Below are 62,139 nucleotides of genomic sequence, written 5' to 3' on the forward strand. Positions count from 1 at the left end.
GATGTTTAGTCAAAGGTTGCTAGAGTTATTGTCAACAATGTAGCATGTATGACAGTTCTCTCATTGCCTTATAATATATTGTTTTGTTTACAATGCATTGCATTAGGGAACAAAAAATCTAAACAAGTCACATTTTTTTTTCTAATTTTGGTTTTCTCCATCAATAGTGACGGGGCAATTCCCATTTATTCTTCAGCTCATGATAATGCCCCCCAAATGGTGACTGTAAATATCACTTACCCAAAAAAAGAGTCATGCAAGAATAATTAAGGTTTCAGCATTGGGTGAGTTCTATCTGGTTGGTGATGTTTTTAAATCATTCTACACTAGACAGAAAAAAATGTAAATTTTTTGATGCAGATATAAAAATAAAAATAAAAATATTCAAAAAAAATAAAAAAAAATAGTTTTTTTAGTTAGTTGCCAATCCCACCAAATTTTATTGATTGAAATAGAAAAACCATCATTTTTATGTTGCATAGTCATCACCATGGACGGATCCCCAACATGCGAAAGTATATTTACATTTTCAAATTTTGGGCATCCATCTTTGATCATCTTAAAAAGAAAATGTGGTTGTCCGGTGACGTAACTCAGCAACCTTGGGCTAGCCAGAACATACACGTTCACTGGCCCAACCTAAGTTTAAGTGTCGAATCCATCTTTCAACTTTACCATCTTCCAACCACTTTGATGCCCTCGCTTGAGTCACAAGCTAAAGCTACTTAGCTCGACAATTATTAGATGTCTCAATCACACCTTATATTCAAATATTATGCGTTATTTTTAAATGATGTGGGATGAGTTTATGATTCTACTACTGCCAACGTTTAAATTTTATACTATCTCTATTCTAATGAGATTATGAACGATGTGGGATGGATTTACGATTCTCCTACAACCAGTGTTTAAACTTTACACTATCTATTTTCTAATGAGATTATGTTTCCTTCTCTCCCGTAACCACCATCCACCACCACCATCACCAAATCTTGTCTTGTCAAAGCTTTTAAATGTTTATTGTGCTTGGAATATAATTTGAATTATTTTAAAGGTATGTAGTAATACAAGTGTAGGAAAAAAAAATCAGATCAGAGTGGTAAATTAAAAAATTTGTAATTGTTTTTTGAAAATACTATTGAGTTGTAATTTTTTGTAAAGAAAATTTAGTGCAACTGGGGTAAGTATTTGGAATTTTTTCTTTTTTTTTTTGTTTCATTTTTACTAAAGTTTTTTCAATTTTTTTTAAAAAACTTTGCATTTTAGCATCTACTCAATTGCATAGACCAAATAAGTTATAAAATTAAAATGGAAAATAATTGACTTTAAAAAAAAGTGAAAATAAATTGGTGATGTTTTTATATCATTCTACACTAGATACACAAAAAAATGTAAAATTTTAGAGGCAAATTAAAAAAAAAATAACATTCAAAAAAAAAAAAAGAAAAAAAAAAGATAGAGTTTTTAGTTAGTTGCCAAAACCCACCAAATTTTATTGATTGAAATAGAAAAACCCATTATTTTTATGTTGAACATCATCACCAAGGATAGATCCAAAGGATGGGAAAGTATATTTAGATTTTCAAATTTCGGGGATCCATCCTTTATCATAATAATATTAATTTATTTATTTTCTACATGAAAAAAATCCATCTTTGGTCATCAAAATATTAATTTTTTATTGTATACATGTAAAAAAAAACCCTTGGGCTAGCCACACCGAACACGTTCACTGGTCTACCCAGAGTCCAAGCATCGAACCCACCTTTCAACTTTACCATCATCCAACCACCTTAGTGCACTCGCTTAAGTCACCAGCTAACGCTACTCAGCTCGACAATTATTAGATGTCTCAATCACACCTTATATTCAAACATTATGGGTTATTTTTAAACAATGTGCGAGGGGTTCACGATTTTGCTACTACCAATGTTGAAATTTTACACTATCTATTTTCTAATGAGATTATGAATGATGTGGGATTGAGTTATGATTCTACTATAACCAGTGTTTAAACTCCACACTATTTCGTTTCTAATGAGAAAATTTAGTGGAACTGGCATTCATTTTTAATGAACTTTTTTCAAAAAATTTCAAAAAACTTTGCGTTTTAGAGTCTACTCGACTACATGGACCAAATAAGTTATAAAAAAATGAAAAACAATTCATTAAAAATAAAAGTGAAAATAAGTTGGTGATGTTTTTAGATCATTCTGCACTAGATACATAAAAAATGTAAAATCTTTGACACAAATTTTAAAAATATAATATTCAAAAGAAAAAAAAAAGAGTTTTTTTGGTTAGTTGCCAAACCCACCAAATGTTATTGATTGAAATAGAAAAAATCATCATTTTTATGTTTTGTAATCATCACCAAGGACTGATCCACAGGGTGCGAAAGTATATTTAGATTTTCAAATTTTCAAGATCCATCCATGATCATAACAATACTAATTTATTTATTTTCTACATGAAAAATAAAAGTCCATCCTTGATAATCACAATATTATTTTTTTTATATTCTATTACAAAAAAAGAAAAAAAAAAAAAAAAGAAGTGGTTGTCCAATGACTTAAACTAAAGCTATAGCCAGAGAACCTATAGGTTCACTGTCTAGCCTAAGTTCAACTAAGCTGGGCACAACTCACAGGTTCACTGGTCTAGCCTGAGTTCAACTAAGCTGGCCACAACCTACAGGGTTCAACTAAGCTAGCTAGAACCTAGAGGTTTACTCGATCTAGCCTGAGTTCAACCAGGCTAGCTGGAACCTAGTGGTTTAATCGTTTTAGCCTGAGTTCAACTAAGCTAGCTAGAACCTACAGGTTCGTTGGTCTAGCTTGAGTTCAAGCGTTGAAGCCATCTATCAACTTTATCATCATCCAACCACTTTGGTGCCCTCGCTTGAGTCATAAGCTAACGCTACTTAGCTCGGCAATTATTAGATGCCTCAATCACCCCTTATATTCAAACATTATGCGTTGTTTTTAAACGATGTGGGATAAGTTTACGATTATACTACTACCAATATTTAAACTTTACACTATCTCTTTTCTAATTAGATTATGAACGATGTGGGATAGATTTACGATTCTACTACTACCAATATTTAAACTTTACACTATCTTTTTTCTAATGAGATTATGTTTCCTTCTCTTCCGAAGTAGCCGCCATCGTCCGCTACCATCACCAAGCCGTCTTTTGTCTTCCCCACCTACAAGGACCAACCGCCATCCCCTCTCTCCCTTTCCTTTCTCTGTCCCAGCCAGCCACATAGAAAAATTTAAAAATGCTCTCATCTTAGTAAATCATTTTGGAAATCAACAAAAATAGAGGATGGATTTTGATTGAGAAGTTTATGTTGATTGTGATTAACCCAAAATGACATATCTGGGCTGCGCATAAATCCAAACGAAACTCTTTCTTGATTGAATTCAACCACATCAAAACCCGTGGGTTTCCTAGGGTGGATGGGTGATGGCAGGAGACCGGAATTTTTCTTTAAAATATGTATGTCTAAATTTATTTTTGTTTTCTAAAATTAAAGGAAATGAGAGAAAAGAAGATGAATGAGTTTACTGAAGTCTAGTTTTGAATACATTCTAAACAATGGAAGACATGTGTATGTTCATAAGTTTTTTTCAGTTCTGAAAGCAAAATATTATTGGAATGCGGACAGATGATATAATGCATTAACATGACTCCAATTTTCTTGGAGGTGAATTTTAGTTGTTTTGGCATTATTGAGGATTAAATATTCAGACTTCAGAGACAGTACAGAGGTTCACTGTGACATCAGTCATAGCTGAGGCAGTTCGCATGACTAAAGCTTTAAACTAAAGCTTCTTTTTTTTTTTTTTCCTCTCTCAAATTGGTTAACAGCCATAGAAAGAAAATGGTCTTTCTTGATTTTACTTTCTGTACTCCTTTGAATTTCTCAGTTCTAATTTCATAGATTTGCATTATTTTCTGTTCAGGTATGACCATGGGTGCAGCAATCTCCTCTGTCTACTATAATCTTAAGCTGAGGCATCCTACACTTGATATGCCAGTCATTGACTATGACTTGGCACTGCTTGTCCAACCAATGCTCATGCTGGGCATTAGCATTGGTGTTGCTTTCAATGTGATTTTCGCTGACTGGATGGTCACCATTCTACTAATTATTCTCTTCGTAGGTAATGTTCAGTTGCATTTTGAATAGTTCTTGCTATGTGTTCTGCCCTACTCATACTGTTGAGACTACATGGCGGTTTGCAGGCACATCAACTAAGGCCTTTTTCAAGGGTGTTGATACTTGGGAGAAAGAAACAACAATGAAAAAGGTATCACGAGGTTCATGCATTTAAGAAGTAAAATGGAAGTTACAAGTCAGTCAGAAAATGTGTTGGCTTTTTGGCTTTTCGAAGGGTATTTTTGTGAATGTGAGCGTGCCAGTAAGGATCAATCAGTCCTTACAGAAATTGTGATTGCCAACCAATTATCAGACGATTGTGTTTTAGTTCTTTTCAGCCTCAATGAAGAGGACTTTTACTGGTGGCTTGACTTAGGAGAAGTTAATAGAAATAATAGTAATATGAAAAACAATTGAAGTATTTCATAAAAATGAACACTTACAATGGTTCGAACTCAGCCTCAGAGAGGTTTACAACAGCAATCTACTTGAATCTACTTGAAGCTGCTCCTATGAATCGAAGTGCAGTGCGGGTATTTAAAGTGCAGGTATTTAAAGAACAGGTATTTAAAGACTGGAAATGTAAAAGACTGGAAAAGAAAATATATGAAGTAAATGACTGGTTTGTATGATCTGAGTCCGTTCTTTTTTCTGGGGGCTGCCCTGCTATTTATACTCGTCAGTGATGACCTTCGAACTGCACTTCGAACCGTCGAACTGCTCCTCCATGATCGCTGATCATGCTTCCTTACAAGTAGCTCCATTACGCCATTACTGGCAGTTGAGTTTCCCTCTTGTACTTGAATTTGAATATGAGTAACCGTTGAAGATATGTCATCTTGCATCCCGTTATTGATCTAGTGTTACTCAGATCATGTGAGGACCAATATTTGTTGCCACGTGTACGATCAGGATTAAAGGCTTGAATAACCTCCCTTTATTACCCTTCCTCTGCCACGTGTCGAACTGTAACTGGCTTTTACAAAATATGTAGCCAACATTACCCCCTGCACTAATATACCCAATACTTGGTGATATTAGTGGATTATAGTTTTCCCGCGCCTCTAGATCGTGTATGGAGTCCAAATTCTGGAAATACAACCGTCATCGATTTGGTGATTATTTGCATTAACTCGTTGAACATCCCAATACCTTAGTATTCGAACAGGCTATGGCTGCATCAACTTTCCTTACTACTGATCAAGCATATGAAGAGCCTTTGAGTGATGTTATTCCTCCTCGAAAGAATCTCCACGCATTCATTAGCCACCTTTACCCGCCCTTCTCTATTCAGGTAATGGAGGCTTTTGCAGATTATAAACCTTTGGACTACGAACACATTGCCTTTAATCCCTTGGTTTACAAACTTACAGACACAAAGAGTTCTTCCCCTAAGCTCCCTTTGTATTTTGACCGAACTACTCTCAAGCCTTTGCTTCGACAAGTTGAAAATATGGACTTAGGAAACTCTTCTTCACAGACCTCTGCATGGGATGAAACTGTAACCTCTTCACTCTCTGGGGCTTCTGGCTGGACAAGCTGGTCAACTCCTGAGACTTATGATTTAAGGGAGCGAATCAATCACCATTTTGTTGAGTTCACTGACCCCTTGGAGTTTCCCTCCTACGCTCGAAGCTCAGTGGTCTACCCTTACGTGCCCATTGACCTTCGACGTAGCTTGGAAGAGACTCTGCTTGTGGCTTGGTATACTTCTTCCATGCCTACAAAGATAATGCACCCTGCCCGGCGACCAGAAGAAGCACAAGGGTATACCCCTTCATTCCTAGCCAAGAAGGCGAAGATTTGTTCTTCTGATTGGCTTGATTACATTAATGTCTTTGTTCCTTCTGCTCCCGTGCCATCTCCCATAATAGAGGCATCCACACCCTCTTCTGCACCTTCTGAGATAGAAACATCTACTCCCTCCCCTTTGTCTTCTGAAGCAGAGCCATCTACTCTCTTCCCATCTTCCGAAGCAGGATCATCTTCTCCTTCTCCTTCTCCCATTCTTTCCTGGACAGAGAAACTAAGACTTGCCCTTCCAATGGACAAAGTTTTTCCACCTTACCAACCTCCGTCACCCCCTTCTCCAGCCGAGCGAAAGCAAGCTCAACTTTTGCTCACGGCTTTCTCCCACCTGCCCTTCAATGTTCTTGAGGATGACATTCCTCTTAAGAACTTTCAATGGGCTTGTGATATCCTAACTAGGGGCCATGTCCTCAACCCTCTTGCCCAGGCAGAGCTTTATTTGTTTTTGGACCAACTCCCAGTGCTCCTCTACTGGCATCAGAATTCTAAGATCACCATCCAAAATCTGGATCAACTTTCATCTCTCCGAATTCATGCCCAGTATGAAGCAGAGAATTTTATCGAAGAGTTCTGACTTCAGGAATAAAGATTCTGCGTACTGGGATGATTTGGTTATAGATGAATTGGAACAAAAATCGAGGGAAGAGGCTTTCGAAGCAAAGGCTGAAGAACTCTATTATGAAGTGAGAGCTCATCAGCTTATGCAGCCAACTTTGGAAGAGATAGAAGAAATAATAAAGAAAGAACAGAAATTTATTGACCATTGCTGGACAAAATTTCATGACCTCGTTATTTATTCTATTCCTTATTTTTATGAACTTGAATTTGTACCCAGATAGGGTCACTTAATGTAATCGTCTTGGCTTTAATATAAACAAAGTCTTTCTGTACTTAACACTGTTTGACTCTGTTTCCTTTTAACAGCTAACTCGTAACTTCGAATTTGAACAATCTCATCCTTCGAATCAATTGTTTAATGAAGTACTAAAAGAACCAATCATGTCTTTTTCCAATTCATGGTGTAAAATTGACAATTCTGGCAGATATTATTTTAGTACTTCGAATGACTTTACTCTTCAACACTAATTGTAACCAATATATGGTCATGGTTGATAAAGCCAATTAATTTTAAACTGATCTCTTTTGGCTTCGAAGGGCAACCTATGGCAATTCTTTCTTGCTCATATAGAAACCAATGATTGGTCTTGGATGTTTCGAACAGTGCCCCTCTTCCTTAAAGAGTCCTAGGGTTTGCTTCGAATGTTGTCATTTTGACTGATAACCTTCAAACAGGTCTTTAGATTTTTTGAAGTAGACCAATACTTTGAGCATTCAAGCATTTTTAAGCATGTAGTATGCTCCGAACAGCGTTTCTCATACTCAGAGAATACTAGGTTTTGCTCCGAAGGTCGTTACTTTGATTTATAACCCCTAAACAGACCCATAACCAAGCAATTTAGCACCTTTAAGCATATACTAGGCTTCGAAGCTGACTTATCTATTTCGAACCCGTTGTTATTTGATTTTTTGACGCCAAGATCTTGTTTTCGAAGCCAAATATTTCATTTCGAAGCTGGCCCCAATCCCAGGAATAAGCTTTTCCCTCCAAAACTATCAATATTGGAAGAAATTCCTCGCATTCGTACTTTTAGTACTTAACGACTTACGGGGTATAATTTCGGACACAAAGGTTTTAAAGCCCTCTCGTTTCGTGTTCCGAAATCTCTTGCCTTTTACAAACCCTTCTCTCTACTGGTTCTTCTGATCTTCTTTGCTCTTCTTTTGCTTACTACCAATGGATCCTTCCTCTCTAAAAGTACTTGCTGGCGACCATATCAGTCCTACCATGGCTTTGAAACATTGTATCGATGAAGAAATCAGCAAGCTGACATCTGGTGAGTCAAGTAACATCGATGGTCGTCTTTTCGTTCCTCGCCACAGCAACAAACAGAAGTACGTCCTAGGTCCTATCTTCCGGGAGGTTCCTGCTCAACTCCCAGCTCTGTACCCTCGTTTGGAGGACCATTTCCTTCTTTACGAAGGAAGGCTTGATTGAGGAACTTGGAGGGTAAATCGTCCTCATCGCTGCTGGCCGACATTGAGGACTGAATGGGAGGAATGGTATGACAGAGTGGTGCCTGCGAGAGAAGATGACCTGCAAGAGCTTTATATCCTCGATGCCCTTCGACTTTCCAGGTTCATTATTCCTGAAGACCCCTTTTTGATTCCTGCTGCCTTATGTTTTTGGAATATGGCTTTCAATTTCTTCCAGTTTCGGTGCGGTATGATGGCCCCCACCGTTCTTGATATTTGCCATCTCCTAGGGCTTTCACCCCATGGTTCTCCTTTTACTCCCAACTATCCAGACCTTCCTGTCAAATTTTCTCTCCCAGCCCTAAACTCTTCTTATAGTGACTTCGTATAGGCTGAAAATAAGAGAGAAGGTCCTGTGCGGGACAGAGAATTCTTCTCCTTCATATTATACTGGTTATGCAAATTCCTCTTTTGCACCTCATCTCAGAGGATTATGCCTGAGTTTGCTCCACTTGCGAAGGCACTCGTCTTGAAGAAACATATCGCTCTTGCTCCTTATCTTCTAGGTCATGTCTACAGAACCTGCTCCCAATTTTGCGAAAAACCCCTCGATGCTAACCAAGGAGGTCCCCTCTGGGTGCTCCAACTCTGGCTCTTTGCTTATTTCACTGACCTACATCCCAAGTGTTTAGGATTCCTTGTTCAGGATCCTAGTACTTACGGGGAAAAATATGCTAGTATTGCCCTTTACCCTGCTTCCTTTGCTTATTACTTCACCTTCTTTTATCAACTTCCTATCTCTCCATCTGCTTCCTTCTTTTGTCCTTTCGAAGCCAATAGAGGGCCAACCTGGCTACAATCTTTTCTGGCTGATAAGGAATGTTCCACTTCTCCCCACAAAGATATGTGGGCCTCTATATTATTACCAAGGGAGCTGTTCATTGGCACTCTGAACCCTCGAGCCTATAAATGCATATCTGAGGTATACTGCCCTTCTCAATTTGCAAGGCAATTTGGGCTCTCTCAAGGGATACCTGTTCCTCTTTGCAGTCTTTCAAATGTCCATCTCACTGCCAGAGATTTGAGAATACCCAAATCCAAGCCAGAGGCAGCAGTACTCAGACTGCTGAAGGAATTGAGTGAATTCCAATTTATCCCCTTTCGCCCCTTTGGCTCAGTCTTAAAAAGGTTTAAGAACTGGTGGACAGCCAATATGGAAGTGCGCCTCTCTGCACACCCTCATGACTTGTTGGTGGGGTTGGGATTGCCTTCGAAGGATAAGTCAACAACAGCCCAGAACACTTCTCCCCCTCCTGAAGTTGTCACCACTACTCCTGCCACTTTACCCCTTCCAGCTAGGGTTACTAGAGCTGCTTCGAAGAAGGGTGAGTATCTTCAAGTTCTTCTCCTCCCTTTTTATTTCTGAATCTTTTGTTGGTTCCCTTATACTCATGCTTTTGGTGTAGGGTCTCCACAAGAAGAGTCTCCCAAGAGAGCCGAGACTTTAGCTATTCTCAAGAAGAAACAACAACAAAAAACAAAAAGGAGACTAGTCCTTCCTCCTGAAGTACCTGAATCTCTTGAAGAAGAAAGAGAGGTTGAGTCAGAGAAGGAAGTGCCCTTACAAAGAACAAAGAGACAAAAGGTAGCTGTATCTTCATCTGATGTCATTGAAAATCCTGTTAGCGAGGCAACCACCATAATAGCGGAGAAAGAACTTATCTTTGGAGAGTCTGAACCCCGATCTGAAGAAGGGGAGGTTGGAAAAGAATTGGTTGTATCTCTGCCAAGGGAGAAGAGAAAGAAAATGACTGTTCCTATCACTGACTATGTTGAGGACTCTACTCATAAAGCAGCCGCCAAGGCAGTCGAACAAGAACATTCCAAGGCAATCGTTGTATTTGAGAGGGCCAAGAAAAGATGGCAAGAGCAAAGAGAGGAAGCTGCTGCTGTCGATGCAACACAAGGGGAAATGGTAAGAAGGCAGCAGACTGCTGGACATTACTCTCTCCGCAGTTCTCCCATCAGTACTAGCGCCTCTGGAACAAGTAATTTCTTTCATACCTATGCTGTTTTTTACTTTGTCAGCTTGTGGTATTGAAGTTTAACATTGTTCTGCATTTCTTCCTTTTGCAGTGACAACTACTGCACTCACCTTTCCAATGAGACCTTCCTCAATTTCGGTTGAGGTTGACCAAATACAGAATGTCAGGGTTGTTCGAGTCGTACTTCCACTTCCAAAGCCTATATTTGTCATACCTTCTTTAGACTCCAGTATTCCTGCATCTCCTTTTCTTGGATTAAAGCCATACCTCCCTTTTTTGGCTCGTAACCTACCTCAGTCTACTTTTCCTTCGAGCCTTGCTCTTTCTCCATCCTTTATAGAAACTCCAACTGCTACTCCATTCCCAATGGCAGTTGATTCTTCCACAGAAGACACTGGTAGCCCTTCAATTCATGGTTCATCACCAATGCCCACTTCCAGTCCCTCTTCTCTTGATTTGCTGGTGGCCAAGACCATAGAGGCTGCCAAAGATGCTCCATCCGTTTCTCCCATCCCTATGCAGCCCTTTGCGTCTTCCACCACAACACTCTCTATGCCCTTCATGTCAAGGGATGAGGTAGACATTTTTGAAGGAAGACTAGCTTGTCTCTTTGACATACCTTCTACCTCTTCCACCTCTACTGCTGAAGCTGAGCCATTAGCCTTGGCTGACTCCCTATTGGAAATCTTCAAGAGTTCTCCTTCCTCCAGCAACAAGCCTTTTGCACCTTTAGTAGATTTGGACACATGCTTGCAACTGTTGACTTCTTTTTCAAGGATCCCCTTTGAGGCTCTACAAAGGCCCATCATCAGGAATGGGTTCCTTCAATGCTGTAACATTGCTGAGCAGTCTGCCATGAGTGTCTCAAGTCATCTATCTCAGGCTGCAGCTACTATTGATTTTTATCTCAATATTTGTCATGCTGCTAAAACTGCGGATGAGAAGCTGGCTAAGGAACAGAGTTTTGTTTCTCAAGTGCATACTGAAGTATCGACTCTGAAAGAACAACACTCTTCTGCCTCCCACTTTCGAGTCCAACTTCTGGAGAAAAAAGCTCAGCTTGAAGAAGAGTTAGCCGCAGTAAACCAAGCCTTGGTTCGAACTGATAAGAAACTGCACATCACCAATCAAGGGCTGGCTAATCGAAAAGAAGACATGGCTATGGCTATCCAATTATTTCCTTCCCTTAGCAATAGGAAAGCTATTGTAGAAAAACAACTAAAGCATTGTAATGATTTTTGGGCCAATTTGTGGCACAATGTACTTGATTCTTTATGAAAGCACAATATTTTGTATATCATTTGAGCAAGCTTGTGTTTTTGCATATGATGCTTGCATATGATGTTTACTCTATCCCTCGTGTTTCCCAAATGGTTGGAAAATAAGGTTTTAAATATCTGCCATTAATCTTTTTGGGATGTACATAACCATTCAAATTTCTTAAATGGTATGCTCCAAAAGGCAGAACCCTGTGAATTTGATATGGTCCTTCCCAGTTAGGTGACCATTTGCCAAACTTATGGCTTTTAATCCCAATTGGGAGTATTGTCTTCCATACCAAATCACCTTCATCAAAGCCAATGTGTTTGACTTTCTTATTATAATTCTTGGCTGCTTTTTTCTTTTGGAAAAGAATGCTATTTAATGCCAAAATTCTGGCTTCATCTATGCCTTCTATTTCTAAGCACATACTTTGATGGTATTGTTCAGGATTCAATTGATCTTGACATCTTACTCTCAAAGATTTAACATTAATCTCTACTGGTAAGACTGCATCATGTCCATACACCAAGGCGTAGGGAGTGACTCATGTGCTTGACCTTGGAGAGGTTCTATATGCCCACAAAACATCCAATAATAAGTTATGCCAATCCCTGGGATTGTCATCCACAACCTTCTGTATTCCTTTTTTCAAGGACTTATTGGATGACTCAGCTTGACCATTAGCTTGTGCATAATAGGGTGTGGAATTAACAAGGCTAATTCCAAATTCTGCCACAAAAGCCTTCACCATCTTCCCATCAAACACAGTTCCATTATCAACTGTTATGGTTTGCGGGATGCCAAATCTATGGATCAAATCTTTAATAAAACCAATAACCTCTGTTTGGTCTATAGCCTTGTATGGCTTAGCTTCGACCCATTTAGTGAAGTAGTCAGTGGCCACTAAAATGAAACAATGATGCTTCGAAGAAGGTGGGTGTATTTTTCCCATCATATCCATGGCCCACCCTCTGAATGGCCAAGGCTTCACTACTGCATGTAGGTCAGTTATGGGCACGTGCCTTATTGTGCCATGTTTTTGACATGCCTGACATCCCTTTGCATATTCTATGCAGTCTTTAAGGATGGTTGGCCAATAATAGGAATGCCTTCGAAGCAACCATCTCATTTTTACACCAGGTTGATGAGCACCACAGATGCCTTCATGAACCTCAGCCATGGCTGTTAATGCTTCTTTCGGGCCTAGACATTCTAACAATAAGCCATCTCCCCCCCTTTTGTAGAGAGCATTACCATATATCATATATTGCATAGACTGCAACTTAACTTTTCTACTGGCCTTCGAAGATGGACCAGCCAAGTACTGCATTATTGGATGCCTCCAATCTTGTTCTTGTAAGTCATTATGATTGACTTCCAAGATCACATTCCTTTTATTCAAAGGTTGTATTAATCTCTGATATGTTGTTTGGCTTATGTCCCTTTGGGTATTATCCCTTCTCTTGAAGTTCGAAGCCTTTTGAGCCACATCATTGGCTCTATTGTTCAAGAATCTTGGAACATGGGTTACATTTGCTATTTGAAACTGAGAAAGCAAATGTAATGCAACAACATAATATGGCAGGATACTTATGCTTTGACACTTGAAAATTCCTTTCACTTGGTTAACCACCAATTGAGAATCTCCAAATATGTCAACTGCATGTACTTGTAATCCAATAAGAATCTCTAGTCCCACAATTAAGGCGTCATATTCAGCCTGGTTATTGGAACAGGTAGCTTCATCCACTCTAAAACCATGGGTAGTTTCTATCCCCTGTGGAGACTTGATTACAATACCAATTCCAATTAACCCATTTGCTTTCGACCCATCGAACCACATTTGCCATGGCTCAACACTGGCCATACCAAGTTCCATTATCTCCTGGCTCTCTGTTTGAGATGGATGATCTGCCAAGAAATTGGCTAAAACCTGCCCTTTTACTGGCCTTTGAGGGACATATTCTAGATGAAATTCTGATAAGGCAAGCATCCATTTGCCAATTCTTCCCCTCAACATTGGTCTAGATAACATATATTTAACCAAATCCGTGGTTGCAATTACCAAGACAGTTTTAGGTAAAAGATAGTATCTCAATTTTATTGCAGCAAAATACAAAGCAAGGCACAACTTTTCAACAGCTGAGTATTTACATTCACAAGAATTTAAAAACCTACTAAGGTAATAAACAGCTTGCTCCTTGCCTTCTTCATTGTCTTGGGCCAAGAAAGCTCCCAATGAATCTTCTGCTGCAGCTATGTACAACTTCAAGGGGTTGTTACCCTTTGGTGGCATCAGCACTGAAGGGTTGGCCAAGTAGGCCTTGATACCTTCGAAAGCAATTTGATGCTCTGCTGTCCACATAAATTCCTCTTCATCTTTCAGCCTTAACAAGGAAGAAAATACTTTAGTTTTCCCTGCAGTGTTAGAAATGAACCTTCGAAGAAAGTTAACCTGCCCAAGGAACCTTTGTAATTCTTTCTTACTTGATGGGGGTTTGGCTTCAATGATTGCTTTGGCTTTATTCTGATCAATCTGTATTCCTTTCTTGTGAACAACATAGCCCAAGAAATTTCCAGATGATACACCAAAAGCACATTTAAGAGGATTGAGCTTTAACTTGAACTTCCTCATCCTTTCAAAAGCTGCTTCTAAGTGAAACAGGTGCTCCTCCATGGATTGGGACTTAACCACAATGTCATCAATATAACATTCCAAATATCCTCCAATAAGATCATGAAAGATAGTGTTCATGGCTCTTTGATATGTAGCTCCAGCATTCTTTAGACCAAATGGCATCTTAACCCATTCAAAGGTGCCAATATTCCCAGGACATCTGAATGCTGTCTTGTGGATATCTTCCTCTGCAATGCAGATTTGGTTATAGCCGGAATGCCCATCCATCATTGACAAGACATGGTGACCTGCTGAACTGTCCACCAGCAAGTCCACTATAGGCATAGGGTACTCATCTTTGGGAGTTGCCAGATTTAAATTTCTGAAATCAATACATACCCTCATTTTGCCATTCTTCTTGACTACAGGCACAATATTAGATAGCCACTCGACATACCTGGCTGTTCTAATAAAACCTGCCTTGAGGAGTCTAAGGATCTCTTCCTTGACCTTCTGAATTACTTCTGGACTCATCCTCCTTGATTTCTGCTTGTAAGGCTTGAAATTAGGCTTCATGGGGAGCCTATGTTCCACTAATGACCTATCCAATCCTGGTAGTTCATTATAAGACCATGCAAAGCAATCTTTGTATTTCTTCAGAACAACCAATAGCTGGTTTCTGTCCAGAGCATTCAAACAAGCACTTATATAGGTGGGCTGTTGTACAGAACCTTCCCCTAGATTTACTTCTTCTAAAGGGTCTTGTGCATGAGAACTCCCTCTGGTTTCTTCTACCTTTGAAGTGATCTTCAAGCTTGGTTCTGCCCCCAGGTTCTTCAATTCAATATCTCTGTCCTCCTCCTCATAGACAAAATCTGTCCACAAGGCTTCCTCTTCCTGTATCTCCTGGACTTTTGTTTCAATGTCCAAGGCACAGTACTTACCAAGAGTCAAGACTCTAGCCTGTTGCTGCTGCTGTTTGCAGCCAATTATCATGGCCTCTCTCTCTTGCTCCTGAACTTTCTGGACTATTGCTTTTATGTCCAATGCTGAAAATTTAATCAAAGCCAAGGACTTGGCTTCTTGTGGTTCCTCTCTTTGCCTATAACCAGGCATCATTGTCATCTCTAAGGACAACCTCTTCATCAGCACTTTTTTGGACTAAGTGCTTCAGGTGCGTCACCTCCTCATCAGCCGTCACTTCGGCTGAGTTGTCATCTTTCATCAGTATACTGAGAGGTGTCACTCCCTCAATATACAATTTAGCCTCCGCAAAGTCTGCACAGGCTATGAAGGGTTGAGGATCTGCATCGATTTCCTCTGTCTCTCCATTGCCTAAAGCCATCATGATTTTCTGATGTAAAGAAGAAGGCACACATTTGTTAGTGTGGATCCAATCCCTTCCAAGCAAAGCATTGTATTTAGCATTACTGTCGATTACGAAGAATGCTGTCATACAATCCCTGGTTCCCACACTTAAATTAATGGGTAGAATCCCCTGAGCCATTTGCTTATCTCCAGCAAAACCAGCAATGGTTGTGCTGGTTGGTATCAACCTGGGATTCTTTTTTCCTAGTTTCTTCAAAGAAGATTTCGGGAGTAGGTTTACTGCTGCCCCATTGTCTATCAGGACTCGGTTCAGCTGTATCCCATCAAAGAAAGCCTTGATGTACAATGGCCTGACGTGCTGCGTCATCGAATCTGAGGGGTACTCGAATGGATACGATAGATTGATGCTTACCACTTCCTCACTTTCATATTCATCTTCCATCGGGGTAACCATTTCGAAGTTATCTTGCACCATGCTTGCTTGCGAGTCTTCACTAGAGATCTGAACTAGATCAGCTTCCTGCCCCTCTTGATTTTCATCTCCAGCTTGGAATTCCTGTGGTAGTATGTGTACCATGTTCACTGATACTGGGGGAAACGAGCCAAACTGGATGGCTGGCTGTACTTGTTCCCCCTCTTGGTTACTATGGTTGACTCCCTCAGAAACATCTTGCATGATGCATTCTGGTATTTCATTGCTAACTGATCCCTTCGAAGGATCTTTCTCAACTGGCTCTTCAGTCAGAAACGTTTGCTCAGCCATGAAGGCTTCGAACATCTCTTCTTCCACGACCTCTTTCTTCTGGCTTATGCTAATCTCTTCTTCGGTCTCGCTATCTGTCTCCATCAAAGCTTTCTCCAACCCTACCAAACTAGCCTTCTCTCTGGTTTTCAGTTCAGAATGAACTTTGGCCAACTGTTCTCGGCTGCAGACCACTTTGCTCTGTGGAACTGGCTTTGGAGCATGGTCTGACTTTGGGTTCTTCCTTCCTTCCGTTTTGACTGGTGAAGAATTTTCTCCACTTTCCTTCAGATCTTTCTGATACTGGGTGTACCTGCGCTGAATTTTTCTTCTCTGTGATCTTGAGATGACTGGGACCATATCTGGTTCCCTTGTCTTTGGGTGTTTAAGCAGCACCCAATTATTTGGAGCCACCATAGGAGGCCTGATCATCCTGCCTTGGTTTACAACATCTCCTCGAACAAGCAATTCTCTAGGTTTGTTTTGCATTACAAACCAGTCTGGGACTCCAGGTACCCATGAACTTGCTGATTCAGATGCTGAACTGCCCTTTTCCACCTTCGAAGCCATCTTCGAAACTGGCCGTAAAGGTAAGTGCTTGGTTTTGTCCTCATGTTTTGAATCTGATTCAGACCTTCGATAAGGGTGACCATTTTCTGTCCTGCGTAAAACTGGTCTAGGGGGCCAATCTCTGGCTTTGATTCCATGAACCGAACCTCTCTCCAGTTTTCTTTCAGAATGGCTACTCTCCATTCTATAATAGTTATGTGGCCTGGATTCATGTAAGAGCTTCTTGCCTTTGTCATGCATTCTGTTCACCACAGGCTCAACCACTGGTGGTCTCTGCCTATCACTAGCCGGATACGGCCTTTTGTTGTAAGCATTGGTTGACTTAGGACGTCTCTGAACATCCCTGTAGTATTGCTTCCCATCAGTTGGGAGCCCCTTCAACCACTTGTAACTGAGTCTGCACCTGGGGCACATTCTCTGCATCACCGCTGCTTCTAAAGAATCATCATCCAGTGATTCTTCATCAGAATGTTCCTTCTGGTGCGAGAAACCTTGTTCAATAACTGGTAGGCTTCTAGCATTCTTCTTGATGTTGGTTTGATTAGCAACATGCATCTGTACATTGACTTCCTCCAATTCTGTCAAGGACAAGTTCTGAAAGTCTGATGTAATGACATTGGCTGCTGCCTCTCCAACTTCTGGAAAGGGATCACTGTCAATTCCCATGGCTTTTTCTGTTTTAGCTGAGAACTTCAAACTTCCTTTTCGAATCTGTTCTTGGATCCTGTCTCGAAAAACAATGCAGTTTTTAGTCGAGTGAGTCCAAGAATTATGCCATTTACAGTATACTTTTCCTTTTAGTTCATCTGGAGATGGTAGTTTTACTCCTTTAGGTAACTTAAGGAAATTAGCCGCGAGCAAATGATCAAAGATGTCATCTGCTTTTGTTAAATCGAAAGAGTATTTTCTGTGAAAGTCTTTCTTTTTAAACTGCTGGTCTATAGTTGTATCCTTATGAATTAATGCTTCACAAATTACAGGTTCTTTGCCTACAATCTCTGCTGCATCTATTTCATAATTAGGATCTCTATAATATGTCTTATATGATGCATTATTTCGATCTTGTTCCTCTTCTAATAATGCTTCATATCGAGACACCTTATAGGTCAATTCGACCAAATCTCTGAATTCAGTTGAATCAAACTTCTTTCGAAGCCTGAATTCTAAACCATTTTGAGCCAATCTGACGAATTCTGGTTCTGGCAGGATGACTCTACATTTATTTCGAGCCCTTTTAAATCTGGCAATAAACTGAGTAGCCTTTTCTTCAGGCCTTTGACTCAATCTAGCCAAATCTGCCATAGATACTTCTGGCTCTGATTGGAAGAATTGGGCATGAAATGCCTCTTCCATTTGTTGCCAATTTTGAATGGAGCCAGGCGTAAGGTTGATGTACCATACGAATGCTCCCCCCGTTAGGGAATTTGGAAATAATCTCAGTTTCATATAGTCATGGTTAGTAAATTCACCGCATTGAGCGGCAAACCTAGCAATATGTTCTATCGTTGATTGATTTCCAGTCCCATAAAAAAGGGTAAAATCTGGTATCCTGAATCCCCTTGGGTATTCATGTACCCTATCTACCCATTCTGGGTATGGTTTTCTGTATATAGGAGTCTGGACCCCCCGAGCCATTGGTCCACATATCTCCCTAACAATATCAGCAATCTGGTCTCTAGGGACCATATTTTGTGCCTGCTGAACCACTACTGGAGGGGCAAACACAGGATTTGGTGGACAAACTTGTGCTTGTGGTCCTCTTGGTCCATAAGGTGGTAAATTTGGGGCTGGTTGTCCTTGCGGTGCAGGTTGCTGTTGAGGGTATGGGTAACCCCTTTGAGCCTGACCTGCGAAAGGACCTGCAAAAGGTGCTGGAACAGGTGTCGTGTCTCTGCCATTTGTAGGAAAACCCTCCAACCCCCCGGGTGTAAATTCAAATAAGGGATTAGTGTACCCCCTTGTGCCAGGCATGGCTTCGAACATGGGATTTGTAACCATTCTTATGCCAGTTTCTTGTACTTGGCCAGATCCACCAACCTGTGTGGCTTCATTATTAAGTACTGAGGCATTTTGGCCTGCTATAGGCCTTGAAATGGGTTCATACCAAGACTGAGGTGATGGTCTTTCAAAGTTTTGGGTACTAGTTTGACCATTAGAATGTCCATTAACTTGCATAGGCTGTTTTTCTCTAGCCAATCTTTGTTGGGGGACATTTACAACTTCCTCCGTGTGTCTTGTGTTTGTTGGTTGGTGGGTATTCATTCGATCCAAAAAGGATGTTGCCCACCTTTCCATTGTGTTCATTAATTGTTGTCCCATGGCATTTACTAAACCATCCCATGGATTTGTTGGTTGAATAAATGGCACAGTGGACGGTCCAATTCCTTGGTTTTGTCCAATAATATGAACATATGGTTCTTGTCCAGAAGTACTGGTCTGTTCGACCATAGGTTCTGACAATATAGGAGTTTCCACAGGATGTGTTACCACATTATCCTCTGGATTTGGTATTTCTACCTCTCCTTCCACGCCTTCTTCCAAGCGCTCATTTTCTCCTTGTCGTCTTCTTCTAGCCATTTTTAATTGAGTCCCACTGGGCGTGCCAAAAATATATGTTGGCTTTTTGGCTTTTCGAAGGGTATTTTTGTGAATGTGAGCGTGCCAGTAAGGATCAATCAGTCCTTACAGAAATTGTGATTGCCAACCAATTATCAGACGATTGTGTTTTAGTTCTTTTCAGCCTCAATGAAGAGGACTTTTACTGGTGGCTTGACTTAGGAGAAGTTAATAGAAATAATAGTAATATGAAGAACAATTGAAGTATTTCATAAAAATGAACACTTACAATGGTTCGAACTCAGCCTCAGAGAGGTTTACAACAGCAATCTACTTGAATCTACTTGAAGCTACTCCTATGAATCGAAGTGCAGTGCGGGTATTTAAAGTGCAGGTATTTAAAGAACAGGTATTTAAAGACTGGAAATGTAAAAGACTGGAAAAGAAAATATATGAAGTAAATGACTGGTTTGTATGATCTGAGTCCGTTCTTTTTTCTGGGGGCTGCCCTGCTATTTATACTCGTCAGTGATGACCTTCGAACTGCACTTCGAACCGTCGAACTGCTCCTCCATGATCGCTGATCATGCTTCCTTACAAGTAGCTCCATTACGCCATTACTGGCAGTTGAGTTTCCCTCTTGTACTTGAATTTGAATATGAGTAACCGTTGAAGATATGTCATCTTGCATCCCGTTATTGATCTAGTGTTACTCAGATCATGTGAGGACCAATATTTGTTGCCACGTGTACGATCAGGATTAAAGGCTTGAATAACCTCCCTTTATTACCCTTACTCTGCCACGTGTCGAACTGTAACTGGCTTTTACAAAATATGTAGCCAACAAAATGAGATCATTTCACTTAGTTTTCAGTTGTATCTGAAACGTTCTTTTTCTTGCTTGTGTAGGAAATAATTTGGCTTCAAAGAAAGTATGCCATTTCAATTGTTTTTTTTTTTTGGCAATTTTTTATTTCGAGCCATGCTGATTAAAATTGATGTAATATAATATGGGATTAGGATTTCTGCTTTTGTTTTCATATGGTGTGTGTGTGTATTTTTGCAACCAATCTTAATTCTTCCATTCTGAATATCAATTTTCCGATTTCAGGAGGCTGCCAAGCTTTTGGAGGCAAATGGTGAGTTGATCCAGTGTTCTTTCTATCTGACAACACCAAATAGATCCTCTTGCTTATTTATTTTTATTTTTCTGTTGTGGAATATCCACGCATATTTTTCCTGTTATATCAGGTAATGGTCATGAGGGAGCAGAATACAAGCTCCTTCCTGATGGCCCAAGCAATGGCACCAAAAAGGAATCCAATGGGACTACAGAACGAGAGGTAAGTAGCCTGTAACAAGCTGTTTACAGTTCCAAAGATCCCTCAATTCTGATACGTATAAACATCACAGGTCAGTATAATTGAGAACGTTTACTGGAGGGAGCTTGGGCTTCTTTTTTTCTTCATTTTTAATGAACTTTTGTCAAAAAAAATTAGAAGAACTTTGCATTTTAGGACCTACTAGACTACCTCGACTAAATGAGTTATAAAAAGAAATGGAAAAAAATTCATTATAAAAAAGTGAAAATAAGTTGCTACGTTTTAGATCATTCTACACTAGATATACAAAAAAAAGCAAAATTTTTGCCGTAAATTTTAAAAAAATAATATTCAAAAAAAAAAAAGAAAAAAAAAAGAGAAGGGTTTTTTTAGTTAGTTGGCAAACCCACCAAATGTTACTGATTGAAATAGAAAAAAGTATCATTTTTATGTTGTGTAATCACCACCAATGACTGATCCACTAGGTGCGAAAGTATATGTTTTCAAATTTTGAGTATCCATCCTTGATCATAACAATATTAATTTATTTATTTTGTACATGAAAAAAAAAAAATAGTTGTCCAATGACATAACCCAACAACCTAAAGTTAGCTAGAACCTACAGGTTCACTGGTCTAGCCTAAGTTCAAGGCGTTGAAACCATCTTTCATTTTTACCATCATCCAACCACTTTGGTGCCCTCGCTTGAGGCTACCACTACTTAGCTCGACAATTATTAGATGTCTCAATCACACTTTATATTCAAACATTATAAGTTGTTTTTAAACGATGTGGGATAAATTTACGATTATACTACTTCCAATATTTAAACTTTACACTCTCTCTTTTCAAATTAGATTATGAACGATGTGGGATGGATTTACAATTCTACTACTACTAAAATTTAAACTTTACACTATCTCTTTTCTAATGAGATTATGTTTTCTTCTCTTCCGTAATAGCCACCATCGTCCGCCACTATCACCGAACCCTCTCTTGTCTTTCCCACCTACAAGGACCAACCACCACTCCTTCGCTCCCTTTCCTTTCTCTCTCTTGCTAGCCACATAGAAAAATAAAAAATAAGATATTCTAATCTTAGTAAATCATTTTGGAAATCAAATTGTTTAACTTGATTGCTGACAAGTTTCAAATCTAACTAAAATAGAGGATGTTCTTTGATTGAGAAATTTACGTCAATTTTGATAAACCCGAAATGAGATATCTGGGAACAAATCGAAATGAAACTCTTTCTTGATTGAAATCAACCATCACAACCGCAAATACATCATCAGTGCCACCAGAATAAAACCCGTGGGTCAGGGTGGATGGGTGATGGCAGGAGGGGAAAAACTTTGCAATTCAGGATTTACTAGACTACATGGACCAAATAAGTTATAAAAAAAAAAAAGAAAAAAGATAAACAATTCATTAAAAAAAAAAAAGTGAATAAGTTGGTGATGTTTTTAAATCATTTTGCACTAGATACACAAAAAAATGGAAAAAAAATTATGCGAATTTAAAAAAATAAATATTCAAACAAAAAAAAAATAAAAATTTAGTTAGTTGCCAATCCTACCAAATTTTATTGATTGAAATAGAAAAAACCATCATTTTTAAGTTGCGTAATCATCACCATGGACGGATTCCCAACGTACAAAAGTACATTTAGATTTTCAAATTTTGGGCATCTATCCTTGATCATGACAATATTAATTTATTTATTTTATACATGAAAAAATAAAATAAAAAGCGCTTGTTCAATGACTTAGCTCAGCAACCGAAAGCTAGCCAGAACCTACATGTTCATTGGTCTAGCCTATGTTCAAGCGTTGAAGCCATCTTTCAACTTTACCATCATGCAACCACTTTGGTGATCTTGCTTGAGTCATAAGTTAACGCTACTTAGCTCGACGATTATTAAATGTTTCAATCACACCTTATGTTTAAACATTATACGTTATTTTTAAACGATGTGGGATAAGTTTATTATTATACTACTAACAATATTTAAACTTTACACTATCTTTTTTCTAATTAGATTATGAACAATGTGGGATGGATTACGATTCTACTTCTACCAATATTTGAACTTTACACTATCACTTTTCTAATGAGATTGTGTTTTCTTCTCTTCTGTAGCATCCACCATTGTCCGCCACCATCACCAAACCTTCTCTTGTCAAAGCTTTTAAATATTTATTGTGCGTCGAATATATTTTGAATTATTTTGTTTTTTAAAAAAATCAGATCACAGTGGTAAATTTTGTAAATATTAATATTAAAATTATTTTTTAAATAAATTTGTAATTATTTTTTGAAAATACTATTGAATTGTAATTTTTTGTAAATAAAATTTAGTGGAACTGGGGTAAGTATTTGTTATTGTTTTTTTTTGTTCATTTTTAATGATGTTTTTTCAAAAAATTAAAAAAAAACTTTGTATTTTAGAATCTACTCGACTACATGGAGCAAATAAGTTATAAAAATAAAAATGAAAAAAAATTCATAAATTTTTTTTAAAAAAAAAGTGAAAATAAGTTGGTGATGTTTTTAGATCATTCTACACTAGATACACAAAAAAGTGTAAAAAATTTTACGCAAATTTAAAAAATATAATAGTCAAAACAAACAAAAAAAAAAAAGAATTTTTTAGTTAGTTGCCAAACCCACCAAATGTTATTGATTGAAATAGAAAAAAGCATCATTTTTGTGTTGTGTAATAATCACTAAGGACTGATCCACTGGGTATGAAAGTATATTTAGATTTTTAAATTTTGAGGACCCATCCTTGATCATGACAATATTAATTTATTTATTTTATACTTGAAAAAAAAAATCCATCCTTGATTATCATAATATTAATTTTTTATTTTCTACATGTGAAAAAAAAAAATGGTTGTCCAATTGACTTAACTCAGCAACCTAAAGCTAGCCAGAACCTACAGGTTAGCTGATCTAGCCTGAGTTTAAGCATTGAAACCATCTTCAACTTTACCATCATCCAACCACTTTGGTGCCCTCGCTTGAGTCAAAAGCTAACGCTACTTAGCTCGGTGATTTAGAGGTTTAAAATTTTAAAATTAAACTTTTAGTCACGAAGATAATTACAGTATATATCTACTATACAAGAAGATCACTCAAACATATTTTCCATCGCTTCCTTTTTACCAGAAAAAGTATCCTCTCTACAATTTCATTTAATTTTTCGCTCTCTTTTTTGCCTTCTTTGGAGGCGTATGGTCTCTAGCTCCTTCTTTAGATGCCTCCTTCAACTTCTATGACTGTTGGCTTCAATGCCAAGATAGATAAAAGGGTGTCAAAGCTTTTAAATATTTATTGTGCTTGGAATATATTTTGAGTTATTTTAAAGGTATGTAGCAATGCAAGTGTAGAAAAAAAAAATAAAAAATAAAAATATCAGATCAGGGTGGTAAATTTTACAAATATTAAAATTAAAATTAATTTTTTTAAAATAAATATGTAATTATATTTTGAAAATACTATTGAATTGTAATTTTTCATAAAGAAAATTTAGTGGAACTAGGGTAAGTATTTTGAATTTTTTATTTTTTTTGGTTTCATTTTTAATGAAATTTTTTCAAAAAAATTCAAAAACTTTGCATTTTAGGATCTACTCGACTTCATGAACCAAATAAGTTATAAAAAAAATGGAAAACAATTCATTGAAAAAATAGTGAAAAAATAAGTTGGTGTGATTTTAGATCATTTTACACTAGACAGACAAAAAATATAAATTTTTTGATGCAAATTTAAAAAAAATACTATTCAAAACAAAAAAACAAAAAATTGGGTTTTTTAGTTAGTTGCCAAACCCACCAAATTTTATTGATTGAAATAGAAAAACCATCATTTTTATGTTGTGTAATCATCACCAAAAAAATCCACAGGGTGTCAAAGTATATTTAGATTTTCAAATTTTGTGGATCCATCATTGATCATAACAATATTAATTAGTTAATTTTATACATGAAAAAGAAAATCCATCATATATTAGCACAATATTAATTTATTTATTTTATACATGCAAAAAAAAAAAAAAAATGGTTGTCTTGTGACTTAAAAAAAAAAACAACAACAACAACCTTGGGCTAGCCAGAACGTACACGTTCACTGGTCTATCCGAGTTCAAGCGTCAAACCCAACTTTCAACTTTAGATGTCTCAATCACACCTTATATTTAAACATTATGCATTATTTCTAAACCGTGTGGGATGAGTTTATGATTCTACTACTATCAATGTTTAAAATTTATGCTATCTCTTTTCTAATGAGATTATGAACGATGTGGGATGGATTTACGATTCTACTACAACCAGTATTTAAACTTTACACTATCTCATTCTAATCAAATTATGTTTCCTTCTCTCCCGCAACCACTATCCACCGCCACCATCACCATCACCGAACCCTCTCTTGTCAAAGCATTTAAATATTTATTGTGCTTGGAATATATTTTGAATTATTTTAAAGGTATGTACTATTGCAAGTGTTGAAAAAACAAATCAGATCAAAGTGGTAAATTTTGTAAATATTAAAATTAAAATTAAGTTTTTTAACAAATTTGTAATTATTTTTTGAAAATACTATCTGATTGTATTTTTCTATAAAGAAAATTTAGTGGAACTGGGGTAAGTATTTGGATTTTTTTTTTTTTTTTTGGTTTCATTTTAAATGGACTTTTTTTTATAAAAATTCAGAAAACTTTGCATTTTAGCACTACTTGACTACATGGACCAAATAAGTTATAAAAAAAATGAAAAACAATTCGTTAAAAAAAAAAGTGAAAATAAGTTTGTGATGTTTTTAGATCATTCTGCACTAGATACACAAAAATGTAAAAATTTTGACGCAAATTTAAAAATAATAATAATAATATTCAAAACAAAACCAAAAAAAAAAATTTGAGTTTTTTAGTTAGTTGCCAAACCCACCAAATTTTATTGATTGAAAGAGAAAAAACCATCATTTTTATGTTGAAAAATCATCACCATGGACAGATCCACAGGTGCGAAAGTATATTTAGATTTTCAAATTTTAGGGATCCATCCTTGATCAAAATTATATTAATTTATTTATTTTATAGATGAAAAAAAATGCATTCATGATCATCACAATATTTATTTTATTTTATTTTTTACAAAAAAAACCTTGGGCTAGCCCAAACGTACACGTACACTGGTCTGGCCTGAGTTCAAGCGCCGAACCCAACTTTCAACTTTACCATCATCCAACCACCTTGGTGTCCTCACTTGAGTCACAAGCTAACGCTACTTAACTTGACAATTATTAGATGTCTCAATCACACCTTATATTCAAATATTATTGTGTTGTTTTTAAATAATGTGGGATGTGTTTATGATTCTACTACTACCAATATTTAAATTTTACACTATCTCTTTTCTAATGAAATTATGAATGATGTGGTATGGATTTCCGATTCTATTACAACCAATGTTTAAACTTTACACTATCTCTTTTATAATGAGATTATATTTCCTTTTCTCCTGTTACCACCATCCACCACCATCACTATACCCTCTCTTGTCAAAGTTTTTAAATATTTATTGTGCTTGGAATATATCTTGAATTATTTTAGAAAAAAAAAGTCAGATCAGATTGGTAAATTTTGTAAATATTAAAATTAAAATTATTTTTTTAATAAATTTGTAATTATTTTTTGAAAATACTATTCAATTGTAATTTTTCATAAAGAAAATTTAGTGGAACTGGGGTAAGTATTTGGATTTTTTCGTTGTTTGTTTCATTTTTAATGAACTTTTTTCAAAAAAAAAATCAAAAGACTTTTGTGTTTTAGAATCTACTCGACTACATGGACCAAATAAGTAATAAAAAAAATTGAAAAACAATTCATTAAAAAAAAGTTAAAATAAGTTGGTGATCGTTTTAGATCATTCAACACTAGATACACAAAAAATGTAAAAAAATTTACACTAATTTAAAAAATATAATATTCAAAACAAAAAAAAAAAAGAGATTTTTTAGTTAGTTTCCAAAAACACCAAATATTATTGATTGAAATAGAAAAAACCATCATTTTTATGTTATGTAATCATCACCAAGGACTAATCCACATGCTCCGAAAGTATATTTGGATTTTCAAATTTTGAGGATCTATCCTTGATCATAACAATATTAATTTATTTATTTTGTACATGAAAAAAAAATGAAAAAAAAAAGAGTCCATTCTTGGTCATCACAATATTAATTTTTTATTTTCTACATGTGAAAAAAAAAAAGAAAAAAGGTGGTTGTCCAATGACTTAACTCAGTAACCTAAAGCTAGCCAGAACCTACAGGTTTACTGGTCTAGCCTGAGTTCAAGCGTTGAAGCCATCTTTCAACTTTACCATCATCCAACCACTTTGGTGCCCTCGCTTGAGTCATAAGCTAACACTACTTAGCTCAGCAAGAATTAGATGTCTCAATCACACCTTATATTCAAACATTATGCATTGTTTTTAAACGATGTGGGATAAGTTTACGATTATACTACTACTAATATTTAAAGTTTACACCATCTTTTTTCTAATTAGATTATAAACGATGTAGGATGAATTTACGATTCTACTACTATCAATATTTAAACTTTACACTATCTCTTTTCTAATGAGATTATGTTTCCTTCTTTTCCGTAGTAGCCACATCGTCCGCCACCATCATCACCAAACTTTCTCTTGTCTTCCCCGCCTACAAGGACCAACCGCTACCCCCTCACTCCCTTTCCTTTCTCTATCCCAGCCAGCCACATATGCTCTCCTCTTAGTAAATCATTTTGGAAATCAAATTGTTTACTTGATTGCTGACAAGTTTCAAATCTAACAAAAATAGAGTATGGATTTTGATTGAGAAGTTTGTGTACGATTAACCCGAAATGAGATATCTGGGTTGGGCATGGCATAAATCCAAACAAAACTCTTTCTTGATTGAAATCAACCACATCAAAACCCGTGGGTAGGGAAGAGAGTAAGAGAGCAAGTAGGGAAGAAGACAACAAACAATCTCTGAACTTTTCCTAGTTAATTTGTTTTTTGATTCTGTTTTGGTGACTAGGGTGAAGGAGTGGGGTAGGGAGGTATCAGATAAGGGTGGGTGTATAATAATAGGTGAAAAAAAATCTTGGATGCTCCTTTTAATTTGTAGAAATGATACATCCTTCTAATTTGGGAGTTCTAAAAAAGTACTAATGATGTGAGAAAAAAAAAAAAAAAAACCAAGCCCAAAACATCTCATCACATGGGACCCACACATCAATTAGAGTTATTAGAGCTTTTAATTTAGAGCTCCCAATCTTTTTTTCTCCGATTTGTATGATGCGGCAAATTTCTACTATCTTACCTTGAAGTCTGTAGTTTACAAGATATCCGTTTTAAACTTAACCTCTTTTTGTGATTAATAAAACAAAAATTGTATAGTGTTAATTTTTACGTATTGAAAATCAATTATCAAATGTCATATCTTTTATTATCTCCTCAATTTCCCAATATAAGGTCGCGTGTGTCCCATTCGCTCGATCAATCACAATCTCCATAACAAAGGTTCTCCAAAAAAAATTTTTATTACTATTTTTTTCACAAAACACTTGGATAAGATTTTACAAAATTTATAGGTATTGTCTATTTTTGAAAAAAAAATCTAGTTGTCATATCACTACAAAAATTAAGGTTTTAGAGACCAAAATGTAGGGACCAAATATTTTTGTTGCAAAAAGTGTCAGTATTATATTTTTAGCAAAGAAAATTAGACATTAGGGACGAATCATTATCTTTTTGGGACACGTATTTATTAACAATGAAAATTGGACATTAGCGATGAATTATTAGTATTTATCAGCTATTGAATTGTAATTTTTCATAAAGAAAATTTAGTGGAACTAGGGTAAGTATTTGGATTTTTTTTTTTTTTTTGGTTTTATTTTTACTAAAGTTTTTTCAAATTTTTTTTTAAAAACTTTGCATTTTAGCATCTACTCGACTACATAGACCAAATAAGTTATAAAATTAAAATGGAAAATAATTGACTAAAAAAAAGTGAAAATAAGTTGGTGATGTTTTTAGATCATTCTACACTAAATACACAAAAAATGTAAAATTTTAGAGGCAAATTAAAAAAAAATAACATTCAAAAAAAAAGAAAAAAAAAAAAAGATAGAGTTTTTAGTTGGTTTGCCAAAACCCACCAAATTTTATTGATTGAAATAGAAAAACCCATTATTTTTATGTTGAACATCATCACTAAGGATAGATCCAAAGGTTGGGATAGTATATTTAAATTTTCAAATTTCGGGGATCCATCCTTGATCATAACAATATTAATTTATTTATTTTATACATGAAAAAAATCCATCCTTGGTCATCACAATATTAATTTTTTATTGTATACATGTAAAAAAAAAATAAATAAATAACCTTGGGCTAGCCAGAATGAACACGCTCACTGGTCTACCTAGAGTTCAAGCGTCGAACCCACCTTTCAACTTTACCATCCTCCAACCACCTTGGTGCACTCGCTTAAGTCACTAGCTAACGCTACTCAGCTCGGCAATTATTAGATGTCTCAATCACACCTTATATTCAAACATTATGGGTTGTTTTTAAACAATGTGCGAGGGGGTTCACGATTTTGCTACTACCAATGTTGAAATTTTACACTATCTCTTTTCTAATGAGATTATGAACGATGTGGGATTGAATTATGATTCCACTACAACCAGTGTTTAAACTCTACACTATCACTTTTCTAATGAGAAAATTTATTGGTACTGGGGTTCATTTTTAATGAATTTTTTTTTAAAAATTCAAAAAACTTTGCGTTTTAGAGTCTACTCGACTACATGGACCAAATAAGTTATAAAAAAATGAAAAACAATTCATTAAAAATAAAAGTGAAAATAAATTGGTGATGTTTTTAGATCATTCTGCACTAGATACACAAAAAATGTAAAATCTTTGATACAAATTTAAAAAATATAATATTCAAAAGAAAAAAAAAATGTGTTTTTTGGGTTAGTTGTCAAACCCACCAAATGTTATTGACTGAAATAGAAAAAATCATCATTTTTATGTTTTGTAATCATCACCAAGGACTGATCCATAGGGTGCGAAAGTATATTTAGATTTTCAAATTTTCAAGATCCATCCATGATCATAACAATACTAATTTATTTATTTTCTACATGAAAAATAAAAGTCCATCCTTGATAATCACAATATTATTATTTTTTTATTTTCCATACAAAAAAAAAAGAAAAGAAAAAGAAGTGGTTGTCCAATGACTTAAACTAAAGATATAGCCAAAGAACCTATAGGTTCACTGTCTAGCCTAAGTTCAACTAAGATGGGCACAACTCACAAGTTCACTGGTCCAGCCTGAGTTCAACTAATCTGGCCACAACCTACAGGGTTCAACTAAGCTAGCTAGAACCTAGAGGTTTACTCGGTCTAGCCTGAGTTCAACCAAGCTAGCTAGAACCTAGTGGTTTAATCGTTTTAGTCTGAGTTCAACTAAGCTAGCTAGAACCTACAGGTTCACTGGTCTAGCCTGAGTTCAAGCGTTGAAGCCATCTATCAACTTTACCATCATCCAACCACTTTGGTGCCCTCGCTTGAGTCATAAGCTAATGCTACTTAGCTCGGCAATTATTAGATGTCTCAATCACCCCTTATATTCAAACATTATGCGTTGTTTTTAAACGATGTGGGATAAGTTTACGATTATGCTACTACCAATATTTAAACTTTACACTATCTCTTTTCTAATTAGATTATGAACGATGTGGGATAGATTTACGATTCTACAACTACCAATATTTAAACTTTGCACTATCTTTTTTCTAATGAGATTATGTTTCCTTCTCTTCCGAAGTAGCCGCCATCGTCCGCTACCATCACCGAACCGTCTTTTGTCTTACCCACCTACAAGGACCAACCGCCATCCACTCTCTCCCTTTCCTTTCTCTGTCCCAGCCAGCCACATAGAAAAATTTAAAAATGCTCTCATCTTAGTAAATCATTTTGGAAATCAACAAAAATGGAGGATGGATTTTGATTGAGAAGTTTATGTTGATTGTGATTAACTCGAAATGACATATCTGGGTTGCGCATAAATCCAAACGAAACTCTTTCTTGATTGAATTCAACCACATCAAAACCCGTGGGTTTCCTTGGGTGGATGGGTGATGGCAGGAGAGGGGAAAAAACAGAGTAGTAGAAGAGGGGGAAAAACAAGATCTTTCCTAGTTTGTTTTGGGACTCCATGTTGGTGACTAGGGAGAAGGAGTAGGGTAGGGAGGTATCAAATAAGGGTGGGTTTATAAAACAAAATGTCATATCTTTTATTGTTTCCTATGAAATTTTTTTTATTACTATTGAAATGGATTTAAGCTTACGGGTGTAACAAGGACTTAATGAACACAAAATTTTGAAAAGGACACGTTCTGAACTTGTCATACCACACGTTTGCCAAGTTCACCGGTGTAACAAGGACTTGAGCTCCTCAAAGAGTTACCATAAAAGGCATAAAGTTTGTGATGTTCAGTCAAAGACTGCTAGAGTTATTGTCAACAGTGTAGCAGGTATGACAGTTCTCTCATTGCCTTATAATATATTGTTTTGTTTACAATGCATTGCATTAGGGAACAAAAAATCTAAAAAAGTCACTTTTTCTTTCTTTCTAATTTTGGTTTTCTCCATCAATAGTGACGGGGCAATTCCCATGTATTCTTCAGCTCATGATAATGCCCCCAAAATGGTGACTGTAAATATCACTTACCCCAAAAAAGAGTCATGCAAGAATAATTAAGGTTTCCGCATTCGGTGAGTTCTTTCTGGTTGGTGATGTTTTTAAATCATTCTACACTAGACAGAAAAAAATGTAAAATTTTTTATGCAGATATAAAAATAAAAATAAAAATATTCAAAAAAAATAAAAAAATAAAAAAAAATAGTTTTTTTAGTTAGTTGCCAATCCCACCAAATTTTATTGATTGAAATAGAAAAACCATCATTTTTATGTTGCATAGTCATCACCATGGACGGATCCCCAACATGTGAGAGTATATTTAGATTTTCAAATTTTGGGCATCCATCTTTGATCATCTTAAAAAGAAAATGTGGTTGTCCGGTGACGTAACTCAGCAACCTTGGGCTAGCCAGAACATACACGTTCACTGGCCCAACCTGAGCTCAATTGTTGAATCCATCTTTCAACTTTACCATCTTCCAACCACTTTGATGCCTTCGCCTGAGTCACAAGCTAAAGCTACTTAGCTCAGCAATTATTAGATGTCTCAATCACACCTTATATTCAAATATTACGCGTTATTTTTAAATGATGTGGGATGAGTTTATGATTCTACTACTACCAACGTTTAAATTTTATACTATCTCTATTCTAATGAGATTATGAACGATGTGGGATGGATTTACGATTCTCCTACAACCAGTGTTTAAACTTTACACTATCTATTTTCTAATGAGATTATGTTTCCTTCTCTCCTGTAACTACCATCCACCGCCACCATCACCAAATCCTCTCTTTTCAAAGCTTTTAAATGTTTATTGTGCTTGGAATATATTTTGAATTATTTTAAAGGTATGTAGTAATGCAAGTGTAGGAAAAAAAAATCAGATCAGAGTGGTAAATCAAAAAATTTGTAATTGTTTTTTGAAAATACTATTGAATTGTAATTTTTAGTAAAGAAAATTTAGTGGAACTAGGGTAAGTATTTGTATTTTTTTTTTTCATTTTTACTAAAGTTTTTTCAAATTTTTTTTAAAAACTTTGCATTTTAGCATCTACTCGATTGCATAGACCAAATAAGTTATAAAATTAAAATGGAAAATAATTGACTAAAAAAAAAGATAGAGTTTTTAGTTAGTTGCCAAAACCCACCAAATTTTATTGATTGAAATAGAAAAACCCATTAATTTTATGTTGAACATCATCACCAAGGATAGATCCAAAGGATGGGGAAGTATATTTAGATTTTCAAATTTTGGGGATCCATCCTTAATCATAACAATATTAATTTATTTATTTTATACATGAAAAAAAACCATCTTTGGTCATCACAATATTAATTTTTTATTGTATACATGTAAAAAAAAAACCTTGGGCTAGCCAGAACGAACACGTTCACTGGTCTACCCAGAGTCCAAGCGTCGAACCCACCTTTCAACTTTACCATCATCCAACCACCTTGGTGCACTCGCTTAAGTCACCAGCTAACGCTACTCAACTCGGCAATTATTAGATGTCTCAATCACACCTTACATTCAAACATTATGGGTTGTTTTTAAACAATGTGCGAGGGGTTCACGATTTTGCTACTACCAATGTTGAAATTTTACACTATCTCTTTTCTAATGAGATTATGAACGATGTGGGATTGAGTTATGATTCTACTACAACCAGTGTTTAATCTCTACACTATCTCTTTTTCTAATGAGAAAATTTAGTGGAACTGGAGTTCATTTTTAATGAACTTTTTTCAAAAAATTTCAAAAAACTTTGCATTTTAGAGTCTACTCAACTACATGGACCAAATAAGTTATAAAAAAATGAAAAACAATTCATTAAAAATAAAAGTGAAAATAAGTTTGTGATATTTTTAGATCATTCTCGATACACAAAAAATGTAAAATCTTTGACACAAATTTAAAAAATATAATATTCAAAAGAAAAAAAAAATTGGTTAGTTGCCAAACCCACCAAATGTTATTGATTGAAATAGAAAAAATCAACATGTTTATGTTTTGTAATCATCACCAAGGACTGATCCACAGGGTGCGAAAGTATATTTAAATTTTCAAATTTTCAAGATCCATCCATGATCATAACAATACTAATTTATTTATTTTCTACATGAAAAATAAAAGTCCATCCTTGATAATCACAATATTTATTTTTTTTATTTTCTATTACAAAAAAAAGAAAAGAAAAAGAAGTGGTTGTCTAATGACTTAAACTAAAGCTATAGCCAGAGAACCTCCAAGTTCACTGTCTAGCCTAAGTTCAACTAAGCTGGGCACAACTCACAGGTTCACTGGTCTAGCCTGAGTTCAACTAAGCTGGCTGGGCACAACTCACAGGTTCACTGGTCTAGCCTGAGTTCAACTAAGCTGGCCACAACCTACAGGGTTCAACTAAGCTAGCTAGAACCTAGAGGTTTACTCGGTCTAGCCTGAGTTCAACTAGGCTAGCTAGAACCTAGTGGTTTAATCGTTTTAGCCTGAGTTCAACTAAGCTAGCTAGAACCTACAGGTTCGCTGGTCTAGCCTGAGTTCAAGCGTTGAAGCCATCTATCAACTTTACCATAATCCAACCACTTTGGTGCCCTCGCTTGAGTCATAAGCTATCGCTACTTAGCTCGGCAATTATTAGATGCCTCAATCACCCCTTATATTCAAACATTATGCATAGTTTTTAAACGATGTGGGATAAGTTTACAATTATACTACTACAAATATTTAAACTTTACACTATCTCTCTTCTAATCAGATTATGAACGATGTGGGATAGATTTACGATTCTACTACTACTAATATTTAAACTTTACAGTATCTTTTTTTCTAATGAGATTATGTTTCCTTCTCTTCTGTAGTAGCCGTCATCGTCCGCCACCATCACCGAACCGTCTTTTGTCTTACCCACCTACAAGGACCAACCACCATCCCCTCTCTCCCTTTCCTTTCTCTGTCCCAGCCAGCCACATAGAAAAATTTAAAAATGCTCTCATCTTAGTAAATCATTTTGGAAATCAACAAAAATAGAGGATGGATTTTAATTGAGAAGTTTATGTTGATTGTTATTAACCCGAAATGACATATCTAGGCTGCGCATAAATCCAAACGAAACTCTTTCTTGATTGAATTCAACCACATCAAAACCCGTGGGTTTCCTAGGGTGGATGGGTGATGGCAGCAGAGGGGAATTTTTCTTTAAAATATGTATGTCTAAATTTATTTTTGTTTTCTAAAATTAAAGGAAATGAGAGAAAAGAAGATGAATGAGTTGACTCAAGTCTGGTTTTGAATTCATTCTAAACAATGGAAGACATGTCTATGTTCATAAGTTTTTGTCAGTTCTGAAAGCAAAATATTATTGGAATGCGGACAGATGATATAATGCATTAACATGACTCCAATTTTCTTGGAGGTGAATTTTAGTTGTTTTGGCATTATTGAGGATTAAATATTCAGACTTCAGAGACAGTACAGAGGTTCACTGTGACATCAGTCATAGCTGAGGCAGTTCGCATGACTAAAGCTTTAAACTAAAGCTTCTTTTTTTTTTTTTTTTTCCTCTCTCAAATTGGTTAACAGCCATAGAAAGAAAATGGTCTTTCTTGATTTTACTTTCTGTGCTCCATTGAATTTCTCAGTTCTAATTTCATAGATTTGCATTATTTTCTGTTCAGGTATGATCATGGGTGCAGCAATCTCCTCTGTCTACTACAATCTTAAGCTGAGGCATCCTACACTTGATATGCCAGTCATTGACTATGACTTGGCACTGCTTGTCCAACCAATGCTCATGCTGGGCATTAGCATTGGTGTTGCTTTCAATGTGATTTTCGCTGACTGGATGGTCACCGTTCTACTAATTATTCTCTTCGTAGGTAATGTTCGGTTGCATTTTGAATAGTTCTTGCTATGTGTTCTGCCCTACTCATACTGTTGAGACTACATGGCGGTTTGCAGGCACCTCAACTAAGGCCTTTTTCAAGGGTGTTGATACTTGGAAGAAAGAAACAACAATGAAAAAGGTATCACGAGGTTCATGCATTTAAGAAGTAAAACGGAAGTTGCAAGTCAGTCAGAAAATGAGATCATTTCACTTAGTTTTCAGTTGTATCTGAAATGTTCTTTTTCTTGCTTGTGTAGGAAATAATTTGGCTTCAAAGAAAATATGCAATTTCAATTGTTTTTTTTTTTTTGGCAATTTTTTATTTCAAGCCATGCTGATTAAAATTGATGTAATATAATATGGGATTAGGATTTCTGCTTTTGTTTTCATATGGTGTGTGTGTGTATTTTCGCAACCAATCTTAATTCTTCCATTCTGAATATCAATTTTCTGATTTCAGGAGGCTGCCAAGCTTTTGGAGGCAAATGGTGAGTTGATCCAGTGTTCTTTCTATCTGACAACACCAAATAGATCCTCTTGCTTATTTATTTTTATTTTTCTGTTGTGGAATATCCACGCATATTTCCTGTTATATCAGGTAATGGTCATGAGGGAGCAGAATACAAGCTCCTTCCTGATGGCCCAAGCAATGGCACCAAAAAGGAATCCAATGGGACTACAGAACGAGAGGTAAGTAGCCTGTAACAAGCTGTTTACAGTTCCAAAGATCCCTGGGCAGTTTTTGGTGGATTGGCGGATTGAAAAATATTCTAACTAATTATCATATATTTGCATAATATATAACACTAATTTGTATAATATTTTTTAGATATATAACACAAAGTAATTTTACATAATATGTTTCATATATATAACCACTAATTTGTAATAAATTTCATATTTTAAATCTCTTTCACACTTATTTTTACATTGATATTTCATTGAAAGTTAAAAAATTTATATGTATTAACTTTAGCGGAGCGGAGCAGTTCGGTTGGCGGATTATAAATTTTAAAGTTTAAACTACGGTTAGCGGTTAGAGCGGTGCGAATTAATGCGGATCGGTGCGGTTTTAGCAGATTACGCGGTATTTTGCACAGCCCTAGACATGTATAAACATCACAGGTCAGTATAATTGAGAATGTTTACTGGAAGGAGCTTCGGCCTCTTTTTTTCGTGTGGGTTGCATTCCTTACTGCAGATCACCAAGGTTTTATCGTCTTCTTCTTTTTCTTCTTATTTCTCCTCATTTTTGATTTTATTTTTGTAAATATTTGATTTTTCCTTTTTGTACATCTTATTAGTTATAAGTTTTTTTTTGTTGCTTTGTTTTGTTTTGTTTTTTTCTTTTGAAAACAGAACTATACAGCCACTTGTTCAACAGCATATTGGGTCTTGAACTTATTGCAGGTAAATTTTATTATTTCACCCAAAAGTAAGAGATTCATGTAGTTTTTTTTCCTCTATTGGACTGAGTCTGTACATGTAAAAATTGCAACTAACTTGAAAGTTTCTGTTGATATTACGACAGTGTCAAAAAAAAGTTTTTAGCTTTACAGACTGCAAACTGGGTTTTCAAGCATCTATGTGAATTTATCTTTTCAATTGTTCTGCAGATCCCAGTTTCTGTTGCGGTAACTTTGTACGAGGCAATTGGCCTGTACAAGGGGAAAAGACAGGTTTCATCAAGAGGAGATACAGGCACTAACTTGAAAGCACACCAGCTGATCTTGTACTGCTCCTGTGGCGTACTGGCTGGTACAGTTGGTGGACTGCTTGGCTTAGGTGGAGGATTTATTTTAGGTCCATTGTTTTTGGAGCTGGGAGTCCCTCCTCAGGTAATTTGCGTCTTTCTTTTCTTTTCTTTTTTATTCAAAATTATGTGTTTTCAGTGCTTGCACTAAAGTGAAAAAGAAAAAGTAAATAAATAAACGAAAGAGAAGGGTAGTAGTAACTTTATATTTCACTATTCATGTTGGTTATCTTTTACTACTTAAATCCAGGTTAGAATAATATGGCTGATTCGTTGTTATGTATATCACTATTAGGTTTTTTGCCCTTCCCTTGATATTGCCTTATTATTAAATTATCCTGTTTGCTTTGTGGAAAATGAAATCTGTTCCAAGTGACATCAAAGAGAGTTTATGCTTCATTCATTTACCTTCGAAATACATTTCCACTATATCTAACATCGACAACAGGACAAGTCAATCATGATAATCTAGGATCTCAAATTTTTTTTTTTTTTGACTTTTTGTTTCCAGAATCTGTTTGACTGTTTGAGTAAGCCAGCGTAAATTAAAATTTTAACACAAACGGCCGAAGTTTTCTTTTTTGGGTCTTGTAAAAGCAGATTGTGTTATTTCTGGATTGTTGTAATAACTCAACAAGTTTGCAAATAATTCAGGAGTTGTTTGTATTATTAGGATATTTTTGAATAATTTGATATTTAATGACTGGATGAGGAAATTAGGTGTAGTATGTTGAACAAAACATTTCAGGGATAAAATTGGGAATTTAGGAAAAAGCATGGTGGACAGTGATTGAAGTTTCCAAAATGTGGATCTCATATAATCCCAAACTTAGACAGATGTTTAGATAGCGAAGGAAAATGAAATAACCATGACGTTGAAACGGTTCCTTGTGCTGTGTTAATTACAAGCATTTGCATTCTGTCTTGTCCTAAACTCCTTGAGAACGTTCGTGCAGGTTTCAAGTGCTACAGCCACCTTTGCAATGAGCTTCTCCTCATCAATGTCTGTCGTAGAATATTATCTTCTAAAACGTTTTCCAGTACCCTATGGTAAGTTAGTGTTCCATATTACTGAAACAGTTTTTATAAAGCAGTTTTCTGTTATTCTCTTGAGAAATCATCTAAAAATATAACGAGTAAAAGACTTGAGTTCCATTTGAATTTTGTTTGAATTGGATTATTTTTTGTGTGTTTGTGCAGCTCTTTACTTTGTTGCTGTGGCAACTGTTGCTGCTTTTATTGGGCAACATGTTGTACGGAAACTGATCATTATACTGGGAAGGGCATCCTTAATCATCTTCATTCTGGCTATCACGATCTTCGTCAGCGCAATCTCCCTAGGTGAGCTTCATTTTTCCCATTAGTTGGACTGGTGAAATTTCCAGGCAATAAATTAAATGAGTCTTCACAGCTTTACTGTTTTTGAAAGCATTAACTACAATGTGTATAGTCTACTTGTGAAATTCTTGAGTTCTTGACACAATTTATTTTTGTTTTTGATAGGTGGGGTAGGCATATCGAACATGATTGGGAAGATTGAGCAACACGAATACATGGGTTTCGAGGACCTCTGCAAATATGATGCTTAATTTGTCGTCGTCACCTCTTCTTTTCTCCTCTCACATTTAATAGGATTCCAAAGTGTCATAATGAGGCGGGCTCAGTATACAAGTCGGCGTTGTGCCATTATGCACGTTTGTGGGACGAATGAATGATTACATTGATTCAGCTCCACTGAAAATTCAGTATGTTTGCTTTCATATGCTGTTAGTGTCTTTCCGTAAGAAAAAATTCTGCTGTATTTGGAGCCGCAGTAGGAAAGATACAAAAGGAGTGTTTTCAGTTTTTTTTGTTTTTTGTTTTTGCAGACCTGCTTTGTTTCCCCTTCGCCAAACCAGGCCGACGCTGCATTCTGCACTACGCCACCAGATCTGCTCGGATCTGACCCGTCTCCACAGATCTGGCCGCTCTGGGTCTGAGGTTTCTTTGTTCTTCTTGTTTTGCTTTGATTTTTTTTGGTTTTTGGTTGTGTTCTTGGAGTCCATTGGTGTTTGTTTGTTGCCTACACCCTCTATGGTTGTTTCCTATGATGTATCTCAAACATGCTCAGACGCGCTCTAACGCTGATTGTTTATAATCGGTTCTGCTTCGCAATATGAGCACAAGCATAATTGTATCTAGATATTTTTATAATTTTTACTTTTGCGCTTCTTGTAATATTTTTACTTTATTTGGTGTATGTCTTTGATGAATAGACTTTGTAAGTGCCGTTATGGCTATTTCCTCAATGGAATTCTCTTGTGATCAAAAAAAAAAAAAAATCATCATTATAACTTTTTTTTGGTTCCTTTTGCGGCATGATATGAACAAACACCAATGATTACAGAATTTTTGTTGGCTCACATAGGTAAAAGTAGGTGTAGCGTAAGAATAATGTCAAATGATTTCAAATTGTAAGTTAATTACCCTTTACCTGATTATGATTTATTCCAACAGTATATCCTATCCAAGTTTTAAGTTAATTACACCAACGAAAAGTGGTCATCCAAATTTATAGGGAAACCTTGTTAGTTTCTATCTTTAGCAAACCAATAGTTTCTATCTTTGGCAAACCCTTGTGAGCAATAAGCATTATAAATAATATAAAATAATTTATATGTAGTGAAAATTATTTGAAGAAAGTGACTGTGACATGCATAATTTATTAAAATAACTAAACAATTATAATATGTAGTGATGGAGATATTTCAATAAGACTATAGTGGGCTCAAGAGACTATGTTGTAAGGCCAAGCCCACCTGAGAGGTGGTTGAGTCAAATTTAAGCCTCTGTTGGGGAAGGAAAGCTTGGGCTAAAATAGTTATATAAAACAAAATAGGTTATTTTAGCCTAATAAGACAAAACATCATATCTAACTCATAATTATTACATTCTTTCTCTCACAAAAAGCCAAAAAAACCAAAAATTCTTCTCAAACGAAACTTTTTAGCCCCATACTAAAATAGTTAAAAAGCCAAAAAGCTAACCCACTTCCTAAACGTTATTGATCTTGAAAAAAAAAAATGATATACATAAGTAAAATAAAAAAAAAAACAAAAAAAAAACGGATGAAGTGAACCGACTGAATTGATAGAGTTGTAAAGAGTGGCGATAAACGATTGAGGGATGGGATAGCAGAGGAGGGTATGAGAAGGGTGACTGAAAGTGGAGATAAGTGGGACGAGATGGAAGAGGGAGGGAGGGGGCAGATACAAAAATGAAAAAAATAAAATTTGAATATCATGTATTTGTAAAATTTATATACTTTTCATTCCTAGTGTAATTTTTTACTCCAAATTATGAATATTCATAAAATATGTGCACACTGATATGACTATGCACTCACAAGACATATATGTCCATGAGTGCAATTACAAAAACATAATTGCAATTATAGAGGGTATTTTTGAAAATTAAAAAAATAATAGTCACAGTCACAGTAATTTGAGTGTTGATTTTATATAATATATATATATATATATATTTTGTAATTTTTTACAACAAAATATTGTACTAAAATTTAGAATTTTATTTTAACAAATATTTTCCTAAAATATTATTAGATTCAGGTTAGGGTTAGAGAATAGATTGTGCTAAATTTAGAATAGGAAAAACGACGTGACTCAAATTTACATGGGTACTAGAGCATCTCCAACCCATTAGGCATATAATACTTGTTAGTTAAAATATCTAATATGACTCACTTTTTCAACTCTAATGTACTAAGCATATGATTAGGCATTTTAGTTTAACTCACATTCAGTAGTTACATGTAGCTAGCCTTTAAGTTAGGCAAAATGTATTTAATCGTTTAGGATCAGATCCATCTTTGTTGCTGATGTGACATTTTATAAAGTTAATAATATTTGAATGAATAGCTAAAATAAAAAAAAAATATGATTGGAATAAAAACATGATAAAGTTGATAGGTAAAATAAAATATATATTTTATAATAATATTTAGATAGGTAAAATGCGTATTATCATTAGAGATGCTCTAAAAGCATCAATATCAACTTTGTTATACTTAGTTTTGGGGTTATATTAGTCAGACTAGGTCTAAAAATATCTTTGCATCAAACTAGCTTCAATAAAGCAAATTTTGATATTGCTACAATACATTACTTAATTTAGCGATGTACTATATTATTTTATTATTTATTTTAAAGAAAATACATCTTTCATAAATGACCATCCAATTATCTACCCAATATCTCTTCTATATAGGCAATTTTCAGCAAGTAGTTGATCAACCGGTAGGTAGACTACCCAATGAAAATAAATATTTCATAAAATTAAACTTTAAATTAGAAAGACTGATAAAGTAAAAATATTAACTAAAATATAAAAATAAAGGGTGTGTTTGGTTTGTGTTTGTAGAGTAATTTTTGAGATAAAAAGTACGAAAATTTGTTTGATTTGTTTTTTTTCAAAAATAGTTTTAAAAAATTATTTTGGAAAGAGAGTTTTTAAAAAAGTGATTGATTTGATGTGTATGAGAGAGACAGTGATTTTAAAAAATAGATAATCAAACAAAATTTTAAAATTTTTTTAAAAAAATTTATTTGATTTAATTACTCTTAAAAATTTGTTCATAAAGAATTTCTTTCAAAAATTTTTTTGAAAAACAAACAAAACAGGGCAAAAATCTTTAATTATAACTTGACTCAAAATTTAATGGTTCCCTAATATATGGACACGATCTAACGCTACGTGTGCGCACTCCGCATATATTTAGGCCTGCACCTGTTTCCATACACTTCTTTTTTCACTCCAAAACCCTAAACCGCGCAGACTCTCTCTCTCTCTCTCTCTCTCTGTCTCTCTCTCTAAAACAACAATGGCGACCGCTTCCTTGGACGGAGAAACATCAAAGAAAGTCATTCGTCAGGTTCATTATTGATTTCCTTTCTATTCTGATTTGGTTTTAACCTTCGATTTTGTGTTAATTCTTTCATAAAATCGGACATTTTTTGTTTTTTGTTTTTGTTTTTGTTTTGGTTTTTATATGGTGTTTGGCCCAGGTTGAGTTCTACTTCAGTGATAGCAATCTTCCTAGAGATAAGTTTCTCTCGAAAACTGTCAGTGACAGTGATGATGGCAGTATCCTTCTCTCTCTCTCTCTCTCTCTCTGTGTCTCCATATCTATTCTCTATTGTATTATTATTATATAAAGCACACAACTTAGAACAGTTTTGAAGATTGCCCATTTTGTTAACTACCAATTTTCAAATTCAACCCAGCTTCCTCATTCATCAATTGCCAACAAATTTAGATTTAAATTGCATTGTGTCATTGTTATTTCGAAGTATGCCTTCAATTCTCGCATTTTTTGTTGTCTGTCTCTTTCTGACCTATGTGTGCTTACCATGGGCTTATTGGTTGCCGAGAAAAAAAAAAATTCTGGAAAGAAATGAAATTAAGCTGGGATGCCCAGAGTATAATAAGACATTTGGACTTGGAACTTAATGTTATTTTCTTTTCCTATGTTTTTAGTTATGTTGTGCTTGTAATTATGTTCATGTGGCTATGTGATAAAATATATGCTTATTTGGTGATTCCTTAGGCATTTTTATGGAATGATCATTCCCTTAACATAGTGAAAGATAATTCCATTTGTAATGCATTTTTCATTACATTTTTAGTCTAACCAAACATGTGAATGAATATTTTGATAGAATGGTCATTCCATTCCAGTTCATTCCAATCAACCAAACACTACCATGGGTAATGAACAGAAATTCTAAAATTTTCTCCCAAGAGCTTTTGTGTTTGGATGGATACCAATAAAGCACAAAAACAAGGTTTGGAATTTTAAGTTCTGTTGTTTCCCTGAGTTTTCTCAGATTACTTGTTATTTGTGTATTTTTCTTAGGTTGTATGTTGTTTCTCTTGTTCTTTGACTGAAACTTTAGTGTTGATTTTGTTTGTTCTCTTACACGGTTCAGCATATTTGTACTTGTGTTGCCTTTGCTCTGTGATATATGTTGAAAAGTGAAGAAGAAAAAAAAAAAGAGAAAAAGTTTTCGTAGAGCTTTCTATTTGGATACCTAAACAGCATAAGATGTTGGGTTTTAGTTCTTTTTACAAAGTTTTGTTGCACTGTTAAAAGGTTTATTGCACTGTCAGTATCTTCTGTTGTTGTTTGGTTCTCTGTTGTTCTTTGACTAAAACCTCAGTGGTCAGTTTGGCCCTTATATGTTCGTTCTCTCGTATGAGGAGTCATCTCAATTTAGGAATCTCCAAACCAGAAGAGGTTTCAGATGATACAGTGAAAGCTGTGGCTGATACTTTAAAGAATTCTACTTTTCTTAAGGTTTCTGAAGATGGTGAGTTTTTATTATTTTTATATTTCTGCCTGTTTGGATGCTGAGAAGATGTGGAAGAGAAAATTAAGAATTGTAGCTTGTGTCTGGTTTTATTTCTTTTGATATTGATCAGAATTACATATGGTTTGTGCGTTTTAGGTAAGAAGATTGGTAGGGCTACTGAGCTTTTACCGCCAGATGAGGTCATAGAACAATCAGACAGTAGGACAATTGCTGCATCACCCCTAGAGTATGCTGTCAAGCTTGAAGATGTGGAATCCTTCTTTGGTCAGTTTGCCAAGGTATTGGTTTCACCCCCTTTCCCCTTCCTTTTCTTTTCTTTTTCTCAATAATTTAAGTACTTTTGAGCATGCCTATCCTTTTGTAGAATCTCCTAATACTTTTGGTTTTGAAACCAGTCTTGCTTTCAGTTTGTTTCCATTAGTGTATAATGATTGTGACCAAGTACAAGGAATCTTCAAAATATATATTCCTGTATATATGTGCCAGTGAGGATAACAGACAGTGAAATAGGGAGTATGCATGTATAAAGTCAGATGGTGCTGATTGTGTGAGAGCTAGTTTGGATTACACAAAATTATAGTTTGTCCTGTGACATTCTTGGTAGCTCTTTCCCATCCACAGATGATGCCCTGATTTGAGTTTACTCTGCTTGTAACAGGTTAATAGTGTGAGGATGCCTCGCCATATTGCAGACAAAAGGTTATTTTGTGGCACTGCTTTGGTTGAGTTCTCAACTGATGAAGATGCTGAAAAGGTTTTGAATCAGAGTTTGATTTATGCTGGTGCTGAGCTAGAGCTAAAACCAAAGTAAGTTATGCTCTTGACTTTAGCTTTCAATGAAATTAATTTTGATGCCACTAAAACATTCAAAATTTAAAGCAAAATGCCTTTGTATGATTCTAATGCGGCTCTTGTTTTTTTTTTTTTGATTCACCCTCCTTGGTGTATATAATCGAACCGAATCATACAATACATATCATAAATCTTATGATTTTGATAACAAAGCCCTAACACCCACTGTTGTTGCTCATACCCAATCACCTATTCCACAACTAGTTTCCTCCCCTCAACCCTTCAAACTCATCACCACCTCCTCCTTCCAAACTCACTAACCAACACTATGGTCAACACATTGTCACCCATGCCCGAGCACTACATCGCCATGCTTACGACTGATAATTCAACTCTATGTAAGCAAAATTAACTAATTTATTTAATGGATTGTCATTACAACAAATCAAGTTATCTGGTAGTGAAACGAGGCTTTGGCCTACTAGTCATTCAAACTTCAGATAACTAAGCTAATTGTTATTTCTTATGATATGATATTCACAATATTTCCAGAATTAATTTTATGCTACATTTTCTAATGTGTTAACTGAGTTAAATGCTTTAATTGTGCTTGGTTTAATAAGTAATGCCATTTTAATTTCTAAATATAGAGTAGTTAAATTGTCAACTTCTAAACATTCTTTACAAAGCCAAATGACTCTTATTGTTCTCTTGTGTATTGGACTCATATTGTATTGGTCACAAAACTTCCAGCTTCATCACTTTGTTTTTAGCATCATCCATTCTTTGCTAATCGTGGTTTTTGTTGCCACAAGACCATACCTTACACCTCTTCATCTTTTTCTTATATATTTTTTAATCAAAATTTGTGCTTGTCATTTGTTGGCATGAATTCCATACCATTTTGGATTTTTCCTTCCCAGAAGTCAAAATCAATGGAAGTAAATCTTTTGTGTCCTTCAGAATGATATGGCTTTGTCGGTCCTGTTGTTTTGATCTTATGTGATGAGAATGTGTTGATTCAAAAAAGGTTAGCTTATATAAATCCATTTTAGTGGCGGCGCTTGATTTCTTCTCAGAATGCTTACGTTGATGAGAGTTTCAAGTTGTAATTATTAAATCATACATTTCAAGAGGAGATTCCACATGGCTCTTTTGATAGAGGAATTCCACCTGAACATTGGCACTGATTACAAGTATTTTACAGTGATTGTTGTTTCATGTAAATCTGATGCAAATAATATACGCAAGTGCTTTTATATTCGTGCTTCTAATATATATATTTCAAATCAGAAAGGATTTTGATTCAGAAAGAGCAAAACAAGCAGAAGAAGTTAAAAATACTAGTTCCCAAGTGCGTGCAAATCATAAAAACAGCTCAAATGAGGAAGCAGAGTAAGTGGTATGTGATTTTTCATTTTCTGTACTCTTTTAGTTTGATCTGATTAGATTTTCTCATCATCGCAGCTACCCCAAAGGCTTAATTGTTGCGTTTACACTGAAGAGCATGTCAGTTGGAGGTTCTGCAGTACAAAGTGATGGTCATGAACTAGCCAATGAAAATGTTGATGTTTGCAAAACAGATGGGGAACCAGATTCCATGCTGAATGCCACTGTAGAGACTGAAGAGAAGGTGCCAGAAGATGTTAAAGGTGATGGAGAAAAGCCTAAGGATGATATTGAGAAAGAGAGCAAACAAAAGGTTGATGAGAAAACTAGTTTGGAGAGTGAACAAAAGGAAACTGAAGATGAGGAGAATCTGGATAGTCCCATTGAAAAGGATGAGGATAAAACAACAGGGGAAAGAAATCGGGCTGCTGTATATAAGGACAACAAAGATGTTGTTTTACGTGAGGATCTGAAGGCAGTTTTCCAAAAATATGGCACTGTGAAGGTACTATATCATGAATTTTCTTCTTCCTGTTGGTTGTGCCCGCGCCTTTAGTGGATATATCTATTGTCAAGCTCCTCTGTTTTGTGCTTCTCTTGAAATTTATTTTCTACTATTAATTTTCTGTTTCATTTTCTTAACATTGTTTGTTGCATGCAACTGTACCAAATAAGGAGAACTATGTTTTTATCATCAATGCTTTGGAACAAGTCGTATGTGTAATTTATAATTTAAAATAGAGGTCTTTACAGTTGCTTCTGGACATATTCATTTACCAGGCTGTCCTATTGTCTCTGCAGAACTCTGTCGTCTCAAGAAATGTTTTCCCAGGCATTTTATCAGTGTCTAATTTAGTCGTCCGAAATTTGTGAACGAGTTTTGTGCAGTACGGTCATGTTTGTTTGGGCGGATTGGATTACATGGGATTAACATTGCTAGGACTGTTAAGTCTTAGGATTATTAATCCTTTTAGATTGCGTTATGTGTGTCTCTTCCAGCAGTAAGGCTTCCTGTTATCGTCCCTGGTGGCGTGGGTTTTGAGTCACGGAAACAGCCTCTGCAGAAATGGGGGTAAAGGGCTATATGCTAATGTATTTTCTGGTTCTACACTCGCCCCCTTTAGCAATCCCTTTATTTCTTCTTTGGGTTTTCTTTCTGGGTAGACCATCTGTGGTACTCACATTGCTCTGTGTGTTGCTTTCTATGCTGCAATTTTTGCATTTCATTTTTTTCAGGGAATATTATCAAATTAAAAAAATTACAAAAGTTTTCTTGTTTTATTTTTGAAGCGTGGGTTCTGAGTATAGCAATTGGCTTTGTGGGGGTGTTTATACTAATGTTTCTGCTGGTATGTGGTTTTCTCTTGTGCAGTTTGTTGATTTTAAGATGGGAGAAGATTCAGGATACATTCGTTTTGAAGAACCAGGGGCTGCCCAGAAAGCACGTGCTGCTGCTGCACTTGCTGAGGATGGTGGTCTGATTGTGAAAAATTACATTGCTACTTTAAACCCTGTCACAGGTATGCTCCATTTTCATTTCATTTTGAAGATTTTCTTGGAAAGTTGTCTGTCACATGACATATTTTTTTCCCTTTCTAGTTTTGTATGTTTTATCTTCTTTATTCAGATTAAAGTTAGGATATGCATATCAATAATACGGTGACCCAATGTACTCTTGACACATCAAATGATTTCCAAATTTGGTCACCACAGTATTATTGTAGGAATATTTGGTGTTAGTTTCATAAATGAATTTGAACAGTTCCTGTATATACTTGTATGTTTGTTGGTTTATTCTTTATGCTCCTGTCAGAGAGTTTTCTTCAACTAGGTTGATGCTAAAGTAATTTGTGTTCATGGGTGGTATAGCAGTTTATTTATAGAACTCGAAGCAGTCTAATTCTTTTGCATTTCTATTACAAGGAAGTACTATTTTTAAATGTAATGCTGATAACGCTTATGTTTCGTCGTGTTACACTGCCAGGTGAGGCTGAAAAAGAGTACTGGAATCTATTCCGTGGCAATCAAGAAAGATTCAAGAGCAACAGGAGCAGGTGGGTAAAAGCAACTTTCTCTATCATTTTAGGTTTTCAAAGTCTTTTTCTCTTGGTTTCTTGAGATTTAAATTTCTATTTTGTTGAATAATATTAAAAGAAAATTTTCCTATAAAAGATTGGTGTTACTTTTTGATCTTAGATTTGCAAAGAGAAAGAAAAGTAAAGGGAAAGAAAATATAGGAAAATAAAATAAAGTGGAAGAAGCTAAATTTTCCAAAGCTTGTGTTTGGATAATGGATTTGGTAGGGATTTGGAAAAAGAAATGAAAATGTGAATGAAATATAAGTTAAATTTTTTTCTCCATTTCTCTCACATTTTCCTTTCCCCTTCTAATTCTCTACTCAAGTCCATAATCCAAACATTACATAGCCAATAGTTTGTTTGGGATAGAGAGAAAAAAAAAAGAAAAAGATTTATTAGTTAAGTCAAGAGAGAAAAGAACTCCCTCTTGTTTGGTTCAGGTGAAAGAGAAAAGAGAAGAAATGATATCTATTTCTCTATCTTAGTTGGATAGACTACATAAAAGAAAAAAAAAGAAACTATGACCGGTTATATTACTACAATGAACTTTTATGTTTTTAAATCTTTAGTACCTAGACGGACAATTTATAAAAAACTAGTCATCATTTTATTTCTTTTCTTTCCCAAACTCTCCATTTCTGAAGATTCAAAAAGTACGTTTAAAGAGAAACCGGTTTCTCTCCATTTCCCATCATATCTCTCATCTTTAATCCAAAAAGGTGATTAGGACCAAAAGAAATTAGTTTATGTTCTTCTCTTCAAATCACTCAATCCAAACGTTTGGTTTTGGTCGGAAAATTAGAAGAAAATGAATAGATATTTGCAAAACAAATACTTCTTCTTCTTCTTCTTTTTATTTTTTTATTTTTTATTTTTTTGAAGTTGCCTAAGTAGTTTCAGTTCTCTTGCATTATCTGTACCTTCAAAAATTCAAGATCGAGACATAGCATTTAACAAAGATCTTCATTACAAGGAACTGTATATCCTAAATTTCAATAATCTTTTTAACCTCTTAATTATGTCCCTCAATTTTTTGCTTAGCAGGGGTGGAAAACATAATAGAGGTGGGAGACACTTTCATGGAAAGCACTCGCGCTCGAGAGACAATGATTCTTCAACTCGCTCAAATAAAACCCAGAAAGTTGGAGCAGCATGAGTCATTGAACAACGTCCATGGTGATTGATGGTGTACGACACCCTCCACAGTTTTGTGCCGTGAACACTGTTCTTCTCCCTACATGTGTTTTTTGTTTTGTGGTTAGAGCTAAGCTTACTTGTGCTTCACACTGGCACAGTAATATGATTTCATAATTATTCCCCTTTAATATATAACTGGAATTATTCTATTAAGTTCTTTTTTTGCTCCTAGCATTTTTCATTGTTATTTTATGAGTTTTTGGCTGAGAAGATGGTCATGTTGCACAACACGATGGGTAAGTTTGATTTGAATTTGTAGGGTGATTTTGAGAAATTTTTTTTAAAAAAATTGTTTGGTTTGTAAATTTTTTCAAAATAATTTCGAAAATTATTTTTTCTCTCTTACCTATCAATCAATCACTTTTTCTCTCATCTCTCCTTCTCAATTATTTTTTCTCTCACATACATTTATTCAATTATGACAAAATATCAAATTATTCAAACTCTAAAACTCTAAAACTACTTTTAAAATATACAACTAAACAAATTGAAAAAATTTCTAGACTCTCTCCAAAACAATTATTAAAATTTTTCTCCCCAAACCAAACTAAGCATACCCAATAATTTTCAACTAATGCGCGTGGAGATCACTCAAATATATGTTAAAAGTGTTGTTGTTGTTGTTTTTCTTTTATTATTATTTATATTTTTTGTTTCAAGTTTCTTGAAGCTGTTGGTGATCTACTGATATATGAATCTCAATTTGTTTTTCTTTTATTATTATTTATATTTTTTGTTTCAAGTTTCTTGAAGCTGTTGGTGATCTACTGATATATGAATCTCAATTTCTTCTCTTTACAAGCTACTTAGAGCTGTGCTAAAAAATTAAGTCACTGGGAAATTATGTTTGGATTTTAGATTTTTGTATGACAAAAATAAAATAAAAATTAATCAACACAATTTCTTTCGTTTTTTTGGGTCACAAATTTAAGATAAAAAAACAGTATAAAATTTACGTACAACATTCTTGGTTATTGTATATTGTGGGCTTAATTAACATAATTTAAATATTAGAAATCAAAATAATACAAATTACATACTCTGCAACAATATAGATAATTAACCAAAAAATTGATATCCACAATGACACATAACAAAGTTAGTGTTTTTTTTTTTTTTGGCTATTTTTTTTCTTGTCCATTTTGATTTTCTCCTAAAGTTTAATATTCAATATCAACATTAGTGTTTATAATGATACAATAGATGGTAAAGTAAATAAAGAAAAATGGATACTTGGGGTTTTGGAAATTGCATCTTGTTTAGAGTATTTTCAATACATGGGTTAAATAGTGTGTTGGTGTTAAGAGGTTAAAAAATTTGTCAACTAATGTTTACTTAACACACATTTTAGCATATAGTTCACCACATTTATTGAAGCACTATTTTACTTTCTAAATTAACAAATGGGTAAAATAAAATATTGAATTATCTTTTTATCACACAATACATTTTAACGAGAATTTTTAACATCTTAGCTATTCATAAATATCTAATTTTGAACCCTTTTATTGTATTGTGAATAAAAACTTTAGTAATCTTTGAATTTTACTAGGTGGCCAAGTGAATTTAATTTTTCTACTTATGTGTAAATTTTTTTTTTCCGTGTATTTATTAGACTCTCTCTCTCTCTCACTTTTGGAGTTTTTTTTATTTATATGAATTATGTATTTTATTTGATTTATATTATTATAATTGTAATTTATTAGATTTCAATGTAATATTATATAACATATATAGATTGTAATAATGTATTGTGATTTCAAAATAATAAGAAATGAATATCTTACTCATCATGCATCAGCCAACGCATGTTGTATTGTAAAATATCATAATTTAAAAAAAAAATTAAAATATATAAGAAAAATGTTAGATATCTTAAATATTTTATCAAATATTCTATCTAATGTCTCATATAAATATGAACATTTGGTAAAATATTTGAAATTTTTAACATTAAATAAAACTTGGTAACAAGAAATAAATGCTGTATTGATGTATCAGCCAACGCATGCTATAATGGAGCAGGATTCGGATTCGAAAGTCGGGTTACCCGATCCATTTTCTATCCTCCCTAAGACTGCCGTTGGAATTTTTTAAATATTCAAATCCTTAACAAAAACACCGAAAAACAACAATCGACGACGATAGATTTCCACGTGGACAAAACACGACCGTAGATGTACTCAAACATGCTCGACGTTTAAAGCATAGGGTTTGAACTACGTTGTCCGCCCCTTTTGTCTTTTGAAATAGAACTCGGACCATCTGTATTTTCTCTCTCTAAAATCGAGCAGAAAATACAGATCTGAAATGCTCGCTGAATCGATTGAATCAGACGCCTCACTGACTTTATCTCTCATTCGATCGCGTAGTTCTGAGCTCAATTCGGTGAAGTCCTTTTCGCTTAATATGATTGAAATTTGCTCTGTATTCTACATATGGGTTTTGATTTTTTTTTATTATTTTTTGAGTTTTATATTTCAAATCCTACTCAATTTAAGCAATTGGGTTTCAATTTAATTTGTTTTTTTTTTTAAATAAAAAAAAATGGTCTTGCTTTGATTTGGTGGAGGTAGTTATTTTTGTGATCCTAATAGCTAATTGTGCCCATGATTTTTTATGCATAACAAAAGCTTGAGTCACTGTGAAATCTCATCCTTTTTGTTTTCTGAATTTGAATTTGAGGGCTTAGCTGTGTATAAGTATTTACATTTTCAGAGATGCAATGAATTTGAATAATAAATGATGTTTCCTTAGCTGGGTAGAATCTGATAGGTGGTTTGATTTTCTTTGAAGTTTTTATATCCATATTTTCGGTTTTTTTTTTTTTTTATTATGATTTTCATATATTAAACCATACTCAATTCAAGCAACTCGGTCAGAATTCAATTAGAAATTTTTTTTTTTCTCAATCAGCTTGGTTTGAATTTTTTTTTTTTTTTGGTGTGTGTGTGTGTGTGTGCGCGCGTGTTAGTAGTTTCTGATGCTCTCACTGATTCGGTTAGAAGTAATGAATGGTGTTGGTGTTAATTTATTTGTTTCAGAATGGGTAATTGTGTGCATAATTCATTCATTTTTAACATACTGAATTGATTTAAAATTTGTGTGTGCAATGAAAACCTGGCTCATTTCTAATTAAGAAAAAGAAAAGAAAAGAAAAGAAAAGAAGAAACTTGTGGCACCCTGGGAAAATTTTAATGGATGGTGGAACCACGTGTCATCACAAATTATCATAGTGATTTGGTTGGCAAAAACATTATCAACAATAGAATCTTGTCCTTTTTGTTTGGCAAATTTGATTTTGAGGGAAGTTACTTAGTTGTGTCCAAGTGTTTAGGTGTTGCCATCATTTGTTTTGGAATGTCTGATTTGTTCTTAATTCATGATTTTTTTTTTATCATTATTGAATTCATGTTAAATTTTTTATGTACACAAAAAGTTTGGGTAATTTTTTATTAAGAAAGATAAAAAATAAAATCTGCGGGTATGTAGCATCATGGGAATCATTTTAATGAATAGGGGGCCTCTGTAATGCAAAAATTGGCACGCTGATTTAGTTGGCATTGGCAACAATAGAATCTTATGTTTATTTTAGTTTTGTGATTTAGTTGGCATCACAGCTAGGTACACTTACTTGCATTTCTTCACAGATGAAATGGTTTGGAATATTTACTTTATGTTTGCTTTGTAGGTGAGCTAGTTAACGGTCTAAATATACTAAAGGTATGCAATTTAGATGATTGATTGCTTGATAGTTGAATGTTGAAATTTTAATTGTAAAAACTAAGAAAAATCAATAGTGTTAACCTTGTTCAGTTAAGGAAACCACAACTTGAAAGGAAAATTGTTTATGGCTACATATCACTCACTCTGTGTAACCAAAGACAATAGAGTTAATCAATATGTCTATTTTGCTCCCATACTTGTTTCAAGATCTTGGCATTATCCTGTTTCTAATGGATTTCTTCTTCTATTTTACAGTTTTACTTGACATCAAATTTTCAGATTATGTCTTTAACAAAGGTTCATGTAGTTCTTATGAGTTTTCTTCAGTGGCTCTCTTTTCTTTATGATATTGTTCACTATGTTTTATAGTCTAATCTCTGATTCCCTTATGCTTGTTCTTTTTTCAGATTGTGGTCCAGTTTTGTGATAAGGTGGCTCCTCCTGGCACTTCTTAGGGAAATTGATAATGATTAGGGGAAGAGATTCTAGAGAGAATTGTCGACGAGTAGGAATTGGGGTATGCAAATTTGCCTGTTTGTTAAGCAATGATGGAAAGTGATAGGACCAACAGTACTCCTTCAGATGGGGGCACCGATGGTCTTCAGAGAATGCGGTCTTTGCATGGGTACCTTTTAAACCATATAGAACGTAGTTATTGGAAGTGGTTTCTATGTTTTTATCTTTAACTTTATTCTTAAACAAGGAACAAAATTCCATTTCATTTCAATCAAAAATGCTGAAGCATTTCTATAAACATTATTGGAAAATTGAAATTCCAGGAATTGAACACACCAAAACTCATTGAAACACTACTAACAATGGGTTGTTTCGACTCCTATTAGGAATATCTATTAAAAGCTATTTCTATTTACCTTTTTTTTGGTTAAACGAAAATATTTAGAATAAAAAACTTAAATTTATTAGCGAATATGAGAATGTAGAAAGGAGAAGATAAGAGATAAAGAGATGAAAAGTAATTGGATATGGTGAAGTAACATATTTCCTTGTTATTAGAGATACCTTTTTTTTATACATTCGCTCTTACTTTCTTTTATTTTTATTTTTTTCATCCATACTATGTTTTATCTTATAATGGCAAACCTCCTTTCCCAACTAAATCTTTAAAACTTTTGTTTATAAACTTCTAATATTCGTTGACCTTCATTGAATCTTACTCTTAATCTTGTTTAAAAATTAACTTTGTTTGCCGGAAGGACCTCCCATGCCTTGGATACCCATGGGCCTTTGTTGTTTATTATTATTATTATTATTATTATTATTATTTGTAAACTTTATTTGTTTGGAGCATGATTTTGACATTTAATTCCAAATTATACGATTAATACTTTTTAAATAAAGAGACGTGTGTAGACCCCAAACATATTCTATTATTTAATTGTTGAGATTTTATACACATTTATATAGGCTTTTGTTGTTGTATCTAAAAATTTCTGAGCATTCTTATCATCTCCTTTATGCTTACAAAATGTTTCTGTTTCTAAGCTAATCAATATACCACACACAAACAAAATTTTGATTTTCGTTGTTATCATACTTTTATATGCTAGTTCGTTGTATGTTATTTACTCTTTATACCTTGAAACAAGGTGCACCTTTGTACAATTGAGCCCTTTATTAGACCCGGTATTTCATTCATTTGTTGATGCAAGTGAGAATTCAAAACAGTGTTTAATAGGTCTTTTTGATGTGTGCTATGTTATTCAAACATCCTTTAACAATGTTATGATTCCTTCAGCTAAATCTAATATTTCCCTTGATGCTTAAACCCTTCTTCCCACCACACCACAATTATTTATTTTTTATTGTTTATAAGGCTAGTATCTCATTTGATTGAGAGAATGACCATTATGATGTTAACCCCTTGACCTTCTTTAACACTATGATTGCCACCATTTTATAGGAGGACAAGTGGCCCTACCAGGCGTTCAACAAAGGGTCAATGGACAGCAGAAGAGGTAAATGGTCACTTTCTTGACTGTTTAGATAAAATACATCAGTCCAGCAACTCATTATTCTTGCTTTGGACATCATTACATCCGCATTAATAATACATGAGGATGCTTGACTTCAAACACCGATAACCATTGTGTCGGAGGTGTGAAGCGAAATCCCACATCACTCTTTTCATTATCAATCTTAACTTTCTTTTATGTCTATGTTGGGGAGGAGTGCGGCTTGGATATTCTTATTCTATTCTTCAGCTTTACCAGTCATATGTTTCAAAGTCGTGGCTGCTTCTACTTGAAGATTTTGGTTAATTTTGTCTAACTGCTATTTTCTCTCATCTACGCATGAATATATCTACTTTGATTTTCTTTGCACATATTCCTAACGAGATGGATTTTGATTTTTCATTCAGGATGATATTTTGTGCAAGGCTGTTCAACGCTTTAAAGGAAAAAACTGGAAAAAAATAGGTAATCTTTTGAAATCTACATTTTTATCTCTGTTGTATCATCTTATGGAATTAAAGAGATCTTGGATATTTTGCTTTATCATATTTATTGTAAAATTGTGCTTTTTGTAGCGGAATGTTTCAAGGACCGAACAGACGTACAATGTTTACATAGGTGGCAGAAAGTTTTGAATCCGGAACTTGTCAAAGGTCCTTGGTCTAAAGGGGTGAGGCATCATGGTTGTTCCTTGCTTTTCTGTCAAATTTTCCCTCTTTAAGTTACTAATATATGTATTATCTCATAAATTCTAATTTGATCAAATTAATTATTTGCATAACTTACGTACAGGAGGATGAAATTATAGTTGAATTGGTGGATAAGTATGGCCCAAAAAAATGGTCTACCATTGCACAACATTTACCTGGACGTATTGGAAAGCAATGTCGGGAAAGGTAAAGTTAGGAAGCTTCTACTGGATAATTTTATTACCTTCTGTCTTTCCTCCTTTTATTAGGTATGTAGCTTTTAAATGTAAAGCACTTTCAGAAGGGTAAGTGAGATGACAACGATATGTGAGATCTTTTTTTTAATTTTTATTTATTTCTTTTAAAACTTATCAATATTCTATACTGTATTCTCCTTGTCTTGTTTTAAGCAAACAACCATTTGATTTCTACACATGAAATATTGCAATCAAAGGAAAATTTTGCTACTGACACTATGTACAGGATTTGGAACTTCTTTATTTGTGGTTGGATTGGTTATTTGATATGGAAATTGCCTCTGTTTTTGTCACCAGTTCAGTATTCTATGCAAACTTTCCCATCTCACCTCTCCTCAACTTGAGCCAGTAGCCCAGTCATTGCTACTTGTAGCAAATGCTTTGCTTTTAATTTATATTGTTTTGTTATTGTGAAGTTTCTGTGTTTCATCCATTCCTATGGGTGTTGGTGTCCTATATTTATCTAAAAGCTGTATTTTCTGTTGGCATTAGCTCACTAGAACATATATCTAAAAGCTGTATTTTATTCCGTTTCATTACTTTTTTAACTTCTTTTATCTGTGTTAGGGAATTGATGGTTTAATTTTTTTGATATGCAAATGATTTCCTTTTCCTAGGTGGCATAATCACCTTAATCCAAATATCAGCAAGGAGGCCTGGACGCAAGAAGAGGAATTGACTTTGATTAGTGCCCATCAAATTTATGGGAACAAGTGGGCAGAGTTGACAAAATTTTTGCCTGGGAGGTAAATTTTATTAAACCCAATAATTATTAATTCCACACTCCCCCCCCCCCCCCCCCCCCCCCCCCCCCCCCCCCGCCCAAAATTTAGAGCTGCCTCACATATTCTTCACATATTAGTATGCTTCATTTTGTCATCATCTTTTTATCTCTGAAGCATTAATTTAGTTCTATATGCTTCTTTGCTAGTGTTCAAGCTTTCTATTTGTGTCTGTCAATCACAATTGTGTGTGCATCTGATCTTATGTTGACATTCATCTTTACCATAATGAGTTTTGAAATATATGTTCTTGTATGGTCATCAGGACGGACAATTCCATTAAAAATCATTGGAACAGTTCTGTAAAAAAGAAACTAGACTCATACTTGGCTTCAGGCTTACTTGCACAGTTCCAAGGCCTGCCTCATGTCAGCTACCCAAACCAATCAATACCTTCATCTTCTTCAACATTGCCACTGAGCAGTGGTGATGATAGCGTTCCCAAAGATGGGACGGAAGCAGAGGAGATTTCAGAATGTAGTCAAGGATCAACTGTTGTTGGTTGTTCTCAATCAACTAGTGATATGCCCAATGCCGTGGCACATACAAGAGAAGAATGCCGACTGACTGAAGAATCTGGTCATGGCAAGGAGGATCCAAGCTTCAGTCCAGCTTCATGTTCTGAAAATTATCACACAGCTTTTCAAGAAGTTGCTTTTTGCATGCCAGAAGTACCTTGTGACTTTGGGGGCTCTTCCAACTACCTTGAACAAAATTACACACCTGGCTGGGGAAGTTATGCAGGTAAAGATTGGCAGCTTAACTCAAATGAATCCTCAGAATTTTTGATGCATTGTATAGGTGGCAATGAAAACCCTGAAGTGGTTCCTTTCCAATTGCAAACTTCTGCGGGTTTAAATGTTTCTCCTTCTGTGGGAAATTTGGTTTTGGGATCTGGCGATCCGGAGCACATGCTGATACATGAAGATGGATGTTGCAGGGTGATATACCCAGAGGCAGAGATGGATGGATACTTTTCTTCTACAAAATGCTCAGATATTATGGATTTTAATGAATCTGCAGACTCATTGCTTTACCAACCGTCAAATTATCAGCTCCCTGATCCCCCAAAGTCGGACATGTTAGGAACTTTATGCTCTCAACCTTTTGATGTTCAGTCACAACTTCCTCCTGATGATAGTGCACTTTTCTTTGGTAGTGATCCCAATCAGTTTAATGATCTCTCTCATGGAAACGAAGAAGAGGAGCTTGCAAAGAGTCCAAATGATGATTTTATCTATGCCAATGACTCTAATAATTCTCCCGGCAATAATGGCAAAGATAATATGGGTCAACAAGATGAACCAGACCAGGCAAGGAATTCCTTAAAACTAGTTCCTGTAGATGCTTTTAGTTCAGGACCATCAAACAATATCCAAAGTCATTCTTCACTGGAGGAAAATCCAATTGTGCCAACTGAACAGCAGGAAACAGGAGCTTTATTTTATGAACCTCCTCGTTTTCCAAGCTTGGATATTCCTTTTTTCAGTTGTGATCTCATACAATCTGGAACTGATATGCAACAAGAATATAGTCCTCTTGGTATCCGGCAACTGATGATGTCATCTATGAACTGTTTTACTCCATTTAGGTTATGGGATTCACCATTGCGGGATGATAGTCCAGATGCTGTGCTGAAAAGTGCTGCCAAAACATTCACAGGCACACCATCGATATTGAAGAAACGAAACCGTGATTTGGCATCACCTATGTCAGAAAAGAGAAGTGAGAAAAAGCTCGAAAGCGGCATGAATCAGGAGTCATTTTCCAGCTTGGCTAGAGATTTTTCTCGACTAGATGTTATGCTTGATGGCAATGGCAACCCGAAAGCGCCTCTGTTGTCTCCAGCACCAAACCAGAAAGGAGAATCTGGGAACTCCACTTCTAATAAAGAAAATTCGAGTCATGCTCTAGAAGCAGGAAAAGAAGAGGGCAGAGATGCTAAAACTAAGGGTGATTTGGACGCTGCAACCAAAAATGTGAGTTTACTGTACTTTTTGTGTATCTGAGGGATCATGCTTTTTCTGAATGAGCTAATCTTTAAATTTAAATGTGTTGCTGATCTGAATTCTACTTCTCTCACACCTCCTCGTCACTTTCCATTTGCTCTGTTTGGTATCTTGAAATTCCTTCTCTCAATGCTCAGATTACCAGACACTAATTTATTGTATTAACTTTTCTTTGTGCGGAAATCAGTTCCTTTAGTCTTGGTCTAGGCAATAACCATGAACCTATGGTTTGAACTTTTAACATCATATGGGTGTTGCAAAATAACTGCTAGACAAACCTCTTTTCATTGATTCTTCTTTGTCAGGTGCAACAAGCATCAGCAGTCCTAGTTGAACATAACATGAATGATCTGCTATTTTTTTCTCCGGATCGTTATGAAGACAGACCCCTTGGGACAAGTATTAGAACTCTTGGAATTCAGTGTTCTAGAAGGTTAGAAACTACATCAAATCAAGTTGCTCTCTCAGAATCTTCATCAGGGAATCCGTGTTCATCTATTGTTAGCTCTCCTACTGTCTCCGGAAGGAAGGATAAAAGTCGGTTGGTTGCAGCTGTGTCCGCACAATCTGTTCCTGCATCAAATCCTCTGGAGATTATGGCTGGAAGCTCTGGGAATGATGCCGGTGTTGAAAATTTGTGCGTGTAAGATCTTGTTCGTTTTTCTTCTTTACTCGATATTATTATTATCATTATTTTTTTCAAGCAACTTTGTTTAATGCCTAGTTGGGAGAGTCATCTTTTGTGTGATCACTGGAGTTGCAATTCTTTTTCATGAGCCTTTTCTTTTGCCTGGTGAGGACCATTTGTGGGTTGGTTAGAAATTTTACTTATCATCTAAGATTTCTATGAGTTTGACTTCTCTTAAGTTGCGTAGATGTTGTATTTTTTACTGTTTCTGTTTTAATTCTTCTCTATTTCTGTTAAATATAATTGTAGAATCAAAACATACATATAATTGGTTTGGTTTGGTTTGCTGATGTTTTTTTTATTCCCAGATTTGGTGAAACTGCTTTCAAAAGAAGTATCGAATCCCCATCAGCATGGAAGTCTCCTTGGTTCATTAACTCTTTTCTGCCAGGCCCAAGAATTGATACAGATATAACAATTGAGGTAGCTCTAGTCCTGGTAGTTTATTTTGTTTTGTTCGTTTATATGATAGAGTTAGGTTTATTACTATTTTCTTACTTCACTTATTTCTTATATTATCCATGAAACTCTTGCAGGATATTGGTTACTTTATGAGCCCCGGGGATAGAAGTTACGATGCCATTGGGCTAATGAAACAGTTAAGCGAGCATACTGCAGCTGCATTTGCTGATGCCCAAGAGGTTTTGGGAGATGAAACGCCTGAAACAATATTAAAGCAAAGACGCTCCAACAACCAGAAATTGGATCTGGAGAATTGTGCCCTGAACAGTCAGCCAGATAACCATTCCCTTTTGGCTTCAAATGTCCCGGTATGATTTTGCACTATTTTAAAGATTTTTTTCCCCACTAGGTGCAATTGAAAGTGATTTTGGTTCTGTTACTGCTTTAGAGTATGATAGTTTCCAAAAACATTACACTTGTTTCATTTGAGTGCTTGCTAAAGAAGTGTGATTATAAAATGTGTCAAAATCCATTATAGAATTGAACCTATGCTTAGAAGTCGGTGAGTGTTGAAAATTAGTAAATCAGGACTAAATGTCTCTTGCTAGTAAAATGTTTTACATTATACAAGGACATCCCATGAAAAATTCTTTTCCATTGATTATTTGTCAAATCTTCTGATTGTTAAGGTGGCTTAACAAAGTTACATTTGTAGGTCAATTTTAGGACCTGTAAGTCCTCTTTTTCGTCACTGCAAGATTAGTGACAACTTCATAGAACAAAAATGAGGGATTATCCTCTTCTGTCCCTACAAACTCTTAAACCCTTTGGTCTAACGAACATAAATCGGGTTTGAAGATGAATTGTCTATTTTGCAGAGCCTCTCTAGATTTATGCATCTTATGATGGATCCTTGTCCTTGATGCCTTGCGATACATTTGTTTCTTCACTTCACCGTAGGATTGAGTGATAGGATTACTAGTTTAGTGGTATTAATTCACCCACATGGAAACATTGTAGTGTTTGACCGAACTTTGTAGAATATACAACTAATGTGTTATTCCCTTTTCATGATTTTTTGGCGGTTATTCTGGTACTTTGGCAGACGGAACGGCGTGTGCTAGATTTCAGTGAATGTGGGACACCTGGGAAAGGAAAAGAAAGTGGAAAATTTTCAACTGTGACAATTCTCTCAAGTCCCTCTTCCTATCTGTTGAAGGGTTGCAGGTAGCTGGGAAAGGAAAACTGAATGTGGGCCGTCAGGGAAAGTAAAAGAAGGAAAGTCCTTGTGGCTATATAGCCTTATGCTGCTGTTACATTTCGAAGTTTATATATATATATATATACATGTGTGTATTTTTCTTTTTCTTTTTTCCTGTATTATTCTTCCTTCCCCAATTGGATTTTTAATTTATTAAAATTGATAAAAGATTGGTTTAGTGCATTCTGAATTCTTTTGATCTGCCCTCCTCATGGTTGGATGATTGTTTATGATAGCTGGTTTCCCTTCAATGATGGAGACAAAAAAGCATCTCTTCTCTACTTGATTAGATAAAAGGAGAAATTATAAATAAGTGAGACAACATTAAAACAATTGTATTACATGTGAAGTTTTTTTTTAGTGCAAATCTGACACACATGAAAGACTTATACCACATATACAGGTGAAGTTTATCATCATGAAAATGTATCTCAAAAGACTTGCACACAAATATTTTTCCCACATAATTTTTTATTTGGATTTTCCTCCCACATACTATGAAATAACTTTGCAAATTTTGAGTAAGAATTTGAGCCTCCCTAACTTTGGATAAAATTTAAATAAAATTCAATTTGATATAAGTTTGAGTTGAGAAATGGATGGTGTTTTGAGTGTTTTCTAAATTTAAATTTGATATAAGTTTGAATCAGTTATTGACGATGGCCATATAACGAAAATAACAAAAGAATGAAAATGATTGAAAAGTAAATAACTAGAAGTCCAAAAAATTTTAAAATAAAAACATAAACTTAATTACAACCAAGTTTGGATGGAGGGATATTTACATAATGTAATTCTTTAGGACTTGTTCATGATCTACCCTCCCCGATTTTCAAAGAGATAGACTGTTGTAGATAAGCTTTGGCTGAGCTGCTTTGTCATGTAGCGTCGGTTGAAATGATGTGGCTGATCACTTTCTGCCTAATAATGCAGGTTGCTCCACGTGTCCTGGATAAGGTTGGAGTCGATCAGGAGACAACCGCATTTGATAGTGGGGTCCACTATGCTTCAATCCTGTTGATGAGATTGTGATATTCTTCATCAGTCTCTGATGGAAGGGGAATCTGGATCTTGGCTGTATTGCTCATTCAGGAAATGTTCTACATCATCCGCGGTCATGGCTAGTTCCAATGGAAGATCCAAATTATTTCTCTTTTTGAGATTTATTAACATGTCAAGAGCCTCATTAATTTGTGTAGGAGATCTTTGATATGTTATGGGAAAATGGGTTACAAATAATATTCGATCATCTGTAACCATGAATGGTAATTTTGTTGAGCCATGGATGTTGGACGCTGCTTGTGAAACAGATATTAAACTGTCTATCTAATATTCTGTCAAGGCAAGTTTTTGGATATTTTCCAATCGCTCTCTCCGGTGATCTTCATCTAGATAATCATCTTCAAATTCAAAATCTTCAGTTTCTTTAAGATACCAAATCTGGTATGGTTGGAAAAAATATTCTCGTTCTCGCCAACCAACAGTGCGGGAGATTCAGAAAGTAAAATATTTGCTCCATCGAAAGCCTTTTACTATCCATGAGAGCATTGCTTTGGTGATCATTAAATAATCTATCCATTGGATTGGATCTAAAATTTGAAAAATAACTTGATTAGTTATTCCCCAATCTATATCCTCAAAAAA

At 35.1% G+C, this 62,139-nt stretch overlaps 1 protein-coding gene, 1 non-coding gene and 1 pseudogene across 3 annotated transcripts; all 3 read left to right on the forward strand.

The window, feature by feature from the left end:
- The first annotated feature begins 34,914 nt into the window (after nt 1-34,914).
- On the forward strand, nt 34,915-38,740 carry LOC114321788 (sulfite exporter TauE/SafE family protein 3-like; annotated as a pseudogene). Its single transcript, XR_014348470.1, has 10 exons — nt 34,915-35,120; nt 35,203-35,267; nt 35,589-35,616; nt 35,727-35,818; nt 36,254-36,338; nt 36,488-36,538; nt 36,745-36,966; nt 37,838-37,931; nt 38,082-38,222; nt 38,385-38,740. The product of XR_014348470.1 is annotated as a sulfite exporter TauE/SafE family protein 3-like (transcript).
- A 2,872-nt stretch (nt 38,741-41,612) lies between these two features.
- On the forward strand, nt 41,613-60,685 carry LOC114321789 (transcription factor MYB3R-4). Its single transcript, XM_082901680.1, has 21 exons — nt 41,613-41,811; nt 41,945-42,023; nt 43,100-43,249; nt 43,388-43,530; nt 43,911-44,059; nt 45,338-45,439; nt 45,512-45,938; nt 46,806-46,953; nt 47,418-47,450; nt 50,920-50,931; nt 52,978-53,059; nt 54,356-54,410; nt 54,815-54,872; nt 54,983-55,077; nt 55,200-55,303; nt 55,971-56,099; nt 56,401-58,114; nt 58,450-58,787; nt 59,141-59,255; nt 59,369-59,602; nt 60,340-60,685. Exons 1-21 carry the CDS (start codon nt 41,761-41,763, stop codon nt 60,463-60,465), a joined length of 4,344 nt encoding a protein of 1,447 aa, XP_082757806.1. The 5' UTR covers nt 41,613-41,760; the 3' UTR covers nt 60,466-60,685.
- On the forward strand, nt 50,964-52,980 carry LOC114321790 (uncharacterized). Its single transcript, XR_014348471.1, has 3 exons — nt 50,964-51,096; nt 52,714-52,731; nt 52,842-52,980. It is a non-coding gene; the product is annotated as an uncharacterized LOC114321790 (transcript).
- Nucleotides 60,686-62,139: the final 1,454 nt, after the last annotated feature.

The sequence above is a fragment of the Camellia sinensis genome, chromosome 13 (assembly GCF_055761805.1).
Source record: "Camellia sinensis isolate YWXY chromosome 13, ASM5576180v1, whole genome shotgun sequence".
NCBI classification, from domain to species: Eukaryota; Viridiplantae; Streptophyta; class Magnoliopsida; order Ericales; family Theaceae; genus Camellia; species Camellia sinensis.

Bases quoted from the DNA above. Each gene is read 5' to 3' on its own strand.
- LOC114321789 (XM_082901680.1), top strand. From the start codon at position 41,761: ATGGCGACCGCTTCCTTGGACGGAGAAACATCAAAGAAAGTCATTCGT. The intron at 45,440-45,511 runs GTAAGTGGTATG...TCATCATCGCAG, and splicing joins AGCTCAAATGAGGAAGCAGA to CTACCCCAAAGGCTTAATTG. The intron at 58,788-59,140 runs GTAAGATCTTGT...TTTTATTCCCAG, and splicing joins GGTGTTGAAAATTTGTGCGT to ATTTGGTGAAACTGCTTTCA.